Source organism: Salvia splendens, chromosome 9, assembly GCF_004379255.2.
Source record: "Salvia splendens isolate huo1 chromosome 9, SspV2, whole genome shotgun sequence".
Lineage (NCBI taxonomy): Eukaryota > Viridiplantae > Streptophyta > Magnoliopsida > Lamiales > Lamiaceae > Salvia > Salvia splendens.
The window spans coordinates 32,561,105-32,633,193 of record NC_056040.1 but is presented as its reverse complement, the minus strand read 5'-3'; the positions used below and the strand labels follow the sequence as shown (position 1 = coordinate 32,633,193).

General features: G+C 35.2%; 1 protein-coding gene across 1 annotated transcript; it reads left to right on the top strand.

The window, feature by feature from the left end:
* The first annotated feature begins 40,622 nt into the window (after positions 1 to 40,622).
* On the top strand, positions 40,623 to 41,761 carry LOC121749443 (protein FAR1-RELATED SEQUENCE 4-like). The gene is made up of 3 exons (XM_042144013.1): positions 40,623 to 40,671; positions 41,133 to 41,189; positions 41,238 to 41,761. Exons 1-3 carry the CDS (start codon positions 40,623 to 40,625, stop codon positions 41,759 to 41,761), a joined length of 630 nt encoding a protein of 209 aa, XP_041999947.1.
* The last annotated feature ends 30,328 nt before the right edge of the window (positions 41,762 to 72,089 follow it).

Sequence of the window (72,089 nt, the reverse complement as noted above, 5' to 3'; positions counted from 1 at the left end):
TTTATTCATGTTAAAGAAGATAACATCCACATCCAAGTTTGGGACCACTTTTACTTTTTAGTTACTTTTTTGCTTTTGTCCTTTACTTTTTCTACCTTTTCAGCTGGTACCCTACAGATCTGTCAGTCTAGTCACCTAACTACCTCTTTTCCTCTGATATTCCGTTTAGCTTTTTATAGTAATCCCGTACCTTACACATATTTTCAGAGACATAATGTCCCCTACACTCACGTACACAACTGCTTATCAAACGTCTCTCACACCTCCTAATTAGTAGAGTAACATCTTAACTTCCAGCCTAGATAAAGTCTCAACCCAAAGCGTGGTAGCTAACCAAACCCTTCCAGAATATCACCACAATCATTCCAAATCGTCACCATCTCTGTGGGATTCGACCCCTACCTTCACTATACTACCCAGTAGAAGAAGGTTGAGGATTTATTGATACTAGGTTCAGGCTTAGCCAGGGATTCCATACTGATCAGTAGGATATACCTTTGCTTTAACGATACCTGACCGAAATCTGCTCTTTCATTAATCTTTCAGTAAATACGAAAGCCGAGCTTCGAACAACGAAGACTCAGTAGAAATCCGAACAGAAAATTAAAAAAAAGCAGTAAATTGTTTCTTCGCCCTACGTAAGGACGGTGGTACACCACTTCAAATCGAAAATGAACCCCAAAAACCCCTAGACTTCTGATTCCCCTTAGTGTGTGTAGAAGAGTGTGTGAGTGAGCTCAGAGCCAAAAGTCCTCCTCTCTTGTTGCATGCTCTCTCTTTTATAGATGTGGAGGCGATCTTCTAGAAGTCTTCTCTTGAAATCTCTATTCTACCCTTCGGCTAGCGATCTCCTCCGTCTGGCAATTTTTCCTTCATCATGCTCACTTTCTCGCCAAATCCTTCGCCAGGCGGTTATCTACCTCCATTCCTGGGCCTTAGCGATTCCTTCTACACACCTGGCTTAAAAGATGTGTTAGACCCCGTAAATTGTTGAATTTAACCCCCTAACCGATACATGAAATTAGCCTTATCACAGGGGATGATATTCTCAAAACCCAGGAAATGCCAGAGGAAACAAGGGAGGACATTCCCCAGGCCAGGAGAACCCAGTCGATACAGAGGAGTTCTCTCCGGAGGCTGAGGAGAAACACTATGCAATGGACCAGAAATGTAAGGGGAAGCAAGAGGCGAAACCCCTCAAGAAGAAGCCGCAACAAGCCTCCTCAACCCTAGAGAATAAAGAAGCCTCTCCGGAACCAATTTGTATCCCATTTGCCCAACCAATAGAAGAGGATGAAGAAGAAGAGGAATCGAAGATAAACCAGGAGGTGGAACCGGTGTAAGAGCCTATGGAAGTATTACTGATGAAGAGGTTGCTTGAGGCCATGGTCCATTTTGATGAGCCGAAGCTGGCAGAGACTTGTAATGGGCGCATTTCAAAGGGAAAGTTCACAAAGGCCGGGAGGATGTACGATCCCCCATCCCTCCAGGAAATAGAATCAGAGGAGGAATTCCTACTGTATATCCACGCCATCGGGTTCGAGTGGCTGCTGAATCACTGCACGGAAGAGGTGCCCATCGCATTGGCAAAGGAATTCTTCGCCTCATACAAGTTTTAGTCCACCATGGACCCTGACGCCGATTCTATCAGTTATCGCCTCTTCAATGAAGATATGGTAATGAGCATCCAAGAGCGGTCCTTGCGAATGGGGTTGTTTACACAGGAAGAAGATGATGAAGGAATCTGGGCCCCCAAAGAAGAATGGGGGTATTGACTTGCAGGCAGCCTGGGAACTTATAACCCGGAAGCGCGGAGGGAAATTCAAGACGAGTTCGTCTAAGGGATACCACATTGCCAACTCGATACTTCGATTTGCGCAAGTCTTCTTGGGGTACAATCTGCTAGGTCAAACAAGCGCTTCACTCACACTCCGAAGCTCTAGTTTACCCGGTGCATGCTGAAGGGTGTAAAGGTCCACCTTGGTTATTGGTTGGCTTTTGCGTGCAACTCAATGACTAGCCACACGGTCTGCCATCTCTACACTTGCCACCTCCTTGGTGCTTATCTGCAAAAGAAAGTGAGCATGAAGTTGGCGAAGTCAGTGCCTAGCCTACAGGTGTGTGACGCCCCGGAGCTATTCAACGTGGCGTTGTTTTTCAATAAGGGACTTCTGCACATGAAGGATGATGAGATTGTGTTTTATGAAGTGGACAAGCCTGATTTGATGTCCGTGAAGAGGGAATTGGAAGATATGAGAGGTCCGAAGTGAAATGGGCGCTGATACGCTCGGATTTTGCATGGTTTTAAGGCCATTATTTGGCCCGTTTTTAATGTCAAAGTTGCATTACACATCCATTATTTGCATATTTTATATATTTTGGTAGTTTGACATGTTTTTTGAGAAATGCGCATATTTGAGCATAAAAAGGGAGTCAAAACGCGAAGTAGGAAATCTGGAGTTTCAGGTAGCGTCCAGCGACCGCTTCAACACTGCCAGTGACCTCCGGCGCTCAGCGGCCACCACATCTGTAGCGGCCCGTTTCAGGAAATCTGTGCATGGAATGAAGACACGCTCGACAACTGCAGAGAAGTGCGTGGTGACCGCCACCAAAAAGTCAAAAGCTTCGGATTAATGCGCGGCGACCGCCGACCAAGGTGCTGCGGTCCGCCACAAAAGTGCGGCAAACAGATTTTCCTTAATTTCCTCTCCAAGATTTACCATATTTTGTAACCCTTTTCCTTATTTGAGAGGGGCAATTTCCCCCCTATAAATACCCCCTCAAGCTTCATTATTAGTATCCTCTTTTTGCAACATATTTTCTAGAGATTAAAAGTTAGAGTGCTTCATTGTGCAAGGAGTTGAAGAAGGATTCAAGAGCATCAAAGCTACAAGGATTCAACCTTTGGGTTTTATTTGCTTTAGTTTTATGTTCCAATTATTTTCCCTTCAATTTATGTATTTAGATTATTACATCATGTGTAACTAAATTCATAGGATTCTAGGGATGTGTTAGTAACGACTTTGGTTATATAATTCCTTTTCTATTTAATATCCGTTTTATTTTTACTTTGTTTCTACTCTAAGTGAATAATGATGCTTCATGATTGAGTGACACAATCTTGGATGATTTAATATAACTTGCTACATAATCGTGAGAGGAGGTTGGCTAGTTAGATCCACTTAGTAGACACTACAATTAGCTTCTTTTAAAAAGGCACTGTTAATTGAGAGTGGGGACTTTTCAAGGGTCTTAGGAGCTTTTAGGAGTTACATATTTAGGATTGACAACCCTAATGTTAGTAATAAACATTTGTATAGCATGTGCATAAACTAGGTGACTCGTCTTATCAAAGTAAGAACTGTGCTAGGTTATTGTTGTTGGAACTTGTATAACCATAACTGTGAACGCACATCCCTGGAATTCCGTTATCTCTATACTTTTATCTCCGTGATTTATTTGCATCTAGTTGTTTATTGCTTTCAAATTGTTCTTTGTTTTCAAAATTCTCAAAATCTTTCGGTTTTCCAAATAGTAATTGAGTTTTAGTAGGAGGTAGCCAATTTGTGATTGTTTTCCCAATGATCAATATCCGGTACTGACCTCTAGCTATACATTTCCTACTCTGTATAGTTGTAGGTATTTATAGTGCTAATAAAAAAAATGCATCAGGCTGAAAAAAAATATCGCAGGGCTCAAGAGGAACATGGAAGTGCAAAATGGACAAATGGCCGAGGCCATCAATGTAATGATGAAGATGATTGCCTCAATGGAGAAAAGATTCCCCCTGGCACAGCAGATGATGCCCCCTAGACCTAGCAGTGAGCTTAAACAGCTAGGCCCATGGACCTCATCTCTCAAGAAAGCCGCTAGTACTCCAGCAAGTACCCCTACCCAGAAGAGAAAGGAAGTAGTAACTAATCCCACCACCGTGTCTATTAAGAAGAGTGTACCAAAGCAAGCAGTGAAGGAGAAAGAGGAACCAGCCCCATCAGTTCCTAATAAAGCAAAGGCTGACCACCCGAAGAAAGCACCCCAGAAGTCGGGATCCCACGGGAGCCAGACACATAATTAAAACCCCACAGTGACAAGTAATTTTTCTTTTAGTAATTTTCCTTTTAGTGTCTTTTTAACATGTTTATCTGTTTTCTTGCATGTTTTAAGTGTCTGTACATATTTGCGTTATGTTTCTTCTCCCACTTAGCTTAATTCTTGGTCTACGTATGAGAAGTTTTTATTGATATAGCATGCTTTCAATTCCTGTAATTTTGTTTTGTTATTTCTGTGATTGTTTCTTCTCCCACTTAGTCCATTGCTTGGCCTAAGTGTGAGAAGTTTGTTTTGTGCATATGTTTGTTGGTTGTCGTTCTGTTACTTCTCCCACTTAGCCCAATTCTTGGTCTAAATTTGAGAAGTTTGCATTTATTTTCTGTTAGTATGTGAGCACTAACTACCCTGTTTTCCACTTCACTGAAATACTTGGGGACAAGCAGGATAGTGGGAGGGGGAAGGAGTTAGTGCAGTCAGTCAAGCATGTATATACGTTGTTGGTTTTGAGTCAGTAGAGTGCTAGTTTTACTTTTTAGGATTCTGTGTTTAAGTATAAACTGGCAAAATAAAAAAAAGCAAGATTCCCTTAGTTAGAGTGATCGAAGAGAGGATGCATGTCAATTTTGAGACCACTTTCCTTAATAAATCAAAATCATTTTAGATGAAATGATAACGATAGAAAACGCCTTTGTTTGATCTAGTTGTGAAGCCTTCCAAAAGTGAGTTAAAAGCCTAGAGTAGAACACTTTCTACTATTAGAACAGGGAAAAGAGGCTGCCACTTGATGCTTAGGGGAAAAATGACATAGGGGAGTGAGTACTACAGGCAATAGGAGAACCCATTTGAGCTTAATTCTTTCGAATCTACTGGACCTGCTTTATTGTAATGGCATCCCTTAGTTGACCAAGTTGAGCCTATAAAAATTGTTCCTTCTTTTGGCACCTCAACCTTCATTTCATGTGAACAAGGGGGCAGAGTCGGGGCAACTCACCATTCGGGGTAGGAAGATAGGTTGAGAAACAGGGAAAATAAAATAGAAGTTTAAGAAGTAAAACGGGCTGGAGATTCTGTAACCTGAACCAATAGAAATGTTAGTTAGAAAATGGGCAGAAAAATCACACAGCTTGGCCAGGAAATATGAAAAAAAAGAGAGAAAAGAAAATGGGCAGGGAATATTGTAACCTGACCCGGTAAAAAAAAGAGAAGAAAAAATATGTGTTCAGGGAAGTGTATAGCCTGGCCCAGAAAAAAATCAAAAAGAAAGAAAATATGATCAGAGAAAAAAATTGTTACCTGGCCCAGTAGAAGGAAGTTAGACAATAAGGCCAAAATGGCCAGGGAACAACTTCAATTTTTGGAATTTAAATTTGTAAATAGGGAGGTTGTTTCCATCTTTTGTCCCTAAGTTCACATGTCCTTCACATATTTGCACTTATACTTTTTGAACTTAGACCCTTAGGATTCTCACCTACACTTATTATAATCCCCTAGACCCATTATAACCAACGAAAATACCTTAAGGAACTTTCTCTGTGTCAGTAGAACCCAAGGTATCAGTGGTATGGCTGAAGCATAAATGAGTGAATGGTCCTAACGTTTCTGGTGAGGAATGAGTGACCAGGTGAATCCAACAATTAGAGAAATAGAGGCTATCTTGACGAACTGACAAACTGACTAGATAGACAAAGGGAGGGGGAGGAATATGAGACTGTAGACGATTGTGGTGACCTTAAGATTGTGGGGACAATTGCTGAAACTTAAACCAGTTTATACATTTGTGCTTATCTTTGTTGTTTCCTGTGTTTTTGATTATTTTCTCTTATGAGAATTTTGCATCTGTTGTCTAAGTCTTTTTGTGTCTAGGTCTAGGAGTTTGCGTTAGTTCTTTTCTATAAGTTAGTAAAATAATAACCATGCACGAAATTTGCCATATTTCTTTATTTTTTCTTCGATACTTGAGGGCAAGTATGGTTTAAGTGTAAGCAGTTTGATAAGGCCAATTTTATGCATCGGTTATGGGGTTAAATTCTATGATTTCTATGAACTAATACACATTTTAAGTTTAGGTGCGTAAAGAATCTGCCAGGTCAAGGAAACGGAAGGAAAAATCAACCAGGCAGAGGAAATCGAAAGAAAATGGAGTGAAGAAGCCAGCTGCAACCTGACCCAGAAGATTGTGGAAGCAGCTGTGAGCGGAAAAGTAGCAGAGGAATTACCCTCGAAGTTCTTGCCTCAACTATAAATAGAGAGACAACATGGACAGAAACATCATCGATTATCACTCATCACATTCACTTTTCACTCTTAGCTCATCACTTCACACACACATTTCTCTGCTCACTTAAGCAACTATGGGGTAAATTCTAAGAGTTCGTGCGAGCCTAGTCTGATTACTATGGTGTAACATCGTCTCGAGAAAGGCGAAAATACAATTTACTATTTTTGTCGTTTTAAGTCGAGACTTCATCATTTTAGAACCTTAAATATCGTAGCTATTGAATTTTATTTTTTCTGTTTAGCTGATTTTGATGTTTGTTTACTGATTTGGATGCTTTTCGCAATTGATGTTTGATTTGGAGTTGAGATCGAAGTTGATTTGTCGTCGAATTGGTTGAATCGGAGTTGAGGAGTATGGGTTTGACGTATTGGAGTTGGTTTTTGGTTGATCTGAGTTGAATTGTTAAACGGAGTTGTGGATCTGAGTCGTGATGTTTTGAATTTTTCATGGTTATGGATGTGTACTGTTTTCTACTTGTTTTGCTTAGCTTAGTAGTGTCATTTCATGTTTGATCATAATGTTTGAAGTCGGATTTGTGATTACTCTATTTTCGTATGCTTGATGCTCTGTTTTGCTTTTGTTAAGTTAGTTTGTTGGAGAAGATGAAGGTAGAAGTTAGTTAGGAGTCGGATCTCTGTTGGTGTTGTTACCTTTTTGCAGCTTTTCTATCGTCATAACCAATTCGGGAAAATGGTCCCAACTGCATGTTGCGTATTGTCCAGCTGTTTTTGAAAATCTGTTTACCTGGTCTAGTAGTTTGGTTGTTGAATATTTTCTAATTAAACTTTATTTCTGTTACCCATGTATGCATACGTTCTCTTTTTGTTCCCTAGATCTAGTAGATAGGATAGTCACCTTTAATTCCCCCAAGTCTAGTAGTTAAACAAGTCTTAACCCATGAGTTGCGTGGCGCAGCCGACCCCTCCCAAGTCCTCTAAACACTTGCTTACCATGTCCATCTCTGTGGGATCGATCCTTACTACCATGTACTAGCCAATAGTAAATGGGTTAAGGTTTTGATAGCGATTGAGAGTATCCCAACGACATAGTCAGAAAGTTTAGAGAGTTCCTAGGCCTAGCGGTTGAGTGAATCCTCTGGACCAGTTTGATCTGCAATTTTCACACACACACTCAAGAGATCAGTACCTATCAACACTCCACCTCAATTGGGGCATACTCCACTTCTTTAGAGGTATCATTAGGCTTGGAGATAACAGAATCAAATAAGCAAGGAAACTCAGATTCATTAATGATCACATCCCTACTAATAGCAACTGTGAAGCCAAGCTCATCTATAAGCCAAACTCTATATCCTTTCACACCATCAGGATAACCTAAGAAGATGCACTTCCTGGAACTTGGTTCAAGCTTGCCAGTCTTTAAATGTATGACAACACTGCATCCAAAAACTCTGAGATGTGAAAGATTAATAGGGTTTCCCCAAAAAATAGACTCAGGACATTTTCCCTTTAAAGGGACAAAGGAGGACCTATTAACCAAATAAGCAGCAGTGTTAATAGCTTCACCCCAAAACTTTTTTGACAATCCACTCAAGCAACACCATTCTTTTGAGGTGTAAAGGGGATAGTCTTATGTCTCCTAATACCTGACTTAACACATAAATCATGCAATTGGTGATTAAGAAACTCAAGGCCATTGTCAATTCTAAGAGTTATAACCTTCTTTCTAGTTTGGTTTTCAACAAAGCACAACCATGTTTTGAACTTTTTAAAGACATCAGACTTATTTTTCAACAAAAAACACCCAAATTTTCCTTAAAATATCATCAACAATAGACATAAGAGTACCATCCATGAGTTGTAAAAGAAGCAAGCCCCCAAACATCAGCATGTAAATAATCAAGAATATCAGTGCTGAAACAGGTAAGCACAGAAGTAGGAAAGACAACTCTATACTGATTTCCCTTAACACAAGTATCACATAAGGGTAAAGGCATGTTCATATCATTATCAGATAAAATACCATCCTTACACAGAATATGCATGTTTTTTCACTCATATGGCCAAGTCTATTATGCTAAAGCACAATACTTTTCATCTTAACAGCATTGGCAGCAAATAAATCACATAAGCGCATAGCAGATTATTTTTCTTATCAGACATATAATCCTTAAAGGTTTTCATAACCCCATTCCCCCATCTTCCCTCTAGCCCTTCAGTTTCCAGGGCAGAGCAAGACAAGAGATTGTCACAGAGGCTGGGCACATATTTCACATTTTTTAAAGTGGTATTAGAATTAAACCTCAGGCATACTTTTCCAATGCCTTTAATCCTGCAATGTTTATTGTTTACCATGGACACAAAACCATTATTAACATGAGTTTATTCACAAAATTAATCTTTTAAAGGTAAGATATAGAAAATATATCCAGAATCAACAAGCTATTCAGACTTGTTGAAATCTATATTCAGGGAAGCATTCACAGAAGTAAAATCACAGTGCATAAAACAAGTACCATTCTCATCATTATATTTGACCAGGCTTGCCACTATTTCAAATTCTACCTTTTTGTTCTTTATCAATGGACACTCCTTACTAAAATGTCCAAGTTCATGGCATTTGAAACACCTATTACACTTTTTATAGTCTTAGGCGGCGGACCTGGACTTGCTCTTGTGATGTATTATGTTTCCCTTGTCAAAGGACTTGTCATTGGATTGTATCCTTAGCCTTGGTGTTGGATCTACCCCTAACATGCACAACCTTATCAAGAGCAGCTTTGGTATTTAGGCTAAACCCTTTAGTATCAGACTTCTCTTTCAATTCCAATTCCTTTGATTTTAAGGCACTGACAATCATGTCCAGGGGGGCATTGTCTCTCTCATACTTGATTCCTGCCTTAACATCACCATGGGAGTCTGGAATTGAATTCATAAAAGCAATGGTTGTATAATCATCAATGTTCTTATCGCCACACCTCTTAATATCTAAAACAAGTTTTGAAAAACAGTCAAGATTTTCATCTATGTCCTTAGACAAATTCAATTTGAACTTAAACAGTTTGTCAAGCAAGTACATGCAGTTAGACAAAGATATCTCAGTATACAACTCATCAAGTTTATCCCAAAGAGCTTTTGCAGTATCAACAACACCAACTCTTCTAATAACATAATCACTTATGCTCAAGAAAATCGTAGAACAGGCTAACTCGTTTATTTCAGCTGGTCATTAATGGCTGATCCACAAACAGCTTTTAAGACCTTTTGCTGGACAAGAACACACTTCAACTTTTGCTTCCATATACTGAAATCACCTTTCCCATTAAAGGGAACAAGGCCAAAAGGGAGGTTAGACATTATAGAAACACCAAGAAAGAAAACAGGAGGCAGAAAAAGAAGAAAACAAGAGAGGAAAGAAACTGCTGGAAGGTTTTATTTAGAAAAAACAAGCACGGCAAGAAGTTATACAACAATGCATCTAGGTCAGGATTTTCTAGTTCACAAACACTCAATTGTTCGATGGCGCAGGGGTTCACTGACAAAGACACTCAGCTTTGTTGCAACCACACGTTTTAAAGATTACTACCAAACTTAAAGAAATATAAACAAACCACGTTCAACACCATCTCATACTAGAGCAAGAAATGGCCCAAACCAACTAGAAGGCAGAGAGCACAGCGGAACCAGGAAAAAAGATAAACTAGAGAGAGAAGCCAGACAACAATACCAGAGCAAAAGATCAAAATAGAGATCCCTTGTATTACCAGACACAACTCGCCCAAGACAATTAGGCGAAATATCACAAACCCTCGACTGCCCTAACTTTGGCTTTGATGCCACTGTAAGGCTTGGTCTTCGGGATCTACATAGATCTGGAAGTATCCACTGTACCCGTCAAGGAAACAAAAGTACTACTTTCCGGCCAGTCTCTCCAGCATCTGATCAATGAAGGGTAATGGGAAATGATCCTTCCTGGTTGCCTCATTCAGCTTCCTGTAGTCTATGCACATCCTCCACCCAGTGACAAGTCGGGTGGGTACTAATTCATTCTTGTCATTCTTAACTACCTGAATTCCTAACTTTTTGGGCACCATGTGAACTTGACTTACCAATTCACTATCTGGAATGGAGTAGATGATACCTAGGGAAAGCAGCTTTAAAACTCCCTTCAGAACTTCCTCCCTCATGTTTGGATTCAGCTTACATTGCGGGTCCCTATAGGCCTTCGCACCTTCTTCCAACATGATGTGGTGCATGCAAAGATCAGGACTGATTCCTACTAGGTATGAGAGAGTCCATCCTATTGCCTTCTTGTTCCTTCTGATTACCTCCAGTAATTCCCTTTCCTATTCCTCGGTCAAGTTGTTGTTAATGATTACTGGGAAAGTCTCATTTTCTTCCAGATAGGCATACTTGAGGTCTGGTGGGAGCGTTTTCAGTTCCTTCTTGGGGGTACTTGTTTCCTGGGGCAAGGGATTTTTTCCTGTCGCATCAGTTATCATTCTCTTTTCAAACCCAGAAGAATTTTCCACACTAGCCACATGGGCTAATCCCCTTGACTTGACTGACTCCAGATTTTTACAAAACTCCAAAATAGCTTTGGATAGGTCCTCATCCGTTAATTCCTTTGTGTGCATTGCCTCACACCAACCAACTGCCTCTCTGTCAATAGAGTGACTTAACTCTGAACTATCAATCTACTCCTGCATCAACTCAGTCTCAAGATATTCCTGGACCAGGGGTTAATAACACCGACAGCATGCAAATTCTCAACATCTAATGGTTTCTTCATTGCTTCATCTATGCTAAATATATATTTTCCCCATTATAGTCCAGGCATATGGTTCCATCAAAGACATCGATAATGGTCTTAGCAGTACGCAGAAAAGGTCTACCTAGAAGCACGCCGCTAGACTCGGAAGATTCATTATCACTCATTTTAATAACATGGAAATCGGCCGGATACAGAAAATCATGCACTTTGACTATAACGTTTTCTAAAACTCCCTCCGGACAAATGCACGACCTATCCGTCAATTGGATTACCACTTTCTTATCCACAATTCCTACTCCTACCAACTTTTGGTATATGGAAAGCGGTAAAACATTTATTGACGCCCCTAAGTCACACATAGCATGCTCAATTCGGACATCACCAATGGAAATGGGTAGGGTGAACATACCTGGGTCAGTGCGTTTCGAGGGCATCCTTCGTTTCTGAATCACTGCTGACACATTTTCTCCAATCAGGATCTTCCCACTGGGTCTTGTCTTTCCAGCTATGAACTCCTTGCTGAATTTGCTGAAGACCGGCAATTTCAAAGCCTGTAAGAACGGTATGTTGATTTCCAACTTTCCAAATATATCCATTAAATCCACCGGTTCATCCTTCTTCTTCTTAGTCTCTCCTCGGTGCGGAAATGGTTTCAATTGTTTCCCTGCACTTGTAGAACCTCCAGCTAAAGCTCGCCCGTCTCCTTCCTCACTATTCCATTCTCCACTTCTGGCTCTGGGTCTAGGAAAAACGGTTCAGACACACTAGGTAGCGGTCTCCCCAGATCATCTTCCCCGAAGGTCATCTTCTCTTACGGTACTCCCTATCTTCGAATTTCCAGGTTCAGGAACTGAGTTCTTCCCTTCATTGTCTTCCGCGGGAGGTGTTTCTTCATTCTTCCTCATCGCTGGACCTTCATAACCATGCCCAGATCTTAAAGTGATTTGACTGATGTTAGCTCTCTCTGGTGGCTTGATTGAGGCAGGAATCTTTCCTTCGTTCCCTCGCATCTCGTTCAAGGAAGTTGCGATCTGAGACAATTGCCTTGCCATCATGTCCATTGCTGTCTTCTGCTCCATCTGAGTGTCCTGAAGCTTATGCACCATGCCATTGTTGAATTGCATGTTGTTCTGCATATGCTGTTAAGAACTGACTAGATCATGCACCATATCGTCAAGATTCATTGGTGGCTTAGAGTTGGGTTGGCCGGAATTTAGTCCTGAACCCAGGTTCGGTCCACCCCCTTGGTTCTGGCGGAAGTTTCCCTGACCTCCTGACCTGTTGTTGTACTGATTTCCTGGCCCTTGGTTCCCCTGGTAATTTGGTTGGGAATTCTGATAATTTCCTGGGTAGTTCCTATGGTGTGATGGCACATAAGAGTTCCCTTGGTGGTTTTGATTCATGTTCCCCCAATTAGAATGATCGCCCTGGTTCCGGTTACTCCAGTTGTTCTGCCCCTCCTAATTTCTCCCAGACCAGTTAGTCTGCCTTTCTGGTTGGTGTGTAAACTGGGTGTTCTGTTGTGGAGGTGGCTGGGTCTGGTCATTGTCAGACCATCTAAAATTGGGATGGGTTCTCCATGGTGCCTCCTTCTGTTTCCCCTGATTCCAACTCACATCTGGATTCTAACTCCCATCGAATTCACCTGGGCTTGGTAATCTCCCTCTTGAGGGCCATAGTATAGCTGGGGTAGAGCTTCTCCCAGACCTAGAGTTTTCTCTTTCTTTTGTGAGGCTGGCTGGTTGGTCTTCTCGATTGCACTCAAGAGTGCTTTCTCAAGCCTATCTATTCTCGCCTCGACCCATTCGTCACCTTGCTCCTTCAGTGCATTTGCTGACCCTCTCCTCATAATGTTCATCGGGTTGTCATATGCCTTCTTGGCTTCTATCAACCTCCCCAAAGTCTCTCTCGCTTCACTTCCCTTGTTCTTTGTGAAATTTCTCCCGCTCGAAGAATTCATCAGATCCTTTGATTCAGGGGTTGCTCCTTCATAAAACAGATAGTAAATTTATGCCTCGATCATTCTATGATTCGGGCAAGCATCTAACAATCCCTTGAATCGCGACCAATATTGACTCAGAGATTCATCGTACTCCTGTTTACACTCCACAATTTCCTTCTTGAGGGCGTTTTTCTTGTTTGAAGGGAAAAAATAATCTAGAAACTCCAACTTGAAATCTCTCCAGGTACGGATGGAATCCTGAGGCAGCCTCAACAACCATGTGTTGGCCTCTCCCTTCAAAGCGAATCAAATTGCGCGTAGGCGATAATCTTCCTCCATTGCATCGTTGGGCCTTTTCTGAATACTGCACAACTTGCTAAACTCATTTAGGAACTCGTATGGACACTCGTTCCTACGCCCGGAGAACGCCGGTAGAATTCCTAGCACATTTGTCTTAATTTTGATGGCCCTCTGACGCTGATTTGTGACTATAGCCTGGGCTGTGAGCGAACCGATCTCAGGATTTGGATCGACCATCTGTGCCATGTCTCTGATCTCCTCTGTATCTGTTTCTGAAGAAGACTCGGGATCCTCCCTTCCTGACGAACTCAACTCCTCGTCACTTCCTGAACCAAACGGAAATGGATTTCCCGTGGTTAACCCCGATCTGGTGGTGACCGTAGATGCTGTCTCCCTGACTTGCCAAATAAACCGATCGTTTCTCCACCCAGATGAGTTACTCCAGTGTCCAAACCGTGAGCCTCTGCTCATAAACTAAAAATAAAGAAAAAGGATAAATCAAAACTATATACGCCAAAATCTCTAAACACAATCATAAACAACGCCATCCATCCCCGACAACGGCGCCATTTGAAACTGTTTGGTCAGGAACTGTGTGTGCTTTTGTGCTTGGTCAAGCTTCTCAAACCCAGAGAATCTGCTATATCACAAGGTCTAGGAACTCAGAGGATCCTGGAAGTCTCGGTCGTCGGACACACAAATTCCGCTTTCAAAACCCTCAACCCTCTATACTATGAATTAGTACAGGGAAGTAGGGATCGATCCCACAAAGACAGATGCATAAGAATGCATTTAAAAGACTCTGGAAAGGGGGTTGGCTGCTGCCACGCAATTTTGGGGTTGAGAAAATTATAACTAGGCTGGGGAATGAAAATTGGCTGACACTAGACCTAGGAAATAGAGAACATCATGCAAGCATGGAACATCATCTTAACTTCAGTATCTCAACAAACTTCCTCGACCTAGCAAACCGCTACCTAATCTAGCTAAACAATAATCAAACATGCAGTGGGGACCATTTCCTGAAAATAGTAAAGTACGGATGAAAAGCTGCAAATAACTAACTATGAATTTAACTAACAACGTTCTGCATCTCGTCACCTGATTCAAGCTCGAACATGGAGAAAACAGAGTAATAACCAAGATTCAAACAGAACATAATAATTCGGACGTCGGAAACTGGCGATTAATCAGAAACCGACAGATCTACTTCAACTAGACGAAGTAAACAGAAACACAGAAACGAGTCATCAAATTCATGCAAAATCAACCAACTCTGTTTCAGATCCAAATGTCGAACGCTTAATCCACTCCGGATCCAAGCAATCCGAACCCAACTACGATAAAAAACAACTCCATGAACTCCGATTTAACAAATCCACTCCGATCAACAACAATCCAACCACGATTCAATTCTAATTCACCAGATCAAGTGCGAAAAGCATCCATTCAAATAAACAACTCCAAACTCGAAATCAAACATCATCAAAACTCAAAATCGACACCATCATGACAGAAAATAGAAATTCTATAGATAGATAAGCAAGATTCAACAAATAACCAAAGTTGAGCTTCCAACCGCAAAGACTCTGTAGAATTCTGAACAGAAAACTAAAACGAAAGTGGATAAATTGTTTCTTCGCCCTACATAAGGACGGTGGTACAAAATAGCCAACTGAAAAAGAACCTAACCCCTATAGATTCCCGATCAACCCAAGTGTGTGTGTAGAAGTGTGAAAGCGAGCTCAGAGCTAAAAATATATCTCCTCCTAAAATTCTCTCCCAAAAAAATTCAAAATCCCCCCTCTCATGTATGTTGCGTGCTCTCTCTTTTATAGACGTGGGGGCGATCTTCTAGAAGCTTTCTCTTGAATTCTCCGTTCTGCCCTCCAGCTAATGATTTCCTCCGTCTGGCAATTTTTCTTCATTCTACTCACTTTCTCGCCAATTTCCTTCGCCAGGTGATTATCTTCCTTCCTTCCTGGACCTGGCGATTTCTTCCACACACCTGGCTTAAAAGTTGTGTTAGACCCCGTAAATTGTTGAATTTAACCCCATAACCGATGCATGAAATTAGCCTTATCACATGCTAATAGTGATGTGTTTTTTTAACAAGAGTGAAGTAAAATCATGCTAATAGTGATGTGTTTTGTTAACAAGAGTGAAGTACAATCATGCTAATAGTGATGTGTTTTGTTAGCAACAGTGAAGTAAAATCATGCTAATAATGATGTGTTTTGTTCCATCATGATTAAATTCCAATCCATTATTCTGTTTTGTCAGATGATGGCAGCCTATGCAGCATTAGTTTCTCTAATGCATCTCATAGATGATATCGAGCACCATCATTCCCCACCCATTTCTCTCCACAAACACCAAATTCAATCTCTCAGTGATAATGTTCTCTTCCTGCAAGAATTTCTCAAGGTTTACAAGTCCCCTGTTTCTGAAAGCGACGAAGCAGATCCACTGGAGAGGCGTATTGCTGATGCAGCCTATGCCGCTGAAGATGCAATTGAATCTCATATTGTCAACAAGCCTCAGCCCAGTAGATCCGTAGCAACCAAAATCAGGCGTTTCTTCAATTCATTTCGAGGCCTAAAGTTGTATCAAGATCTACAAAATGTGATAAAAGAAATGGATCGAATCAAGACAGCGGCGATCGAGATCAATGCGGAGAAGGTGGTGCTGCTCCGTGATCAACCGCATAGATTCGTCTCTTATTCCACCGGGAAGAAGAGTAGTGGCATGGTGGTACTACGATTAAATAATTTCCAAAAATACCCTTGTCCTATTTTATATTATTAAAATAAATAATATTTGTTTCATTTATTTGTGTGGCTGAGATTTGTTCTCTAGTTATACACTTAAAATTAGTTATATCTTGATCACTAACCTATATATATATATATATTATATATATATATATATATATAGATACACATTATATGCAAATCCACTCCTTATTGCCGAACCGCAGAACCATACCAAATTACAGTTTTTAGATCTAGTTTTTATGGATGAGATGCGCAAATTTATAAATTATTTTCTTCTTCATCACGAGCCTATTTTAATTTATCTCAGGGCAAATAAGTCATACTAACATATTAAGACGATTTAACTTCATTCCATGATATATTATATCATTCCAGTAGGTTTTTACTTCATTCGAATAGGATTATTAATTCATTCCAGTACGTATAGGCAGACTCGTTGTCGCGTAGCATTCTTTCTCTCTATAATGTCTATCACCGCCGCCACGATGCTGACAACAAAATGGAATGATAGCCTAATTGAATGTTGTAATAAGCACGTGGAATGATAGCCTAATTGAATGGTGTATATATATATATATATAGGGGAACTTTAATCTCCTATTCATCCCTTAGATTTAAGTTTCTTCTAAATCTGGGTCGTTAGATTAGATAAATCTAATCTAATCAAGGGACCGGATGGACTCTTTTTTATTATCTCGTGTTGCATTATAGGTAGGATTTTGTGCATTATGAGGGTAAACTAGTAAAAACACCAAATTAAAATCACACCAAAAACGGATGTTGCGAGATTTAAGCGGGCAATTGATTCCCCCTTCCATCGATTCATTCTCTCTCATTCCAAACTCAAAACTTCCTCTCCACTCTTCTGCCTTCCCGTCTCCCCATCTTCCACTAAACGTCAAACCCTAGCCTCCACCACCGACTAGTAGTCGATTTCACCATCCTACTCGCAATCCGGCAGTGCGGGTTTACATTGTTCACCGTGTCGACAAGGTAGGTCTAAAAAAATTGTTCTTGTTTATGAATTGAACCCGGTGGATGACGGTGAAGCCTGACTAGTAGTCGATTTCATCATTTTTTAGATACGAAAATCAATGATTTTAACATCGACTTGGTTGCGACCTTTCGAAATCAAAAATTGGTAGTCGTTTTGGTTAGGGTTTTCATCATTTTTAGACACAAAATCAATTATTTAAAATGATGGATTCGGGTTTCTGATTTGTTGTTTTTATGACAGATTTACAATGATAAAAAGAGGTCGTCCGTCGCGCTCTCAATCTACACAGGCTGCAGGTAACCAAACAATTTGATTGAGTGTTTAGTTACGTCAGTAGTTCGACATCAATTAGACTTGCATTGTGCATTCATCTACAGATCTGGTAAATGGTTGGATGGGTAATTGCAAAACTGGTTTGTGCGCATTAGTCGATCTAAAATTTACATTATTTATGCATTGGGATGCATTATTTGTCAAGTATTTTACATTATGTGCCTTGTTACTGGCTGGTGTGTGAAAATTAGTGAATGAAATATAAATATGTGCATTATTTGATTAATGTTGTGCATTATGTATCAAGTAGTTGTCATTATTTGCAATATATTATGCATTACAAGATGAATAATCAATTAAGTAACTAAATGTATAACATTCTTCCATTGTTGACATGAATGAAAAGAGAATGAGTGAAATCTCAAAAAATGGAGACAATAATGAAAAAACAGCAAACGTGTTGAATGAAAAATAGGATTCGCGAAGACGATCAAACACTGCAGATGTCTTCAATGAAAAATAGCCGACTGCAATGATAGATGTGTTGCACTCCCTTTTTCGCATAAAAATTCTTTTCACCCCCTTAGCTTTTGCATCTGATGAGATGACATACTGTGAAGAAAATGTTTCAAAATTTGTATATCAATTAAAACTTCGTCAATTGACTTCAACTTAGATGGTGTTCAAAGGCTTCACAAATTGGTGTGGCACGAGAAAATATAAATTGCAGACGTATTCAATATAAAGAACGATGATAATTCTGGTAGAGATTAACATTGGCATGTAATAGGGATGTAATCTTCCAACGTATCTTGGCTGATGATTGAGGGAGGAAATCATGGAAACTACCATAACTGAATCCTAATCCTATACCAAAAATGACATTTTCCTATTAATTTAATAATTTTAATAATCAAAATCAGCTTGATTTTGGGCCATCGGATATTCAAATCGTGAGGCTAGGATTAAAAAGGATGATTGAACAATATATAGAAAAAGTATATGAATACATCCATATATATATATATATATATATATATATATATTGAGCAATTACTAAATAAGGAGTATTTTCTAAAACCTTATAAGAATATCTTGGTATTGCTTAGAGTCTAATTTAAACTATTTTATATAAATTTTATAGTTAATAAGAATAATTTGGTATCTATATATACTTAATAGAAGTATTTGTTGAACAATTTTTTGCTTAATTCAATTGTAATATATATATATATATATATATATATATATATATATATATAGAGTTGTGATCATATGATAACCCTTAAATATCGTAATAACCCTATAACCAAATCTGAACCACACATTTTCTAATCTTGTGGTTGAGATTCAAATTTAGATTTACTTCATAAAAAAAAGGCGCGGGGGTAAATATGTCATTTCACTCATTTAAATTTCTGAATTTTGCTCCATTCTTTCTCTCTTTCTCAGTTCGATTCTTTCCTATTCTCCGCGATTTGGTTTCAGATTTCCATAATCTCCAGATTTCCTTCCGCTTATTTCCATAGACTCCAGATTTCCTTCCAATTATTTCATAGAGATTTCCTTCCAATTATTTCAATAGACTCCAGATTTCCTTCCGATTTGGTTCATTATTCCATAATCTCCAGATTTTCATTGATTATCTGTTCAATAGCTGTCAGAATTTGCTTCGATGGAGAACGTAGCAAATAACGAAGGTAACAATCATTAGCTTATTGATTGTGTTCATATTTTATTTTATTGATTGTTTTGATTCATGTATTGAATTTGATTTTTGATGAATATTAGCTGTCGATTGGTTTATGTTTCTGATGTACTGAAATTCTTATTTAATTAAATTTTGTATTGCCGTTTTTGTGTTAAGATGATAGTTTTGACTTATATATTTTAGGTTTGCATCATAAAATGATTATTTTGCCGGATACAATGATATTCTGAGTTGATAGTTTTTGGTGTATAAAATGACATTTTTTTTAATAAAATGATACATTTACCTGATAAAATGATAATCTAAGCAGATAAAATGACAGTAAGCTTATAAAAATGATAGTTTAGCTGAAGAAATTGCATATAAGCTGATAAAATGATACTTTAACGTGACAAAAAGACATAAAACTGATAAAATGATAGTTTTGCCGGACAGAATGATACCTTCAGCCGATAGAATGATAGTTTTGCCGGGTAGAATGATACTTTCAGCCGATAGAATGATAGGTATTTTTGGTGTATAAAATGACATTTTTGTTTAATAAAATGATACTTTTACTGGATAAAATGATAATCTAAGCGGATAAAATGACAGTTAGCTTATAAAAATGATAGTTTAGCTGAAGAAATTGCATATAAGCTGATAAAATGATACTTTAACGTGACAAAATGACATAAAACTGATAAAATGAAAGTTTTGCCGGATAGAATGATACTTTCAGCCGATAGAATGATAGTTTTGCCGGGTAGAATGATACTTTCAGCCGATAGAATGATATGTATTTTTGGTGTACAAAATGACATTTTTGTTTAATAAAATGATACTTTTACCTGATAAATGATAATCTAAGCGGATAAAATGACAGTAACCTTATAAAAATGATAGTTTAGCTGAAGAAATTGCATATAAGCTGATAAAATGATACTTTAACGTGACAAAATGACATAAAACTGATAAAATGATAGTTTTGCCGGATAGAATGATACTTTCAGCCGATAGAATGATAGTTTTGCCGGGTAGAATGATACTTTCAGCCGATAGAATGATAGGTATTTTTGGTGTATAAAATGACATTTTTTTTTAATAAAATGATACTTTTACCTGATAAAATGATAATCTAAGCGGATAAAATGACAGTAACCTTATAAAAATGATAGTTTAGCTGAAGAAATTGCATATAAGCTGATAAAATGATACTTTAACGTGACAAAATGACATAAAACTGATAAAATGATAGTTTCTGATGATAGATTTTCCTGATAAAATAATACTTTGAGTTGATAAAATGATACTTTTACTGATTTGTAGGTTTGTACATTCCTGTTTGTGATGATGCTTTGAAGCCAATGATTGGTATGAAATTCAATACATTAGTAGAAGCATCTGGTTTCTATAAACACTATGCCCGTTCAGTTGGTTTTGGCATTCGTAAACTGGGCGAAAAATCAGTTCATGGTATTATTAAGTGGTAGTATTTGGCTTGCAGCAGACAAGGCTCTAAGAGTTTTATACCTGGTCATGCATCCAAATCAACTGAAGTATCTGTTAAGAGGCGTAGGTGTCGGTCGTTTAGGTATGAATGTCTTGCTAAGCTCAACTTGAGATATTTTTCAGATGGTATTAGCAGCGGGTATGAGGTTTATCAGTTTGTTGAGTATCATAATCACTTAATGGTTGCGGATGAGCATAGGCATTTTATGACGGCCAATCGCAGTCTGGATCCTATCCATTGAAGTTTTATGGAGGATTGTGGCAGGTGTAGTATTGGTCCCACTCAAACATTCAAACTTTTGAAGGAGATAATGGGTGGACCTGAAAATGTTGGATTTGATATTATTGATATTAGAAATGGTTATCGTGATATTATGTCCAATATTGATGGTTCAGATGCTCAAATGATTTTTTATTATATGCGTTCTCAAAAGGAATTATCTGATGCCTTCTATTATGAAATTGAGGTAGGATCTCATGGAAAGTTAACTAAACTCTTCTGGGCTGATGCTATTTCAAGACGAAATTATCATATGTTTGGAGATTTTATTTCATTTGATTCAACATACAACACTAACAGGTATATTACTTTTGTTGCTAAAAGACCTAAAATGATACTTTTTGCTGATACAATGATACTTCTTGCTGATATAATGATACTTTTTGCTGATACAATTATATTTCAGTGGATACAATGATACTTTTTGCTGATAAAATGATAGTCATAGCTGATAAACTGATACTTTTCTGTATGCATGAAAATATAACTCAGTTTTATGTTATGTTTTGAAGGTATTGCATGATTTTTGCTCCATTCACTGGAAAAGATAACCATTCCAGAGCAGTTACATTTGGAGCTGGATTGTTATCAAGTGAAGGCAGAGACTCATATTCTTGGTTGTTTGGCTGTTTTGTTCGATGTATGGGGGTTGCACCCAAAATGATTATCACTGATCAAGATTGGGGGATGAAACTTGCTGTTCAACAAGTACTTTTACAAACAAGGCACCGATGGTGCATGTGGCATATTATGGTTAAGGTGTCAGATAATTTGCCCAAATCCCTACTTGGTAGTGATGATTTCAAAAAAGAGTTTAATGCATGTGCTTGGTCTGATTTGTTAGAGCCTGATGAGTTTGATATAATATGGAATGATATTATGGAATGGTATGGATTAGAAGACGTCCACTGGTTTGGATCGATGTTTGAAGATAGAGAATTCTGGGTTCCTGCTTATTTTTGAGATTTTCCCATGGGGTCGCTTCTTAGGACTACATCGATGTCTAAATCAGAGAATAGCTTTTTTAAAAACTACACAAAGCCTCGTGCAAATCTTGTACAGTTCATGAATTTCTTTAACTGTGCTGTTGGAGATCAAAGGAATGCCAATTCACGATTGAACTACTTGGATTACTCAACTATTCCTGATTTGTCAACCCAATTGCCTATTGAGAAGCATGCATCTACAATCTACACTGATAATATTTTCAAACATGTACAACAGGAAATAAGTATGGTATGTGAGATTGTTTCGATAACTGTTGAGGATAACATCAAGATGCATAAGGTCAAGGACCAATGTGGTAGAACATGGGATGTTAAGTATGATTGTAAGCAAGACACATTCGACTGTAGTTGTAAGAAGTTTTCCAGAATTGGTTGTTATGCTGTCATATATTTTTTTTGTTGAAGAATAAGTCTGCTAATCTCATTCCTTATAAATATTTTGGTCGAAGGTGGTTGAAGAGCTCTTTACTAAAGGCAGCACATGGTCTACCATCTGAGGAGATAAACCATTTGAACGTGTGCTCCATTTTTAACCTTATTTGTAAAAACTCTATTTTTTCAGTCAGAGAAATGATAGTATTTATTGTAATAATGTTATCTTTTACCTTGCAGATTTGGATGAAAAGCAGGAAGTTAAGAAAAAGTTGTTCTCCAACTTTTATCGATTAGTCCAAAAGTCTGAGGGAAGTATGGATCATCTGTCTTTGTTATGTGCTGGTCTTGATGATTTGGAAGAGCATATATTTGGAAATTGTGCAATACCTTCAGTCATTGAAAAGAAAAAGATGGTTGAGGAATTTTATGGAATGACAGTACCTGATGTAATTGATGTACATCCTCCAGATATTGTTAGAACCAAAGGATCAGCTAGTGACAAAGTATCAAAGAGGGAGAGTGCAATAAGGAAAGCAAATATGCCTCTACGACGGTGTGGTAAATGTCATGAGATGGGTCGTCCTGATTCAAGAAATTGTGGTAGAGTCAATTTGAAGACAGATTGAAGCCATTTGATGAAAAATGATACTTTCAGCCGATAAAATGATACTTTCAGCCAATAAAATGATAGATATTTTTGGTGTATAAATGATAGGTTTACTGTATAAAATGATAGTTTTTCCAGATAGAATGATACTCTGAGTTGATAAAATAATCAATGTTACGTGCAGCAGATAAAATGATATTTCTAACCTATAAAATGACAAAATTATACTTCCAGCCGATAAAATGATATTTCTGACTGATAGAATGATTCTTTGAGTTGATAAAATGATACTTTTGTTTATAAAATGATACATTGGTCATAAAATGACACATTAACCTGATAAAATGATAATATAAGCTGATAAAATGACAGCAACCTTATAAAAAGATATATAAGCTGAAGAAATGGCATATAAGCTGATAAAATGACATAAAAATGATAGTTTTTCCGGATAGAATGAAACTCTGAGTTGATAAAATGATACTTTTAGCTTATAAATGTTAGGTTTACTACATAAAATGATAGTTTTGCCGGATAGAATGATACTTTCAGCCGATAGAATGATAGTTTTGCCCGGTAGAATGATACTTTCAGCCGATAGAATGATATGTATTTTTGGTGTATAAAATGACATTTTTGTTTAATAAAATGATACTTTTACCTGATAAAATGATAATCTAAGCGGATAAAATGACAGTAACCTTATAAAAATGATACTCTGAGTTGATAAAATGATATGTTTACTGCTTTGTAGGTTTGTATATTATGTATTGTGCCGATTATATTAGGTTTATTGCATAGAATGATAGTTTTACCGGATAGAATGATACTCTGAGTTGATAAAATGATACTTTTGACTGACTGATAAAATGATAAAATGATAGGTTCATTGCATAGAATGATAGTTTTGCCGGGTAGAATGATACTCTGAGTTGATAAAATGATACTTTTGACTGACTGATAAAATGATATATGTTAGGTTTATTACATAGAATGATAGTTTTTCCAGATAGAATGATACTCTGAGTTGATAAAATGATACTTCACACATATCATACTACATGAAATAATACAAAAACACTCAAAATTAAATACATGGGCCGGATATGCTTCTCATTGAATAGCCTGTTAAGAAGGACGAAACCAAATGATACTTTTGGCTTATAAATGTTAGGTTTACTAGATAAAATGATAGTTTTGCTTGATAGAATGATACTCTTAGTTGACAAAATGATAGTTTTGCCGGATAGAATGATACTCTGAGTTTATAAAATGATAAATGTTACTCGCAGCAGATAAAATGATATTTCTATCCTATAAAATGACAAAATGATACTTACAGCCGATAAAATGATACTTTAACCTGATAAAATGATAATATAAGCGGATAAAATGACAACAACCTTATAAAATGATATATAAGCTGAAGAAATGGTATTTTAGGTTTACTGTATAAAATGATAGTTTTGACGGATAGAATGTACTCTGAGTTTATAAAATGATAAATGTTACTTGCAGAAGATAAAATCATATTTCTAACCTATAAAATGATAAAATGATACTTGCAGCCGATAGAAATATATGAGGGCAAAATTGTCATTTCATTTTCAAATTGACGCGTCGATAGAAAACGTGAACTAGACGCTAAATTTGATTTATCTGACACTCAAACCCTTCGAATCGTTTCCAAACTCTCCGATCGCATTCAAATCGTAGTTTCTTCAGTTTCGAAGGTAAATCCATCCAAATTCTGTAATATGACGTCGGAAAACGCTCAAGCATCAACGAAGAAAGGTTGGATGAAGTTTTTTGCTTATTTTACTTTTGTTTTTGCTCGATTTTATCATTTTGCCTGCGCTTCTCCTTTTTTTTAGATTCTATAGTTTTTTAGTGTAGATTTAGAGTTACATATGACAGCATGATGAAATTACTTTGAATTTACTTTATACCTTGTTCTATATCCTAACTCAACGGTTTTTAGATTCTAAATCAGCGGTTTATTCGAAGAAGTTTATCAGTGTCTATAGCAAATGTGTGACTATAGCGGCAAAACTCATATTGATAAAGCGAATAGTTGAGATCCTTTAGTTTATCAGTATCTGCAGCCATATCCTAACCTCATGACCTTATTAAAACGCTTTGGTTTAAAAAAATGTATGCAGCAGTAATGCAGATTCGAAAAAGTTTATATGAGTACTGATTTTGTGAGTAGTGTTTTGTTCTAACCTCCTGACCTTAAGTGACAAGTTTTGCTCTCTCTCCTGTTTTGAAGTCATTGAAATTTAGGTGATAAAATGATAGTTTCAGAAGATAAAATTATATTTTCAGGTGATAAAATGATAGTATAATGTGATAAAATCATAGTTTCAGGTGCTAAAATGATACTTTGACTTTATATAATGACATAAATCGTTTAACACACTGAAATCTTTTGTGTATTAGGAACAAACATTCCTGATGCTGGTGCTGATCATGATGATAGACAAGTAGTGATGGTTTCAGAAGGTAAAATGATAAATCTTTTGTTTATTAATGATAAATCTCTACATTGAAAATGATAGTTTTAGAAGGTAAAATGATAGTTGCACTTGATAAAATGATAGTTTCAGGGGATAAAATTATTGTTTCAGGGGATAAAATGACAGTTTCAGTGTGTAAAATGATACTTTTGCATAAAATGATAAAATGATAGTTTCTTGGAATAAAATGATAGTTTCAGTAGGTAAAATGATAAACTTACTAGTTGCACTTGATAAAATGATAGTTTCAGGGGGTAAAATTATAGTTTCTGGGGATAAAATTATACTTTGACTTAATATAATGACATAAACCATTTAACACACTGAAATATTTTGTGTATTAGGTGATGCTGCTGTTGCTGCTGATGATAGAATATTGGATGATGAAATAGAAAGTATAAAAAATAACAAGAAAAGAAAGAATGATGATGCAAGTAAGAAGAAGGCAGCTGCAAAGAAGGGGAAGAAAATAGTTCTTCAAGATGATACAACCATTGACTCACCGACCTTGGCAGGAAGAAGGAATACTGACTTCTTCGTTAACATGCTCGATTCTCTAAACAAGAATCAAAGAAGAGCTGTTAGAGAGATTGGGTTTGGCGCACTCCTACACATCAAACTAAGAAGTTTCCCAAGATCATTGGCTTATTATCTGATTTACAACTTTAACCATAATAGTTGTTCAATTAAATTGAACAGCGGGGAATCACTATTTTTAGATGATGAAGATGTTCATATTACTCTTGGGTTCCCTATTGGACCTTTACTTATGAGTAGGAACAAATTTCAGAAAAATATCAACATTAAAAGTGAAATTGCTAGATTCTGTAAAGGTGGAGAAAAAAATATGGTTCCAGATTATGTTGTAGGACAGATGATGAAAGACGAAGAAGGTGGTGACTGGTTCAAATTGAATTTTATGATTCTGGTTGAGTATGCCTTGATCAACACCCCTGCTGATGGAAATCTGAGCCCACAAGTTTTTGATTACATAGCTGATGTGGAGAAGATCAAAGAATACAATTGGTGTGGCTATGTCATATCCAAATTGCTTGAAACACAAAAGCGATGGAAAAATAACACAAGAAAGATATTTACCGGACCAGTCATCTTTGTAGTGGTAAGAATATATATTTTTTCCATTGTCTATGAATCTATTTACAGAAAAACTAATATTTAGTTTTTGTTAATGTAGGCATGTTACGTCGACAGAATTGTGTTTCAAAAAAAATGGTGCCAAGATGCTATCCAACAGTTAAGGGTTGGACTGCCGAACTGCTAAAAGAAAGGCAAAAAGCATAAATGAGTGCTTCAGAGTTTGGTCTCGGTCATAAGTATAACCGATATAAAAAGCAACAACATGAAGAGAACGATGAAGATGATGAATCTGAATCTGAAGATGATGTACCTGAAGATGTACAATCATTGGAGATGAAAGATCAGGACAAAGAGGGGACAACCAGTGGAAGTCAACAAAAGACTTTCATAGATCAATGGAAGGAGGCTGCCAGGGAGTGTAAAGCCTCAATGTCGAAAATTCTTGATGTCCTCGAAGCAGCGCCGGGTGAAATCGGGAATTTTAATAGCTTTAAGATTATCTGTGACACAACAAGAAATGCAGTGGGAATGAGAGAGGAAGGTATGCAGAGTGTCACAGAAAGTCAGAAATCAATGTCAAATGCTATGAGCAATGATGATATTGATGATCCTGAATTTATCGATATCATGATTGAACTTACTAAAGCTGCTGAGAGGACTTATATACTGAAAAACAGGGATGAGTTCCCTACATTCACTCTGATACCCGAATATGACCAGACTCCTGATGAGAATCCAAATTTTAATCGGGAAAAGGATATAGAGAAGGAAAAACTTCCAGAGAAGGAAATGGTTAATAAAGCAGCTCAAGAAGAGAAGGAAAAAGTTCCAGAGAAAGAAGTTGAATTGTCTCTCAATGATGAATTTGAGGTAACTTTTAAAAATAATAGTTTAAGTACATAAAATGATTGTTTATATGGTTAAGATGATATAGGTTTGATGATGTTTTTTGGTTGCTCTGTTTTATTTGAAAAATGATACTTTTGGATCATAAAATGATAGTGTAATGGTATAAATGATAGTTTCAAATGATAAAATGATACTTTGCATAAAATGATAGTTTCAGTAGGTAAAATGATAGGGTTCATTGATAAAATGATACTTTTGCATCATAAAATGATAGTTTCAAATGATAAAATGATATTTTTGCATGAAATGATAAAATGATAGTTTCTTTGGAATAAAATGATAGTTTATATGGGTAAAATGATAGGTTCAGTGATAAAATAAAATTTTTGTTTCATAATGATAGCTTTAGATTTTTGGCTGATAAAATGATAATATGAGTTCCATTGGGTAAAATAATATCTCTTATGTCAATAACAATTTATATTTTTGATTGTAAGGATGAAAGAGCATGTGCCATAATATCCACTGTCATGGAGGATATACATGGTGAAACCGGAGATGATGAAGTTTTAAAAGACAAAGAAGATGTTTTGAAAAAGGCCAAAGGGAAGAAGAAGGTTTCCCAAGAACCTGCAGTTGAAAAGGAGAAAGTGCCCAGAACAACAAAGAAAATTGTTGAAGCACTGTGCTCTCCCTACAGTGTCAGGGCAGTAAATATAAAAGGAAAACTGAATAAAGAAGAGAAGGAAATTATGTACTAGTTGATGACACATGAAGAAAGTGAACTGTAAGTTATGAATTACTTAATTATATTCTTATTAAATTCTTTTAACTAACATTAAATATGATTTTGAGATCAGTTATGAGATGGTTTATGAGAACGACATGATCAACATGTTCAAGATTGATTTCCACACCCTTGCTCTACGTACGTACGTCAGTATAAATATCATAGATGCATGGGTTGTGTACCTCAACTACAATGAAAAATTCAAATCAAATGCATCTCTGAGTCGTCTTTTCATCAACACCACACCTACGGTACAGTAAACGGGTAAATAAGTAATAGCGTTACATTAAAAGTTAAATTTATTTACAAAAATGTAAACATGATAGGCATACAATATTGCTGCGAGGAAACCTGATTGGACTCAAGCCGAGGCTCAGGAAAAATTCTGCACACGTTAAATGAATTTGTGTCAAAGATTGAAGATTTCAAATGGGAAAATTATGACATGGTACCTATATTTTTTAAAATGGCATTTGTATATAATGTTTTGAAAATTAGATATTCTTTTCGATATGGGCGCACGATCATTTTTATATCATGTGCTTCAATCTCAAAATTCAAATGCTGGATGTGATTGACAATGCTCTGGTTACTGAAGAGATGATAAAGCAGAAATATGGAGGTGCACCAACTATTCTTGTATGTTTAGTTAAATGCATTCAATATCATTTAGTACCAAAACATAATATCATTTTTAATCAACCTCATGTATGTTTTGTGTTATTTGAATAGAAAAATTTCTTCCGAATTTATCTTGGAAATGGTGTTAATCCGACAATGGAGAGTATTGTCAAAACGTAAAAAATCAGACACATGACTCTACCATGGCAGAACAATACAAATAAAGCTGACTGTGGAGTTTATGTGATGCGCCACATGGAGACTTACATGGGTGGTCCAGTTCGTAACTGGAATTCAGGTTTAGCGAAGAACGGGACAGAGGCTTTCATAAAACTTCGTGCCAAATATACTGAAGCATTGCTTGTTGGAGAAACTAACAAGAAGGCTTTTGAGACATTTTCAATGATACAGCAGAAGTTTCAGAATGATAGGAAAAAAGGGAAAATCAATGTTGAAAAGATGATTAGAGAATTTGAACCCCGTAAAGATACGTTGTAGTTGTAATAGTAACTTGTAAGACATTTTGTCACGTTAAAGTATCATTTTATCAGCTTATATGCCATTTCTTCAGCTTATATATCATTTTATAAGGTTACTGTCATTTATCCGCTTAGAATATCATTTTATCAGGTTAAAGTGTCAGCTTATATAGTTTCAGGGGCTAAAATAATAGTTGCACTTGATAAAATGATGGTTTTAGGGGATGAAATATCATTTTCAGGGGATAAAATGATAGTTTCAGGGTATAAAATGATAGTTTGAGGGGATAAAATGATAGTTTCACAAGGTAAAATGATAGTTAGACTTGATAAAATTATAGTTGCACTTGATAAAATGATAATTTTGGCTTATAAATTTTAGGTTTACTGCTTAAAATGATAGTTTTGCTTCATAGAATGATATTTTGAGTTGATAAAATGATACTTTTGCCGATAGAATGATACTCTGAGTAGATAAAATGATACTTTTTCCTTATAAATGTTAGGTTTAATGCATAAAATGATAGTTTTGCCGCATAGAATGATACTCTGAGTTGATAAAATGATTGTTTGCCGCATAGAATGATACTCTGAGTTGATAAAATGATACTTTTGCCGATAAAATGATAGTCTGAGTTGATAAAATGATAGTTTTGCTTGATAGAATGATACTCTGAGTAGATAAAATGATACATTTGGCGATAAAATGATACTCTGAGTTGATTAAATGATATTTTTGCCGGATAGAATGATACTCTGAGCTGATTAAATGATACCCCTAAATATCGTAATAACCCTATAACCAAATCTGAACCACACATATTTTCTAATCTTGTGGTTGAGATTCAAACTTAGATTTACTTCATAAAAAAAGCACGGGAGTAAAACTGTCATTTCCCTCGTTTAATTTCTGAATTTCGCCAAATATCACGTAAAATGATAAAATGATAGGTTTATTGCATAGAATGATAGTTTTGCCGGATAGAATGATTCTCTAAGTTGATAAAATGATAGTTTTGACTGACTGATAAAATGATAAAATGATAGGTTTATTGCATAGAATAATAGTTTTGCGGATAGAATGATACTCTGAGCTGATAAAATGATATTTTTGACTGACTAATAAAATGATAAAATGATATATGTTAGGTTTATTGCATAGAATGATAGTTTTTCCGGATAGAATGATACTCTGAGCTGATAAAATGATACTTTTAGCTTATAACTGTTAGGTTTAGTGCATAAAATGATAGTTTTGCCGGGTAGAATGATACTTTCAGCCGATAGAATGATAGGTATTTTTGGTGTATAAAATGACATTTTTTTTTAATAAAATGATACTTTTACCTGATAAAATGATAATCTAAGCGGATAAATGACAGTAACCTTATAAAAATGATACTATGTGTTGATAAAATGATACGTTTACTGCTTTATGATAAAATGATAGGTTTATTGCATAGAATGATAGTTTTGCCGGATAGAATGATACTCTGATAAAATGATAAAATGATAAAATGATAAAATGATATATGTTAGGTTTATTGCATAGAATGATAGTTTTTCCGGATAGAATGATACTCTGAGTTGATAAAATGATACTTTTAGCTTATAAATGTTAGGTTTACTGCATAAAATTATAGTTTTTCCAAATTTCAGCCGATAGAATGATAGTTTTGCCGGGTAGAATGATAATTTCAGCCGTTAGAATGATAGGTATTTTTGGTGTATAAAATGACATTTTTGTTTAATAAAATGATACTTTTACCTGATAAAATGATAATCTAAGCGGATAAAATGGCAGTAACTTTATAAAAATGATACTCTTAGTAGATAAAATGATACGTTTACTGCTTTGTGATAAAATGATAGGTTTATTTCATAGAATGATAGTTTTGCCGGATAGAATGATACTCTGAGTTGATAAATTGATACTTTTGACTGACTGATAAAATGATATATGTTAGGTTTATTGCATAGAATGATAGTTTTGCCGGATAGAATGATACTATGAGTTGATAAAATGATACTTTTGACTGACTGATAAAATGATAAAATGAGCGAAATTCAAAAATTAAATGAGCGAAATTTGGATACGTAAACTTTATCATGAGCGAAATGACATATTTACCCCCGCGCTTTTTTTTATGAAGTAAATCTAAGTTTGAATCTAGACCACGTGATTTTAAAAATGTGTGGTCCAGATTTAGTTATAGGGTTATTACGGAAATTGGGGTTATACACACACACATATATATATATATATATATACATATATATATTTGGAATGTATATATTTAGTATTTGATGTTTAAAATGAGTAAATTATCTCTTCGTGAAGTTGTTTTATTCATAATATGATGTAATATAATATAGAAAAAAATTTACAACATTTTGGTTTAAGTATACGACATTTATTTTCTTATTCAATATTTTTTCTATTTAAGGAGTATTTTCTAAAACCTTGTAAGAATATATTGGTATTAGTTAGAGTTTTATTTGCACTTTTATAAAAAAAATTATAGTTAATAAGAATAATTTGGTTTGTATGTATATTTAATAGAAGTATTCGCTGAATTGTTTTTTGTTAAATTCAAATGTACTAAATACTTTTTTTCAGCAATTACTAAATAAGGAGTATTTTCTAAAACCTTATAAGAATATCTTGGTATTGCTTAGAGTATAATTTAATCTATTTTATAAAAAATTTATAGTTAATAAGAATAATTTGGTTTCTATGTATACTTAATAGAGGTATTCGTTGAATTATTTTTTGGTTAATTCAATTGTACTAAGTATTTTTTTTGGAATTTATGTATTTAGTATTTGTAGTTTAAAATCAGTAAATTATGTCTTCATGAAGTTGTTTTATTCATAATATGATGTAATATAATATAGAAAAAAATTTACAACATTATGGTTTAAGTATATGAAAATTATTTTCTTATTCTAGATTTTTTTTATTTAAGGAATATTTTCTAAAACCTTATAAGAATATCTTGGTATTAGTTAGAGTTTTATTTGAAATTTTATATAATTTTTTATAGTTAATAAGAATAATTTGGTTTGTATGTATATTTAATAGATGTATTCATTGAATTATTTTTTGTTGAATTCAAATGTACTAAATATATTTTTTTCGAGCAATTACTAAAAAATGAGTATTTTCTAAAACCTTATAAGAATATCTTGGTATTTCTTAGAGTCTAATTTGAACTATTTTATAAAAATTTTACAGTTAATAAGAATAATTTGGTTTTTATATACTTAATAGAAGTCTTTGTTGAATTATTTTTTGTTTAATTCAATTGTACTAAATAGTTTTTTTGGAATGTATGTATTTAGTATTTGTAGTTTAAAATGATTAAATTATGTGTGCATGAAGTTGTTTTATTCATAATATGGTGTAATATAATATAGAAAAAAAATTACAATATTTTGGTTTAAGTATATAACACTTATTTTCTTATTCCATATTTTTTCTATTTAAGGAGTATTTTCTAAGACCTTATAAGAATATCTAGGTATTAGATAGAGAATTATTTGAACTTTTATATAATTTTTTTATAGTTAATAAGAATAATTTGGTTTGTATGTATATTTAATAGAAGTATTCGTTGAATTATTTTTGGTTAAATTCAAATGTACTAAATGTATTTTTTTGAGCAATTACTAAATAAGGAGTATTTTCTAACACCTTATAAGAATATCTAGGCATTTCTTAGAGTCTAATTTGAACTATTTTATAAAGTTTTAAAGTTAATAAGAATAATTTGGTTTCTTATATACTTAATAGAAGTATTTGTTGAAGAATGTTTTGTTTAATTCAATTGTAATGTTTATATATTTCTTTTTTGAATGTATGTTTTTAGTATTTTTAGTTTAAAATGAGTAAATTATGTGTTCATGAAGTTGTTTTATTCATAATATGATGTAATATAATATAGAAAAAAATTTACAACATTTTGGTTTAAGTATATGACATTTATTTTCTTATTCAAGATTTTTTATATTTTAGGAATATTTTCTAAGACATTATAATAATATATTGGTATTAGATAGAGATTTATTTGAACTTTTATATAATTATTTGCGGTGTATGGAGTATCGTGCGCTTCGCTCATTATCTCGTTTCTAAGCTCTTCCAGATTTGGCACACACAGTCTCCCTTTGAACGTGAGGGCATTATCTGATTCTTCCTAGAAATTCTCTTGCTCGCCCGTTCGTACTTCCAGAAGCAACTTCTCTAGAGTCTCGTCCCGCCTCTAGGCATCGACGATTCTGCCTCTCAAGTTGGGAACAACTACTAAAGTAGAAATTATGCCTTCTACTGTATCGGGTGCTCGTACTATTTCTAAACTCATCCTGTCGAATTCTAGTAGCAATATCTCCTCCTGGGTGAACAGGACTGCTAATTGGTGTTGGGTCTAGCGGCTCAACGCGTCTGCCACAACGTTGGCCTTGCCTGAGTGTAATTTATGCCGCAGTCATAATCCTTTACTAATTCATGCCATCTCCTCTGCCGCATATTCAGGTCCTTCTATTCGAAGAAATATTTGAGGCTCTTGTGGTCCGTGAAAATTTCACACCTAACACCATATAGGTGATGCCTCCAAATTTTCAACGCGTGAACCACTGCTGCGAGTTCTAGATCGTGTGTTTGATAGTTGAGTTCGTGCGGCCTGAGTTGTCGGGATGCATAAGCAATCACTTTCCCATTCTGCATCAATACGCATCCAAGCCCACTCTTGGAGGCATCCGTATAGACTACATAGTTCATTCCTGGCTCGGGGACTGCTAAAAAGGGTGCGCTGGTCAACTTCTTCTTTAACAGTTAGAAGCTTGCTTCGCACTCGGGAGACCAGGAGACCTTGGTTCCCTTCTTGAGTTGCTGAGTCATTGGTCGTGCAATCTTCGGGAATCCTTCAATGAATCTCCTGTAGTAGCTAGCTAGTCCTAAGAAACATTGGATCTCGTTGGGCTTAGTTGGCACTTTCCAATTTCGTGTTGCTTCCACCTTAGCGGGGTCTACTCGGATTCCTTCTGCCGTCACGATATGTCCAAGGAAGTTCACCTCGTTGAGCCAAAGTTCACACTAGCTGAACTTGGCATATAACTTCTTCGCCCGCAGCATCTCTAGTGCAGTCCTCAAATGCTTCTCGTGTTCCTTTATGTTCTTGGAGTATATCAGCACATCGTCGATGAAGACTAGTACGAACTTATCGAGGTATGGGTGAAAAATGAGATTCATTAGATCCATAAACTGCTGGTGCTTTGGTCAGTCCAAACGGCACCACTGTAAACTCGTAGTGACCGTATCTGGTCCGGAATGTCGTCTTTGGCACATCTTCTGGTTTGATCTTCAACTAGTGATATCCCGATTTCAGATCCATCTTGGAAAATACACTGGCTCCCTTGAGTTGGTCAAACATGTTGTCAATTATGGGAAACGAATATTTTTTCTTGAGGGTTAGCTTGTTTAGCTCTCGGTAATCCACACACATTCTCATGGTCCCATCTTTCTTCTTGACAAACAGTACAGGTGTTCCCCACGGTGAGACACTGGGTCTGATGAATCCCAGGTCCAAGAGTTCTTGCAGCTGTACCTTCAGTTCTTCCAGTTCCTTTGGGGCCATTCGATATGGTGCCTTCGATACAGGGGTGGATCCTGGTTCTAGATCTATGGTGAATTCTACTTGTCGGTCTGGCGGTAGACCAGGTAGTGTGTCAGGAAACACATCTGGAGAATCACGAGCGATTTCGACCTCTTCCAATTTTCTTTCTTCTTCTCCTCTTTGTTCAGTTAAACAAGATATGTCGGGCATCCTTTCTTCATCAGCTTACTGGCTTGCAGCATCGAGATTACAGATTTTCGCGTTCCCGTGGAAATTCTGTGAAAGTGGGTAGTTTCACCTTCGGGGGTTCTAAAAGAAATTTGTCTTTCCTTGCACAAGATCGGGGCATGGTTTTCAGTCAGCCAGTCCATTCCTAATATAATATCCACATCCCACATGATCATAACACTCAGGTTTTTACTACAATCTTAAATTCGCCCAGAGTGATTTCTAAGTTCGAGCAAGTACGAGAGATCTCTATACGTCCTCCTACTGGGGAAGATACTTCCATTCTATGTTCAAGTTCTTTGGTAGCAAGTTTCAAGGTAGTCACGCAATGAGCGGAAATAAAAGAATGCGAAGCACCAGTATCAAACAGAAGCATAACAAGTGTGTTGAAGAGCTTACCCATGCCTGCCAAATTTCCCTGGTTCGCCTCTGGCTGTTTCTGCCTCATTGCATAAGCTTAAGCCTGTGTTGGGAGTTTAGGCCTCCGGTGATGGTTCTTAGGTGACTGTTGTGTATCTGCTCCAGGCTGGACATTCATCGCGCGCAGTTATGGGTGCTGAGCTGATGGGTGAGGTTTTGCTCTAGTCCATGTAGTCTTCTTTGGGTAGTGCTTAGTAAAATTTCTTGGTATTGCTTAGAGTCTAATTTCAACTATTTTATAAAATTTTTATAGTTAATAAGAATAATCTGGTTTTATGTATACTTAATAGAGGTATTCGTGGAATTATATTTTGTTTAATTCAATTGTACTAAATATTTTTTTTTGGAATTTATGTATTTAGTATTTGTAGTTTAAAATGAGTAAATTATGTCTTCATGAAGTTGCTTTATTCATAATATGATGTAATATAATATAAATTTTTTTTACAACATTATGGTTTAAGTATATGACATTTATTTTCTTATTCAATATTTTTTCTGTTTAAGGAATATTTTCTAAAACCTTATAAGAATATATTGGTATATACTTAATAGAAGTATTTGTTAAATTATTTTTTGTTTAATTCACTAAATATTTTTTTTGGAACATATGAATTTAGTATTTGTAGTTTAAAATGAGTAAATTATGTCTTCATGAAGTTGTTTTATTCATAATATGAGGTAATATTATATAGAAAGAAAATTACAATATTTTGGTTTAAGAATATAACATTTATTTTCTTATTCAAGATTTTTTCTATTTAAGGAGTATTTTCTAAGACCTTATAAGAATATCTTGGTATTAGATAGAGATTTATTTGAAATTTTATATAATTATTTTATAGTTAATAAGAATAATTTGGTTTGTATGTATATTTAATAGAAGTATTCATTGAATTATTTTTGGTTAAATTCAAATGTACTAAATATATTTTTTTTGAGAAATTACTAAATAAGGAGTATTTTCTATAACCTTATAAGAATATCTTTGTATTGCTTAGAGTCTAATTTAAACTATTTTATAAAAGTTTTATAGTTAATAAGAATAATTTGGTTTCTATCTATACTTAATAGAAATATTTGTTGAAGAATTTTTTGTTTAATTCAATTGTACTATATATATAAATTTTTTTAATGTATGTATTTAGTATTTTTAGTTTAAAATGAGTAAATTATGTCCTCAAAAAGTTGTTTTATTCATAATATGATGTAATATAATATAGAAAAAAATTTACAACATTTTGGATTAAGTATATGACATTTATTTTCTTATTCAAAATTTTTTCTATTTAAGGAATATTTTCTAAGACTTTATAAGAATATCTTAGTAATGGATAGAGATTTATTTGAACTTTTATATAATTCTTTTATAGTTAATAAAAATAATTTGGTTTGTATGTATATTTAATAGAAGTATTCGTTGAATTATTTTTTGTTAAATTCAAATGTACTATATATATATTTATTTTGAGCAATTACTAAATAAGGAGTATTTTCTAAAACCTTATAAGAATATCTTGGTATTGCTTAGTGTCTAATTTGACCTATTTTTAAAAAAAATTATAGTTAATAAGAATAATTTGGTTTCTATATATACTTAATAAAAGTATCTGTTGAAGAATGATTTGTTTGTTCAATTGTACTATATATATATATATATATATATATATATATATATATATATATATATAGGGGTGCATTATAATGATAACCCCAATTTCCGTAATAACCCTATAACTAAATCTGGACCACACATTTTTAAAATCACGTGGTCTAGATTCAAACTTAGCTTTCCTTCATAAAAAAGGTGCAGAGGGTAAATATGTCATTTCACTCATTTAATTTTTGAATTTTTCTCATGATAAAATTTTCGTATCCAAATTTCGCTCATTTAAATACGTAAAATCTTATTTCCCATGATATAAAGATGTATGAGGTTCAGTTACACGTATGTATGTATGTATGTATGTATATATATGGCGTCCGAGTCTTTTATATTGATGTGAATTGGTTGTGGACTAGATTCAAAAGTATCATTTTATCAGTCAAAAGTATCATTTTATTAGTCAAAAGTATCATTCTATCCGGCAAAACTATCATTCTATGCAATAAACCTAACATATATCAATTTATCATTTTATCAGTCAAAAGTATCATTTTATCAACTCAGAGTATCATTCTATCCAGCAAAACTATCATTCTATGCAATAAACCTAACATATATCATTTTATCAGTCAAAAGTATCATTTTATCAACTCAGTGTATCATTCTATCCGGCAAAACTATCATTCTATGCAATAAACCTAACATATATCACTTTATCATTTTATTAGTCAAAAGTATCATTTTATCAACTCAGAGTATCATTCTATCCGGCAAAACTATCATTCTATGCAATAAACCTAACATATATCATTTTATCATTTTACGTGATATTTGGCGAAATTCAAAAATTAAATGAGGGAAATGACATATTTACCCCCGAGCTTTTTTTTATGAAGTAAATCTAAGTTTGAATCTCAACCACAAGATTAGAAAATATGTGTGGTTCAGATTTGGTTATAGGGATATATATATAGAGTTGATAAATATCGTAATAACCCTATAACCAAATCTGAACCACACATATTTTCTAATCTTGTGGTTGAGATTCAAACTTAGATTTATATCATAAAAAAGGCGCGGGGGTAAATATCTCATTTCCCTCATTTAAATTTCTGAATTTTGCTCCATTCTTTCTCTCTTTCTCAGTTCGATTATTTCCTATTCTCCGCGATTTGGTTTCAGATTTCCATAATCTCTAGATTTCCATAATCTCCAGATTTCCTTCCGATTATTTCCATAGACTCCAGATTTCCTACCGATTATTTCCATAGAGATTTCCTTCCGATTATTTTAATAGACTCCAGATTTCCTTCCGATTTGGTTCATTATTCCATAATCTCCAGATTTTCATTGATTATCTGTTCAATAGCTGTCAGAATTTGCTTCGATGGAGAACGTAGCAAATAACGAAGGTAACAATCATTATCTATTATTTAGCTTAATGATTGTGTTCATATTTTAATTTATTGATTGTTTTGATTCATGTATTCAATTTGATTTTTGATGAATATTAGCTGTCGATTGGTTTATGTTTCTGATGTACTAAAATTCTTATTTAATTAAATTATGTATTGCCGTTTTTGTATTAAGATGATAGTTTTGGCTTATAAATTTTAGGTTTGCAGCATAAAATGATAGTTTTGCCGGATACAATGATATTCTGAGTTGATAAAATGATACTTTTTCTGATGATAGTTTTGCCGGATACAATGATATTCTGAGTTGATAGTTTTGCAACCGGTGTTGTTAACAAAATGTTACTTTCAGCACATAAAATGATACCCTTGTTTATAAAATGATACATTTGTCATAAAATGACACTTTTACCTGATAAAATGATAATCTAAGCGGATAAAATGACAGTAACCTTATAAAAATGATAGTTTAGCTGAAGAAATGGCATATAAGCTGATAAAATGATACTTTAACGTGACAAAATGACATAAAACTAATAAAATGATAGTTTTGCCGGATAGAATGATACTCTGAGTTAATAAAATGATACTTTTTGCTTATAAATGTTAGGTATACTGCATAAAATGATAGTTTTGCCGGATAGAATGATACTTTCAGCAGATAGAATGATAGGTATTTTTGGTGTATAAAATGACATTTTTGTTTAATAAAATGATACTTTTACCTGATAAAATGATAATTTAAGCGGATAAAATGACAGTAACCTTATAAAAATGATATTTTTTTCCGGATAGAATGATACTCAAGTTAATAAAATGATACTTTTTGCTTATAAATGTTAGGTATAGTGCATAAAATGATAGTTTTACAGGATAGAATGATACTTTCAGCAGATAGAATGATAGGTATTTTTGGTGTATAAAATGACATTTTTGTTTAATAAAATGATACTTTTACTTGATAAAATGATAATTTAAGTGGATAAAATGACATAAAACTGATAAAATGATAGTTTTGCCGGATAGAATGATACTCTAAGTTAATAAAATGATACTTTTTGCTTATTAATGTTAGGTATACTGCATAAAATGATAGTTTTGCCGGATAGAATGATACTTTCAGCAGATAGAATGATAGGTATTTTTGGTGTATAAAATGACATTTTTGTTTAATAAAATGATACTTGTACCTGATAAAATGATAATTTAAGCGGATAAATAACAGTAACCTTATAAAAATGATAATTTTGCCTGATAGAATGATACTCTGAGTTAATAAAATGATACTTTTTGCTTATAAATGTTAGGTATACTGCATAAAATGATAGTTTTGCCGGATAGAATGATACTTTCAGCATATAGAATGATAGGTATTTTTGGTGTATAAAATGACATTTTTGTTTAATAAAATCATACTTTTACCTGATAAAATGATAATTTAAGCGGATAAAATGACAGTAACCTTATAAAAATGATACTTTGAGTTGATAAAATGATACGTTTATTGCTTTGTAGGCTTATAAATTTTAGGTTTGCAGCATAAAATGATAGTTTTGCCGGATACAATGCTATTCTGAGTGTATAAAATGATACTTTTTCTAATGATAGTTTTTCCTAATAAAATGATACTCTGAGTTGATAAACTGATACTTTTACTGATTTGTAGGTTTGTACATTCATGTTTGTGATGATGCTTTGAAGCCAATGATTGGTATGAAATTCAATACATTAGTAGAAGCATTTGGTTTCTATGAACACTATGCCCGTTCAGTTGGTTTTGGTATTCGTAAACTGGGCAACAAATCAGTTCATGGTATTATTAAGTGGCAGTATTTGGCTTGCAGCAGACAAGGCTCTAAGAGTTTTATACCTGGTCATACATCCAAATCAACTGAAGTGTCTGTTAAGAAGCGTAGGTGTCGGTCGTTTAGGTGTGAATGTCTTGCTAAGCTCAACTTGAGATATTTTTCAGATAGTATTAGCAGCGGGTATGAGTTTTATCAGTTTGTTGAGTATCATAATCACTTAATGGTTGCAGATGAGCATATGCATTTTATGACGGCCAATCGCAGTCTGGATCCTATCCACTGAAGTTTTATGGAGGATTGTGGCAGGTGTAATATTGGTCCCACTCAAACATTCAAACTTTTGAAGGAGATAATGGGTGGACCTGAAAATGTTGGATGTGATATTATTGATATTAGAAATGGTTATCGTGATATTATGTCCAATATTGATGGTTCAGATGCTCAAATGATTTTTGATTATATGCGTTCTCAAAAGGAATTATCTGATGCCTTCTATTATGAAATTGAGATAGGATCTCATGGAAAGTTAACTAAACTCTTCTGGGCTGATGCTATTTCAAGACGAAATTATCATATGTTTGGAGATATAATTTCATTTGATTCTACATACAACACTGACAGGTATATTACTTTTGTTGCTAATAGACCTAAAATGATACTTTTTGCTGATACAATGATACTTTTTGCTGATACAATGATACCTTTTTGCTGATACAATTATATTTCAGTGGATACAATGATACTTTTTGCTCATAAAATGATAGTTATAGCTGATAACTGATACTTTTCTGTATGCATGAAAATATAACTCATTTTTATGTTATGTTTTGAAGGTATTGCATGATTTTTGCTTCATTCGCAGGAAAAGATAACCATTATAGAACAGTTACATTTGGAGCTGGATTGTTATCAAGTGAAGGTAGAGACTCATATTCTTGGTTGTTTGGCTGTTTTGTTCGATGTATAGGGGTTGCACCCAAAATGATTATCACTGATCAAGATTGGGGGATAAAACTTGCTGTTCAACAAGTACTTTTACAAACAAGGCACCGATGGTGCATGTGGCATATTATGGTTAAGGTGTCAGATAAGTTGCCTAAATCCTTGCTTGGTAGTGAAGATTTCAAAAAAGAGTTTAATGCGTGTGTTTGGTCGGATTTGTTAGAGCCTGATGAGTTTGATATAATATGGAATGATATTATGGAAGAGTATGGATTAGAAGATGTCCACTGGTTTGGATCGATGTTTGAAGATAGAGAATTATGGGTTCCTGCTTATTTTCGAGATTTTCCCATGGGGTCGCTTCTTAGGACTACATCGATGTCTGAATCAGAGAATAGCTTTTTTAAAAACTACACAAAGCCTCGTGCAAATCTTGTACAGTTCATCAATTTCTTTATCTGTGCTGTGGGAGATCAAAGGAATGCCAATTCACGATTGAACTACTTGGATTACTCAACTATTCCTGATTTGTCAACCCAATTGCCTTAGAGAAGCATGCATTTACAATCTACACTGATTCTATTTTCAAACATGTACAAAAGGAAATAAGTATGGTGTGTGAGATTGTTTTGATAACTGTTGAGGATAACATCAAGATGCATAAGGTCAATGACCAATATGGTAGAACATGGGATGTTAAGTATGATTATAAGCAAGACACATTCGACTGTAGTTGTAAGAAGTTTTCCAGAATTGGTTTGTTATGTTGTCATATATTTTGTTTGTTTAAGAATAAGTCTGCTAATCTCATTCCTGAGAAATATTTTGGTCGAAGTTGGTTGAAGAGCTCTTTACTAAAGGCAGCCCATGGTCTACCATTTGAGGAGCAACTATCATTTGAACGTGAGCTCCAATTTTAACCTTATTGTGCAACACCTTCAGTCATTGAAAAGAAAAAGATGGTTGAGAATTTTTATGGAATGGCAGTACCTGATGTAATTGATGTACATCCTCCAGATGTTGTTCGTACCAAAGGATCGGCTAGTGACAGGGTATCAAAGAGGGAGAGTGCAATAAAGAAAGCAAATAAGCCAAAACGACGGTGTGGTAAATGTCATGAGATGGGTCATCATGATTCAAGAAATTGTGGTAGATTCAATGAGAAGGCAGATTGAGACCATTTGATATAAACTGGTACTTTCAGCCGATAAAATGATAATTTCAGTCGATAAAATGATAGATATTTTTGGCTTATAAATGTTAGGTTTACTATATAAAATGATAGTTTTGCCAGATAGAATGATAATCTGAGTTTATAAAATGATAAATGTTACTCGCAGTAGATAAAATCATATTTCTAACCTATAAAATGACAAAATGATAATTGTAGCCGATAAAATTATATTTCTGACTGATAGAATGATATTTTGAGTTGATAAAATGATACTTTTGTTTATAAATGTTAGATTTACTGCATAAAATGATAGTTTTGACTGATAGAATGATACTCTGATTTGATAAAATCATACTTTTGCCGATAGAATTATACTGTGAGTTGACAAAATCATAGTTTTGCCGGATAAACTGACAAAATGATACTTACATCCGATAAAATGATATTTCTGACTGATAGAATGATGCTTTGAGTTGATAAAATGATACTTTTGTTTATAAATGTTAGATTTACTGCATAAAATGATAGTTTTGACTGATAGAATGATACTCTGAGTTGATAAAATGATACTTTTGCCGATAGAATGATACTCTGAATTTTGCGGGGTAAAATGACATAAGATACTCTGAGCCGATAAAATGATATTTCTGACTGATAGAATGATACTTTGAATTGATAAAATGATACTTTTTTTTATAAAATGATACATTCGTCATAAAATGAAACTTTAACCTGATAAAATGATAATCTAACCTTATAAAATGATATATAAGCTGAAGAAATGACATATAAGCTGATAAAATGACAAAAAAATGATAAAATGATAGTTTTGCCGGATAGAATGATACTTTAAGTTGATAAAATGATACTTTTGGCTTATAAATGTTAGGTTTACTATATAAAATTATAGTTTTGCCGAATAGAATGATACTCCGAGTTTATAAAATGATAAATGTTACTTGCAGTAGATAAAATCATATTTCTAACCTATAAAATGACAAAATGATACTTGCTTCCGATAAAATGATATTTCTGACTGATAGAATGATACTTTGAGTTGATAAAATGATACTTTTATTTATAAATGTTAGATTTACTGCATAAAATGATAGTTTTGACTGATAGAATGATACTCTGAGTTGATAAAATGATACTTTTGCCGATACAAAGATACTCTAAGATGACAAAATCATAGTTTTGTCGGATAAAATGACAAAATGATACTTGCATCCGATAAATTGATATTTCTGACCGATAGAATGATACTTTGAATTGATAAATGATACTTTTGTTTATAAATGTTTGATTTACTGCATAAAATGATAGTTTTGACTGATAGAATGATAATCTGAGTTGATAAAATGATACTTTGGCCGATAGAATGATACTCTGAGTTGACAAAATCATAGTTTTTACCAGATAGAATGATACTCTGAGCCGATAAAATGATATTTCTGACTGATAGAATGATACTTTGAATTGATAAAATGATACTTTTGTTTATAAAATATATAAGGGTAAAATTGTCATTTCATTTTCAAATTGGCGCGTCGATAGAAAACGTGAACTAGACGCTAAATTTAATTTCTCTGACACTCAAACCCTTCGAATCGCTTCCAAACCCTCCGAATCGCTTCCAAACTCTCCGATCGCATTCAAACAGTTGTTTCTTCAGTTTTGAAGGTAAATCCATCCAAATTCTGTAATATGACATCGGAAAACGCTCAAGGATCATCGAAGAAAGGTTGGATGAAGTTTTTTACTTATTTCACTTTTGTTTTTGCTCGATTTTATCATTTTGCATGCGATTATCCTTTTTTTAGTTTCTATAGTTTTTTAGTGTAGATTTATAGTTACATATTATAGCATGATGAATTTTCTTCGAATTTACTTCATACCTTGTTCCATATCCTAACTCTACGGTTTTTAGATTCTAAATCAGCGGTTTATTCGAAGAAGTTTATCATTATTTAGTATCTCAGTGAATAATTTTGAGCTATATTAAGTGTGTATTCATTAATTTGACCACTTTTTTTAGTATGTCTTCCAGCCTCAAAGCGTGGGAGGTCACAAACCAACGATGATGAAGAAGAAATGCTTGCCAGAAAGAAACAGGATAAAGGAAAGAGTGTTAAATATATTAGTTATAAAGTTCCTTCGTGTGATGAAATTAATAGTTCAATTAGGGAGGCTGCAGATGCTATTAGTAAAATGATGAGGTATATAAAGGATGCGCCAACCAATACCAATGACACCAATTGCTTCAAAGTTGCAGCTATAAATGCACTAAAGATGGTTGGTGTGGAGGTTGATCAAGGGGACCAAGCTGTGTCTAAGCAAATTGAAAACATGACACAAGCTATGGAAGAGGATCAAGAAGATGATCCAGAATGGATTCAGCTTATGGAAAAAATGATGGAAGCCCATGATGAAAAATGCGAATTAGTGAATGAAGGCACATCAATTTTGCCTGATATTAACTTGGGAAAGAAGCCAGTACGTTGAAGATTTGGGAAACAATTTATTTACTTTTTTGAGTTTTTATTCTTATGTTATATCACATTTCACTTTTTGCAGGAGACAAATGATTATAATCCCTCAACCGAAATAGTAGTTTACAATCCAGACATGGTAAGTGTTAAGCAAAGATATATCTCATCCATTCACCAACACTTTTAACAAACATGAAGTGAACTATATGTCTTATTTAGTGAAGTTTTCATATCATTCTTGCCCTGACAGGCAACTGCTAGGATTGAACAAATAGAGAGGATGGTCCAGGCCAAAACCAAGCTTACCTTGAAGGAGTCACAAATCTTTTGGTGGATCATGACAACATATGAATCAAATGAGTAAGATTTATATTATAGTTCTGATTTAGAAGAAAAATATACAAAAGATGTGCTAACACACACACATATTTGAACAGGGACGACATAGTGTATGATGATAATGTCATAACGGTAACAAAAACAGAATTATGTTCACTATTGCCACGTACGCTAATAGAAGTTGGTGTGATCAGTGCATGGGCTTCTTATTTGAATAATATGGAAGGATACATGGCTCTATCTTCATCAAGGCACCTTTTTTTCACAACATACCCATCCGTAAGAATAATATAAATTTTGAAAAATAAATTGCATGGTATATGTTCATTATAAAGCATGATTATACATATGCTTGTCTATCATCTTCATCAGCAACATCATTAGGAAGTTTCTCTCCTAATACACAAAAGATTTCAGTGTGTTAAACGATTTATGTCATTATATAAAGTCAAAGTATCATTTTATCCCCTGAAACTATCATTTTATCCCCTGAAACCATCATTTTATCAAGTGCAACTGTAATTATATCAAGTGCAACTAGTAAGTTTATCATTTTACCCACTGAAACTATCATTTTATTCCCAGAACCTATCATTTTCAATTATTTCCATCCAGATTTGACTTGTCTCATCTATCAACTGTATACAATTGTTGACCGGCCATCTGGGGTCGACCTCGTGACTCTATTTGATAGATTCTGTGACAATTTACAAACTGAGGTTGAACAAATTCCGTATTTCAAATGGGACGATGTAGATTTGGTAAATACTGAACACAATTGATTCTTTGTTATATTACTAATTGTTTTTATTCTGAAATTATTATTATTATCTGTGTAGGTGTTCTTTCCAATATGTACTGTAGAACATTACTATACCATATGCTTCAGATTTAGTACTAAAAGTATAGTGGTGATTGACAATTCGAAGAATGCTGACGATGAGGACGTATTAATCAAATATGGTGGCATACCTGGAAATGTGGTAAGTATACATGATATATAGTGAAGTATTTTTGTGATTACAGTGAAGTATAGCACTCTTTATAGTGAACTACATCTGATATTCATAATGATATATTGCAGAGATTGTTTTTTTGTCATTTTTTGACAAAAATGGGGTATCACAACCAAAGCAAATCGATAAAGTATGCGAGCATAGTAAGGCTCAAAATGCCTTGGAGAACAACATCAAATGTAGAAGATTGTGGAGTTTTTTTGATGCGACATTTGGAATGTTATTATGGTGAGCGTGAACAAGATTGGAATTGTGGATTAACTGCAAGAAGCAAGGGAATACTCCAAAGACTGAGAGCAAAGTATTGCAGCACATTATTATTGTCGGAAAAAAACCATGAGGCATTGAATATCTTGTCACTAGCATCAAAGCATTACGAAGAATATGGGAAAACAAATAACACAGATGTGGAAAAAATGATTGTAAACTTCAAGCGTTCATAAACTATTGTAGAAAACTTCATTTAAATTCAATAGCAAGTACTTATTGTACATTAATATCTTGTTTACAATTTAATTCACTGTTGTGTTGTATCTATTTACTTCACTGAATAAGGAACTAATGTTTTGTGAACAAGAGTGAAGTAAAATCCGAATAAGAGTGAGGTGTTTTGCTTGATAAAATGATATTTTTACTAATTTGTAGGTATGTACATTCCTGTTTGTGATGATGCTTTGAAGTCAATGATTGGTAGTTAAGATGATATTCTTGGCTTATAAATGTTAGGTTTACTGGATAAAATGATAGTTTTGCTTGATAGAATGATACTTTGAGTTGATAAAATGATACTTTTGCCGATAGAATGATACTCTGAGTTGACAAAATGATAGTTTTGCCGGATAGAATGATACTCTGAGTTTATAAAATGATAAATGATACTCGCAGCAGATAAAATGATATTTCTATCCTATAAAATGACAAAATGATATTTTTGACTGATAGAATGATACTTTGAATTGATAAAATGATACTTTTGTTTATAAAATGATACATTCGTCATAAAATGAAACTTTAACCTGATAAAATGATAATCTAACCTTATAAAATGATATATAAACTGAAGAAATGGCTTATAAGCTGATAAAATGACATAAAAATGATAAAATGATAGTTTTGCCAGATAGAATGATACTCTGAGTTGATAAAATGATACTTTTGCCGATAGAATGATACTTTGAGTTGACAAAATCACAGTTTTACCGGATAAAATGACAAAATGATACTTTCATCCGATAAAATGATATTTCTGACTGATAGAATGATACTTTAAGTTGATAAAATGATATTTTGGTTTATAAATGTTTGATTTACTGCATAAAATGATAGTTTTGACTAATAGAATGATACTCTAAGTTGATAAAATGATACTTTGACCGATAGAATGATACTCTGAGTTGACAAAATCGTAGTTTTGCCGGATAGAATGATACTCTGAGCCGATAAAATGATATTTCTGACTGATAGAATGGTACTTTGGATTGATAAAATGATACTTTTATTTATAAAATGATACATTCGTCATAAAATGAAACTTTAACTTGATAAAATGATAATCTAACCTTATAAAATGATATATAAGCTGAAGAAATGGCATAAAAGCTAATAAAATGACATAAAAATGATAAAATGATAGTTTTGATGGATAGAATGATACTTTAAGTTGATAAAATGATACTTTTGGCTTATAAATGTTAGGGTTACTATATAAAATGATAGTTTTGGCGGATAGAATGATACTGTGAGTTTATAAAATGATAAATGTTACTCCCAGTAGATAAAATCGTATTTCTAACCTATAAAATGACAAAATGATACTTGCAGCCGATAAAATGATATTTCTGACTGATAGAATGATACTCTGAGTTGATAAAATGATACTTTTGTTTATAAATGTTAGATTTACTACATAAAATGATAGTATTGACTGATAGAATGATACTCTGAGTTGATAAAATGATACTTTTATTGATATGTAGGTTTTACATTCTTGGTAGTAAAGGCGATACTCTGGCTTATAAATGTTAGGTTTACTGTATAAAATGATAGTTTTGGCGGATAGAATGAGACTCTGAGTTTATAAAATGTTAAATGTTACTCGCAGCAGATAAAATGATATTTCTATCCTATAAAATGACAAAATGATACTTGCAGCCGATTAAATGATATTTCTGAATGATATAATGATACTCTGAGTTGATAAAATGATACTTTTTCCGATACAAAGATACTCTAAGATGACAAAATCATAGTTTTGTCGGATAAAATGACAAAATGATACTTGCATCCGATAAATTGATATTTCTGACCGATAGAATGATACTTTGAATTGATAAAATGATACTTTTGTTTATAAATGTTTGATTTACTGCATAAAATGATAGTTTTGACTGATAGAATGATAATCTGAGTTGATAAAATGATACTTTGGCCGATAGAATGATACTCTGAGTTGACAAAATCATAGTTTTACCAGATAGAATGATACTCTGAGCCGATAAAATGATATTTCTGACTGATAGAATGATACTTTGAATTGATAAAATGATACTTTTGTTTATAAAGTATATAAGGGTAAAATTGTCATTTCATTTTCAAATTGGCGCGTCGATAGAAAACGTGAACTAGACGCTAAATTTAATTTCTCTGACACTCAAACCCTTCGAATCGCTTCCAAACCCTCCGAATCGCTTCCAAACTCTCCGATCGCATTCAAACCGTAGTTTCTTCAGTTTCGAAGGTAAATCCATCCAAATTCTGTAATATGACGTCGGAAAACGCTCAAGGATCATCGAAGAAAGGTTAGATGAAGATTTTTACTTATTTCACTTTTGTTTTTGCTCGATTTTATCATTTTGCCTGCGATTCTCCTTTTTTTAGATTTTATAGTTTTTTAGTGTAGATTTAGAGTTACATATGACAGCATGATGAATTTACTTCGAATTTACTTCATACTTGGTTTTGTATCATCAATACAAAACTCATATCCTAACTCAGCGGTTTTTAGATTCTAAATCTGCGGTTTATTCGAAGAAGTTTATCAGTGTCTATAGCAAATGTGTGACTACATCGGTAAAACTCATATTGATAAAGCGAATAGTTGAGATCCGTTAGTTTATCAATATCTGCAACCATATCCTAACCTCCTGACCTTATTAAAACGCTTAGGCTTAGAAAAATGTGTGCAGCAGTAATGCAGATTCGAAGAAGTTTATTTGAGTGCTGATTTTGTGAGTAGTGTTTGGTTCTACTTAAGTGACAAGTTTTGCTCTCTCTCCTATTTTGAAGTCATTGAAATTTAGTAAATGATAGTTTCAGGTGATAAAATGATATTTTCAGGTGATAAAATGATAGTTTCATGTGATAAAATGATAGTTTCAGGTGCTAAAATGATACTTTGACTTTATATAATGACATAAATCGTTTAACACACTGAAATCTTTTCTGTATTAGGAAACAACATTCCTGATGCTGTTGCTGATGATGATGTTAGACTCTAATGATGATTTCAGAAGGTAAAATGATAAATCTTTTGTGTATTAATGATACATCTCTAAATTGAAAATGATAGTTTCAGGGGATAAAATTATAGTTGCACTTAATAAAATGATGGTTTCAGGGGATAAAATGATAGTTTCAGGTGATAAAATGATAGTTTCAGGTTATAAAATGATAGTTTCAGGTTATAAAATGATAGTTTCAGGGGATAAAATGATAGGTTCAGTGATAAAATGATACTTTTACATCATAAAATGATAGTTTTCAAATGATAAAATGATACTTTTGCATAAAATAATGATAGGTTTGGGGAATAAAATGATAGTTTCAGTGGGTAAAATGATAAACTTACTAGTTGCACTTGATAAAATTATAGTTGCACTTGATAAAATGATGGTTTCAGGGGATAAAATGATAGTTTCAGTAGATAAAATGATACTTTTACTTTATATAATGATATAAATTGTTTAACACACTGAAATCTTTTGTGTATTAGGAACAAACATTCCTGCTGCTGGTGCTGATCATGATGATAGACATTTAGTGATGGTTTCAGAAGGTAAAACGATAAATCTTTTGTGTATTAATGATAAATCTCTACATTGAAAATGATAGTTTAAGAAGGTAAAATGATAGTTGCACTTGATAAAATGATAGTTTCAGGGGATAAAATGATAGTTTCATTGTGTAAAATGATAGGTTCAGTGATAAAATGATACTTTTGCATAAAATGATAAAATGATAGTTTCTTGGAATAAAATGATAGTTTCAGTAGGTAAAATGATAAACTTACTAGTTGCACTTAATAAAATGAAAGTTTCAGGGGATAAAATGATAGTTTCAGGGGGTAAAATGATAGTTTCTAGGGATAAAATGATACTTTGACTTAATATAATGACATAAATCGTTTAACACACTGAAATCTTTTGTGTATTAGGTGATGCTGATGCTGCTGATGATGATAGAATATTAGCAGATGAAATAGAAAGTATAAAAAATAACAAGAAAAGAAAGAATGATGATGCAAGTAAGAAGAAGGCAGCTGCAAAGAAATGCAAGAAAATAGTTATTCAAGATGATACAGCCATTCACTCACCGACTTTGGCAGGAAGAAGGAATACTGACTTCTTCGTAAACATACTCGAAACTCTAAACAAGAATAAAAAAAGAGTTGTAAGAGAGATTGGGTTTGGCGCACTCCTAAACTTCAAAATAAGAAGTTTCCCAAGATCATTGGCTTATTATCTGATTTACAACTTTAACCATAAAAGTTGTTCAATTAAATTGAACAGCGGGGAACCACTATTTTTAGATGATGAAGATGTTCATATTACTCTTGGGTTCCCGATGGGATCTTTACCTATGAGTAGGATCAAATTTCAGAAAAATATCAACATCAAAAGTGAAATTGCTAGATTCGGTAAAGGTGGAGAAAAAAATATGGTTCCAGCATATATTGTAGAGCAGAAGATGAAAGACGAAGAAGGTGGTGAGTGGTTCAAAAGGAATTTTATGATTCTGGTGGAGTATGCCTTGATCAACACCCCTGCTGATGGAAATCTGAGCCCACAAGTTTTAGATTACATAGCTGATGTGGAGAAGATCAAAGAATACAATTGGTGTAGCTATGTCATATCCAAATTGCTTGAAACGCAAAAGAGATGGAAAAGAAACACAGCAAAGAAATTTACAGGACCAGTTATCTTTGTAGTGGTAAGAATATATTTTTTTTCCATTGTCTATGAATCTATTTACAGAAAAACTAATATTTAGTTTTTGTTAATGTAGGCATGTTACGTCGACAGAATTGTGTTTGAAAAAAAAATGGTGCCAAGATGCTATCCAACAGTTAAGGGTTGGACTGTCGAACTGCTGAAAGAAAGGCAAAGAGCAGAAATGAGTGGTTCAGATTTTGGTCTCGGTCATAAGTGTGACCGATATAAAAAGCAACCACATGAAGAGAACGATGAAGATTATGAATTTGAATCTGAAGATGATGATCCTGAAGATGTAAAAGCTTTGAAAATGAAAGATCATGAGGAAGAGGCGACAACAAGTGGAAGTCAAGAAAAGACTTTCATAGATCAATGGAAGGAAGCTGCCAGGGATTGTAAAGCGTCAATGTCGAATATGCTTGATGTCCTTGAAGGAGCGCCGGGTGAACTGAGGAAGCTTGATAGCTTTAAGATAATATGCGATACAACAAGAAACGCAATGGGAGTGAGAGAGGAAGGTGTGCAGAATGTTACAGAAAGTCAGAAATCAATGTCACATGCTATGAGCAATGACGAAATTGATGATCCTTAATGGATCGATATCATGATTGAGCTGACTAAAGCTACTGAGAGGGCATTTATTCTGAAAAATAGGAATGAGTTCCCTACCTTCACTCTCATACCCGAATATGACCAAACTCCTGATGAGAATGAAAATTTTAATCGGAAAAAGGATATGGAGAACGAAAAACTTCCAGAGAAGGAAATGGCTAATAAAGCAGCTCGAGAAGAGAAGGAAAAAGTTTGAGAGAAAGAAGTTGAATTGTCTCTCAATGATGAATTTGAGGTAACTTTTAAAAATGATAGTTTAAGTACATAAAGTGATTGTTTATATGGTTAAGATGATATAGGTTTGATGATGTTTTTTGGTTGTTCTGTTTTATTTGAAAAATGATACTTTTGGATCATAAAATGATAGTGTAATGGTATAAATGATAGTTTCAAATGATAAAATGATACTTTTGCATAAAATGATAAAATGATAGTTTAGTTGAATAAAATGATAGTTTCAGTGGGTAAAATGATAGGGTTCAGTGATAAAATGATACTTTTGCATCATAAAATGATAGTTTCAAATGATAAAATGATAATTTTGCATAAAATGATAAAATGATAGTTTCTGTGGATAAAATGATAGGTTCAGTGATAAAATGAAATTTTTGTTTCATAATGATAGCTTTAGATTTTTGGCTGATAAAATGATACTTTTGGCTGATAATATGAGTTCCATTGGGTAAAATAATATCCCTTATGTCAATAACAATTTATATTTTTGAATGAAAGGACGAAAGAGCATGTGCCGTAATATCCAATGTCATGGAGGATATACATGGTGAAACCGGAGATGATGAAGTTTTAAAAGAGAGGGAAGAAGTTTTGGAAAAGGCCAAAGGTAAGAAGAAGGTTTCCAAAGAACCTTCTGTTGAAAAGGAGAAAGTTGCCAGAACCACAAAGAAAATTGTTGAAGCACTGTGCTCTCCCTACAATGTCAGAGCAGTAAGTATAAAAGGAAAACTTAGTAAAGAAGAGAAGGAAATAATGTACTGGTTGATGAAACATGAAGAAAGCGAATAGTAAGTATTGAATTACATAATTATATTCTTATTAAATTCTGTTAACTAACATTAAATATGATTTTGAAATCAGTTATGAGATGGTTTATGAGAACAACATGATGAGCATGTTCAAGATTGATTTCCACAGCCTTGCTCCACGTACATACGTCAGTATCAACATCATAGATGCATGGGTTGTGTATCTCAACCACCATGAAAAATTCAAATTAAAGGAATCACCGAGTCGACTTTTCATCAACACCACACCTACGGTACAGTAAACGAATAAATAAATAATAGTGTTACATTAAAAGTTAAATTTATTTACAAAAATGTAAACATGACAGGTATACAATATCACTGCAAGGGAATCTGGATGGACTCAAGCCGAGGCTCAAAGAAAATTCAGCTCATCGCTGAATGAATTTGTGTCAAAGATTGAAAATTTCAAATGGGAAGATTATGACATGGTAAGTCATAATGAGATATACATTACAGAACAACATTCCTATATTTTTGAAAATGACATTTGTATATAATGTTTTGAAAATTAGATATTCTTTCCGATCTGGGCGCACGAACATTTCTATATCATGTGCTTCAATCTCAAGATTCAAATGATGGATGTGATAGACAATGCTCTGATTAGTGAAGAGTTGATTAAGAACAAATATGAAGATGCGCCAAGTATGCTGGTATGTTTAGTTAAACGCATTCAATATTTATTAGTTAAAATGCATTGAATATCATTTAGTACGAACATAATATCATTGTTACTAGTAATAAATATCATTTTTTATCAACCTCATGTATGTTTTGTGTTATTTGAATAGAAAATTTTCTTCTGGAATTATCTTGGAGATGGAGTTAATCCATCAATGGAGAGAATTGTCAAAATATCAAAAACCAGACACATGACTTTGCCATGGCAGAACGATACAAATAAAGTTGACTGTGGAATTTATGTGATGCGCCATATGGAGACTTACATGGGTGGTCCTGTTCGTAACTGGAATTCTGGTTTAACGAAGAAGTGGACAGAGGCTTTCATAAAACTCCGTGCCAAATATACTGAAGCATTGCTTGTTGGAGATACAAACAAGAAGGCTTTTGAGACATTTACAAATATACAGCAGAAGTTTCAGAATGATAGCAAAAAAGGAGAAATCGATGTTGAAAAGATGATTAGAGAATTTAAACCCCCTAAAGAGAACTAGTAGTTGTAATAGTAAATTGTATGACTTGATACTATTGTTTTGTAATAGTGGTGTCGAATATAATCTGAGTTGATAATCTGAGTTGATAAAATGATACTTTTGGCTTATATATGATAGGTTTACTGCATATAATGATAGTATTGCCTGATAGAATAATACTCTGAGTTGATAAAATGATACTTTTGATTGATAAAATGATACTTTTTACTGATAAAATGATAAAATGATATATGTTAGGTTTATTGCATAGAATGATAGTTTTGCCGGATAGAATGATACTCTGAGTTGATAAAATGATAATTTTGACTTATAAAATGATAAAATGATATATGTTAGGTTTATTGCATAGAATGATAGTTTTGCCGGAATCTATCATTTTATCGCGTAGAATGATATATGTTAGGTTTATTGCATAGAATGATACTCTGAGTTGATAAAATGATACTTTTGACTGAGTTAATAAAATGGTACTTTTGACTGATAAAATGATAAAATGATATATGTTAGGTTTATTGCATAGAATTGTAGTTTTGCCGGATAGAATGATATTCTGAGTTGATAAATGATACTTTTGAATGATAAAATGATAAAATGATACTTTTGACTGATAAAATGATATATGTTAGGTTTATTGCATAGAATAATAGTTTTTCCGGATATAATGATAATCTGAGTTGATAAAATGATACTTTTGGCTTATATATGTTAGGTTTACTGCATACAATGATAGTTTTGCCGGATAGAATGATACTCTTAGTTGATAAAATGATAGTTTAGACTGATAAAATGATACTTTTGACTGATAAAATGATAAAATGATATATGTTAGGTTTATTGCATAGAATCATAGTTTTGTCGGATAGAATGATAATCTGAGTTGATAAAATGATACTTTTGACTTATAAAATGATAAAAATGATAAAATGATATATGTTAGGTTTACTGCATACAATGATAGTTTGCCGGATAGAATGATAATCTGAGTTGATAAAATGATACTTTTGGCTTATATATGTTAGGTTTACTGCATACAATGATAGTTTTGCCGGATAGAATGATACTCTGAGTTGATAAAATGATACTTTTGACTGATAAAATGATAAAATGATATATGTTAGGTTTATTGCATAGAATGATAGTTTTGTCGGATATAATGATACTCTGAGTTGATAAAATGATACTTTTGACTTATAAAATGATACTTTTGACTGATAAAATGATATATGTTAGGTTTATTGCATAGAATGATAGTTTTGCCGGATAGAATGATAATCTGAGTTGATAAAATGATACTTTTGACTTATAAAATGATAAAATGATATATGTTAGGTTTACTGCATACAATGATAGTTTGCCGGATAGAATGATAATCTGAGTTGATAAAATGATACTTTTGGCTTATATATGTTAGGTTTACTGCATACAATGATAGTTTTGCCGGATAGAATGATACTCTGAGTTGGTAAAATGATAGTTTTGACTGATAAAATGATAGTTTTGACTGATAAAATGATTTATGTTAGGTTTATTGCATAGAATGATAGTTTTGTCGGATAGAATGATACTCTGAGTTGATAAAATGATACTTTTGACTTATAAAATGATACTTTTGACTAATAAAATGATAAAATGATATATGTTAGGTTTATTGCATAGAATGATAGTTTTGTCGAATAGAATGATACTCAGAGTTGATAAAATGATAAATTTTGTCTGATAAAATGATAAAATGATACTTTTTACCTATAAAATGATAAAATGATAACTGACAAAAATTTATTATGCATCCACACGATTATGCAGACTGTCAAAACACAATTCAATTTACTCTATCCATGTTTTCAGAAAGATTCATACATACAAGACTCGGACGCCATATACATGCATACATACATATATACGTGTAACTGATAGGTGTTCATTTCATCATGTTTTCATAAATTAAAACACCTTACAAACCAGATAGGTGTTTATTTTATCATGTTAAATCCGAATCGAAGTAGGTGTTCATTTTATCATGTTATCATTTTATCATGAGCGAAATTCAGAAATTAAATGAGCGAAATGACATATTTACCCTCTGCGCCTTTTTTAGGAAGGAAAGCTAAGTTTGAATCTAGACCACGTGATTTTAAAAATGTGTGGTCAAGATTTAGTTATAGGGTTATTACGGAAATTGAGGTTATCATTATAATGCACCCATATATATATATATATATATATATATATATATATGGAATATATGTATTTAGTAATTGTATTTTAAAATGAGTAAATTATGTCTTCATGAAGTTGTTTTATTCATAATATGATGTAATACAATATAGAAAAAATTTACAACATTTTGGTTTAAGTATATGACATTTATTTTCTTATTCAAGATTTTTAATATTTAAGGAGTATTTTCTAAGACCTTATAAGAATATCTTGGTACTAGATAGAGTTTTATTTGAACTTTTATATAATTTTTTTATAGTTAATAAGAATAATTTGGTTTGTATGTATATTTAATAGAAGTATTCGTTGAATTATTTTTTGTTAAATTCAAATGTACTAAATATATTTTTTTTGAGCAATTACTAAATAAGGAGTATTTTCTATAACCTTATAAGAATATCTTGGTATTGCTTAGAGTCTAATTTGAACTCTTTAATAAAATTTTATAGTTAATAGGAATAATTTGGTTTCTATATATACATAATAGAAGTATTTGTTGAATTAGTTTTTGTTTAATTCAATTGTACTAAAAAAATTTTGAAGTATGTGTTGGTGGATTCGTTGAAAGTCCTATTATTATAAGTGATATTGTACCAGATCAACGGAATATATCTCTTACGGAAAAGAGCACTATTGTTTCGTCTTCGTTGTATCAATATGGAGGTATTCTTTTATCACTATTGAGATTGAATTTGATTAACTTTATGTTTATGTAAGTTTAATGAATTGGGTATACTGCATTGATAACTATTTTTATTATTTATCTTTGTTAATATTATCATAATAGCTGATAATTAAAATTATTATATTTAACCAATTCTTTGCTCATAACGCTCTCATAACGCTCTTTAGTTTTTGTTTTTTATATTCATTTGTAAATGTGTTAGTAGAAATACAAATTCCCTGATATTTAATATTTTATCCGTAGATTATTGGGATATTGGTGATGCATTGTTCTCCTGTTCGCATTGTGGTTCGTAGTTTTGGTACGAGGAACGTCATGGCAAACTGAATAAATCGAAGAGTCTATTCCTTTTGTTGTATGAATGGGAATATTGAGCTTCCTCTGATGATCACACCACCTGAAGTTTTATTGCGTTTGATGTTCTCTAACGATGCCAAAATAGAAGTATTCGTTGAATTATTTTTTGAAGTATGTGTTGGCGGATTCGTTGAAAGTCCTATTATTATAAGTTATATTGTACCAGATCAACGGAATATATCTCTTGCAGAAGAGAGCACTATTGTTTCGTCTTCGTTGTATCAATGTGGAGGTATTCTTTTGTCACTATTGAGATTGAATTTTATTAACTTTATGTTCGTGTAAGTTTAATGAATTGGGTATACTGCATTCATAACTATTTTTATTATTTATTTTTGTTAATATTATCATAATAGCCGATAATTAAAATTATTATATTTAACTAATTCTTTGCTCATTACGCTCTCATAACTCTCTTTAGTTTTTGTTTTTTATATTCATTTGAAATTGTGTTAATACAAATACAAATTCCATGGTTTTTAATATTTTATCCGTAGATTATTGGGATATTAGTGATGCATTGTTCTCCTGTTCGCATTGTGGTGCGTTGTTTTGGTACAAGGAACGTCTTGGTAAGCCGAATAAACTGAAGAGTCTGAGATATTCCCTTTGTTGTATGAATGGGAATATTGAACTTCCTCTGATGATCAAACTACTTGAAGTTTTATTGCGTTTGATGTTCTCTAACGATGCCAAAAGTAACCACTTCTTGAAAAACATTCGTTCATATAATTCTATGTTTTGTTTTACTTCTTTAGGAGGTAAAATTGATAATAGTGTGAACACCGATCGTTCTCCTCCTGTTTGTCGTTTACATGGTCAAAATTACCACTTAATTGGTAGTTTGCTACCGCAGCATGGTGCACTTCCCAAGTTTGCTCAATTGTATATTTATGACACAGATAATGAGGTCAATAATAGAATTGTCTCATTGAGGTATGTATTTTTATTTAAATGAATTTTGTGTTAAATTTTAGTTAATTTTTTTATATTGTATTTTAATGTAGTTATTATTTTTTCAGGGAGAGAAATGATGCTAATAATCTTCATTTTGAGATTGTATGTGACCTACAATTTATGTTAGATGAGTATAATGTGTTAGTGAAGTCATTTCGGTTGGCTGAAGAAATGATCTATCAAGATAATCCGCCAAATGTGAAATTGAGGTTGCTTGGTAAAAGAGGGACGGATGGAAGGACTTATAACCTACCTTCTGTTTCTGAGGTAGCCATGCTTGTGGTTGGCGATTTTGACCACGCATTGGGTGATAGAGACATTATTGTTGAAAAAACAGTCAAGAAAGCTTCAACGCATTAGTGAACTTCATCCTTCTTATCTTGCATTGCAATATTCGTTGTTGTTCCCATATGGGGAGGATGGTTATACATAATTCATAGGTTTTTCTGATTCATCTACATCCTCATCGAGCAATAGAAAGAGAGTTAGCCCTAAAGAGTTTTTTTCGTACTGCATGCATGATAGAGTTGTTGAGTGTTCTATTATTTTGTATACGAAGCTATTGTTTCAAACAATTTATTGTGGATGCATACACTATGATTGAATCTGGACGATTAACGTTTGATCGAACGCAACAAAAGAAATTGCGTGCTGAAATCTATAGTGGGTTAGAGGAGGCCGTACTACGTGGTGAAACCGATAGTTCCAGGCATGGACAACGTGTTATATTGCCTTCCAGTTTTGTTGGTGGTGCCCAGTATATGATTCTGAATTATCAAGATGCGATGGCTATATGTAGATGGATCGGATATTCAAATCTTTTTATAACATTTACGTGCAATCCTAGCTGGCCTGAGATTTAGAGGTTTGTTGGGTCTAGGGGTTTAAAATCAGATGATCGCACTGATATCGTTTGTAGGATGTTTAAAGTGAAGTTGGATGGTTTCATAAGGGATGTTAAGACTAAGAAAATATTTGGAGCCGTTAAAGCAGGTTCATTTTTATATTTTTAAAAGTCTTATTAAATATGAATTTAAGGATATTATTTTATAATCTAACCATATTCTTTTTATTTTTTGTGATGCAGTTATTTACATCATTGAGTTTTAGAAACGTGGATTGCCTCATGCACATATTTTGCTTTTTTAAGCAATGTGGTTAACCAACCTCATCCTCAACGCATTGATGAAATTATATCTACTGAAATTCCTGATCCATTGATTGATCCTTATTATTATGAGTGCGTTAAGGAACTTATGATGCATGGTTCCGTGTCGTGTGGTTCAAAAATCATCCGCTTGCATGCGTGATGGATGTTGTACTAAGTATTATCCCAAGAAATTTGTTGCTAATACAGTATTTGATGATGATGGTTATCCCATTTATAGGTGTAGAGATAATGGCCTGGTTGTGCTGAAGGATGGTGTTTCTTTGGATAACAGATTGTGAGGCATAACAGATATATTGTGCCTCACAATCGTTTTCTCCTTATGAAATATGTCTTGGATGGTGTATTAGGCATAGAGTAGGGATAGAGAACGAACAAGAGATATTGTAGAATTGATACTTTGATGATTTTCATTACTGCATAGACTACCCTTTAAATAGGGTTGATATATGTATAATTATTGTATGATATCAATCAAATATCAATCTTGCTATTCTATTCTTGGTGTAATATTGTGGAGCATAATTGGTGTTATTCTTTGATATCTTTTCCTTTCATAACACTCCCCCTCAAGTTGAGTGGTGGGATCTCCAAAGCTCAACTTGCCAAGTATGGTCACGAGGCTTCTTGAATTGACGGCTTTGGTGAGGATGTCGGCTAACTGTTCTTCGGACCGGACAAATGGTAGTTCCACAATTCCACTTTCCAATTTTTCTTTGATGAAGTGTCTGTCGACTTCCACGTGCTTGGTTCTATCATGTTGTACTGGATTCTCGGAAATGTAGATTGCTACCTTGTTGTCGCAGCATAGTTGACTCTTGTCTTGTGTGAGTCCAATCTCGTCCATCAACCTCCTAAGCCATAAGATCTCCATCAACCCACTTCTTATTCCTCGGAACTCAGCTTCCGCGCTTGATAATGCCACCGCTTTTTGTTTCTTGCTCCTCCATGTTACTAGATTTCCTTCTACAAATGTGAAGTACCCTGCGGTTGACTTCCGATCAATTGGATTACTTGCCCAATCGGCATCAGTAAACCCATAAATTCATTGGTGTTCATTCTCTCTGAACATTATTCCATGTCCAACTATTCCTTTAAGGTACCGCACGATCCTCAATGCAGCTTTATAGTGGTCTTTTTGTGGTCGGTGCATGAATTGACTTACTACTCCTACTGCATATGCAATGTCTGGTCTAGTGTGAGAGAGATAAATGAGTTTCCCTACCAGTCGCTGGTACTTTCCTTGGTCTGCTAATTCAGCTTCATCGGAGATTTGTAGCCCGTGGTTCACTAAGATTGGTGTATCGGCTGGTTTGCAATCAATCAAGCCTGTCTCCGCTAGAATGTCGAGGGTGTATTTCTTCTGTCGTAAGAAGATTCCGCCTTCAGACCGCAGTACTTCTATTCCCAAGAAGTATTTAAGGTTTCCCAAGTCTTTCATTTCGAATTCTTGGAATAAGCTCCCCTTTAGCCTCTCTATCTCTTCTGTATCGTCTCCCGTGATAATCATATCATCTACATAGATAATCAGGCATGTGATTTTGTCATCTCGCCTTTTCACGAACAAGGTATGATCGGAGTTGCTCTGCCGAAATCCGTACTCGGTCAAGGCTTCTTTGAATCTTCCAAACCAAACCCTCGGAGATTGTTTGAGCCCATAGAGTGTTTTCTTTAGGCGGCATCCTTCCCCTTTTGCAAATCCTTCCGAGAATCCCGGGGGTGCTTCCATGTACACTTCTCTTTTCAGCTCCCCATGTAGAAAAGCGTTTGTTACATCAAATAGGTGAAGTGACCAGTTCCTGTTGGTAGCAAATGAGAGTAGCACTCGAATGGTATTCATTTTTGCTACAGGTGAGAACGACTCATCGTAGTCAACTCCGTAAGTCTGCGTGTAGCCCTTGGCGACTAATCGCGCCTTGTACCTCTCTATAGAACCATCTGGCCTTCGTTTGATAGTGAACACCCACTTGCATCCAACTGCTTTTTTTCCGTCTGGGATTTTGCATTTCTCCCATGTACCGTTTCTTTCTAAGGCTCCCATCTCTTTTATCATTGCCTCTCACCAGTGTTTGTATCTCCAAGCCTCTTCAATAGTACACGGGATCTCCTCTTCTTCATATAGGGCGGCCGGCCTGGAATGCGTGCGCCATCTCTGAGAGGTGTCCCCTCGCCAGGTTCACGACGGAGTATTTGGCTTTCTTACCGATAAATTCGGGGCTATATCGTTTTGGCGGAACTCCTCTATTGGCTCTTGGTAGAAGTTTGTATCCTCCAAGTTCTTCACTAATCTATTCTTCCAACAAATCACAAATTTCTGGATTCATTCTGCGAGTCTGCTTCGGGCTCATTATCTGTCTCTGGGTTAGTTTCACCAAGTATAGCCAAATTATCAATACTAGGCGGAGTTTCAGAGACACTTACAGGAGATACCAGTAGGGGATCGTCTTGGATAGTGTCACTATTTGGTGCGGGTTGTATTTCTTCTTCATCTTCTGCTGGGCTTTGTTGGAGAAGGTGTGTTGGGATTTCATAGGTTGGTGTCTGGCTTAGTGGATCACTATGGCTCTCCCCCTGACCACTAAGCTGGCTAAAGATATAGTCGGTTTCAAGGAAGTCGCAATTCATGGTGGTGAATAAGCGAATAGTTTTAGGGTCGAAGCACCTATATCCCTTTTGTGAGTTCCCATAACCCACGAAGACGCATTTGATAGCACATGGAGATAGCTTATTTCGCTCATGTTTGGGAATGTGAACAAAAACTGAGCATCTGAATACTCGAGGTTGTAAGGTTAGAGGTAACGGTATGTGGGCTAGGGTCGAGAGGACCTCTAGTGGGGTTTGAAGGTCCAGAGTCCTGGAGGGTAAGCGGTTTGTTAGATAGACAGATGCGGCGACAGCTTCGGGCTAAAAGTGTCTGGAGGTTTAGACTCAATGAGCATGGCTTGAGCCATTTCTAAGAGAGTACGGTTCTTTCTTTCTGATACGCCATTTTGTTCTGGTGTATATGGGCATGTGGTTTGGTGAACAAGACCATTTTTATGGCAAAAGGTTTTCATCTGTGAATTGACAAATTCTCCCCCATTGTCGGAACGAAGGACTTTTATGTTTTTCTGAAATTGGGTTTTGACTAGTGCATGGAAGTGACTAAAATGTTCAAAAACCTCATTCTTTTGTTTCATAAAATAGACCCAGGTCATACGAATGCAATCATCTATAAAGAGGAGAAAGTATTTGAATCCTTGTCCCCCACAGTCGGAGAGGGACCCCACACATCAGAATGGACTAGTGAAAATAGGGAATCAACACGAGTATTGTTTGATTTATATGAATGTCTACGGCTCTTGGCCAACACACAGGTTTCACAATACATATCTTGACTGAATTTAGGAAAGAGGATTTTTAAATAACCCGTAGAAGGATGTCCCAAGCGTCGATGCCAGAGCCAAGCCTCTCTATCAGTAGTCCCGTGGGTTAGTAGAGCAGTTCCTTGTTGTGTAATTTCATCCACGTAATACAGCCCGTCCCGTTCAGTGCCACGTCCAATAATTTCCCCTGTCCTGATATCCTGTAACAGACAGAAGTTCGGTTGCATCAGTAAAGTACAATTTAATTCCTTTGTTACATGACTGATTGACAACAGTTTATGTGACATGGACGGAACATATAAGCAGTTAGATAACGTCAGAACGGATGAAATTGTGACTGTTCCTGCTCCTTCAGCAGGTGTAAACTCGCCACTGCCTGTTTGGATATGACTTTTCGGTGCCCTATGTATATTAGATATATCAGAGATGTCATAGGTAATAGTGTCAGTGGCTCCTCAGTCAAAAATCCACTTATCATTTTTCTTTTCAGAGGAGACGTTTAAGGCATAAGATTCGGGTAAACTGTCAAGTATTTGGAACTGATTTTTACAAAGTATAGGGGTTGTTTCGGAATTTTCAGCAACTGTCGGGGGTTTATTTGGGAATTTCTGAAGTGGGGTGGCTATTTTGCAATTTCTGAGAACTTTAGGGTTTCCTTGCAAATTTCGGGGTCTAATCTGCAATATACCTGGATCTGGGGGGTCAGGATAAGATTTAAGGAAAGGGTAAGGGTTTGAGAATAAATTCTCAAACCCTAATTTACCATGTAATTGTTCCGCCTCCATTTCTTTCTCGGCAGTTCCCGAATTCGCGAACCCTCCTCCTCTGGCGATGGTTGCTACGCCGGTTGTCATCTCCTCCGTTTCTGGGTTGCCGCCTCGGTTATAAGCGGCTCCCGAGTTTCTCCCGATGGTGGTGCCCGGTTCACCTTTGTCTATCGTCGTCGCTGCTCGGCCGGTTCCTCTAAATGGGGCTGGTGGCTGTGGTTTGATTTTCTTTTCTTGCCACCATTCTGGGTAGCCGTGGATTTCAAAGCATGTTTCCCGGCTGTGTTTCTTCTTCCCACAATGTGAACATACGAGCCTTGATTTGTCTTCTCCAGGCCGTTTGTTCCATCCACCGCCACTACCACCACCGCTCCGTTGAGGATGGCTTTGATGCTGCCATTGATGAGTTACTGCCTGGCCTGCCCCGACTCCTTGTGTACCGGAGTCCTCTGTCTGGAGAATGCTTGACCGGACGTCTTCTCGTCGGAGGATGGCATAGGCTGCCTCGGCTGAGGGAAGTGGTTCTGTCCTGAGAATCTCCTTCTTGGTGTTCTCGTATTTGCTGTTTAGGGCTACTAGTAATTGAAATAGCCTTTATTCTTATTTTTCTGTGTTGTATATGTCGATGTCCTCTGCATACTTCATTGGATTCGGATGTCGCCGATCTATGGAGATCCATATGTCGTTTAATCTGGTCCAGATCTCCTCTAGTGATTCCTCCTTCTGTTTTAATGTGATTGCCTTTGCATACAGGTCGTATACTTGAATTTTGTCGCTCCCGCTGGCATAGGTGACCTCGATGCTCACCCATATGTCTTTGGCCGTCGGGTATTGAGTCAATCGACTCACCAGCCTTGGTTCCACATTCTGGGTTAACCATGTGAACACACAATGGTCGGCTTGTTGCTATTTTCCGAACGCTTGGTCGGTTTTGGCCGGGGGGTGGGACTCCAGTGATGTGAGACATCATCCCCCTTCCGCCAATCGCCGCCTTCATGAGGATAGACCATTGGGGGTAATTGTCACCATTTAGCTTCTCTGCAATAACCAATGGTGATGAATCATTTCTTTAGGTTTCTGGTGGTGATTCTGGAGGCTTGGTGGTAATTATTTGGTTTTGATTTTGCGCGATACTTGTACGCATGAACTCGGCAAACATTCGAGTGAATTGCTCTGTTTCCGTTGGTTTTGGTGGGTCGTCGTTGTCTGACATGCTTTTGTTTCTGCAGAATCTGCCGGGTTTTGGCTAAAGGGTTGAGATTGGTCCGAGACAGTGATGAGACTACTCTGAGTCTCACCCCTGCTCTGATACCATCTTGAATGGTGTATTAGGCATAGATTAGGGATAGAGAACGAACAAGAGAGATTGTAGAATTGATACTTTGATGATTTTCATTACTGCATAGACTACCCTTTAAATAAGGTTGATACATGTATAATTATGGTATGATATCAATCAAATATCAATCTTGCTATTCTATTCTTGGTGTAATATTGTGGAGCATAATTGGTGTTATTCTTTGATATCTTTTCATTTCTTAACAATATGGTGGTCATATTAATGTTGAGTGGTGCAATCAGTCCCATTCAATCAAGTATTTGTTCAAATATGTACATAAGGGTTATGATAGGGTGACGACATCTTTTTTCCAATCTAGTTTTGATGGTGTTAAAAAGAATCTGGATGAATGATAAGGCTAATTTCATGCATAGGTCTAGGGGATAAATTTGTGAATTTGCTCGGTCTAACACATGTTTTAAGCCAGGTGTATAGAAGAAATTCGCCAGGTCCAGGAAAAGAAGGAGGCAATCACACGCCCGAGGAAACTGGCGAATAAGTGAACATTGTGAAAGAAATTGCAAGACGGAGTAAATCTCAGAACTGAAGGGTAGAATGGAGATTTCTACGAAGGTTCTAGAAGATTATGTCCGTGTCTATAAAAGGAAGGTTGCATGCATTCTGGAGGGATCTTCTCGGTGGAGACCTCACTAACATTCGGCAGCTAGTTCACTTTTCTATACACTTGGGTTTTTAGAGGGAAATTCAGGGGGTTCCGCGCTGGGGTTCACTTTCGGCTTTCTCGCATTTTGTGGTTTCCACTGAGCTTCGCTGTTCGAAGCTCGGCATTCTGTTTTATCGACTATTTCCGTGTTTTATGCAAGTTTAATTTTCTGTTATGTCGATGTTTGATTTTGCTGTTGTGATTTTCTAGAGTTTTGAGCTAGCTTGCTTGTTTTGGATGCGTTTCGCAATTGTTTATTGAATCTGTGCAGAGTAATGGCTGAATCGGAGTGATCGGAGTTTGTTGGTGAATGAATCGGAGGTCTGAATTTGGTTTTGTAGTTTTTATTGTGGAAACGTTTAAATTTGATGTTGATCGGAGTAGATCTGTTAGATCGGAAGTTCTGGAGTGGAATCTAGTTGTTGTTGGTTTCGGATTGCTTGGATCCGGAGTGGATTAAGCGTTCGACGTGAGATCTGAGCAGAGTTGGTTTATTTTAATGCCTAGTCTTCGTGTTTTCATTTCGCTTCGTCTAGTATATGTAGATCTGAGTTATTTCCGATAAGTCGTAAGTTTCCGACGACCAAACTTTTACATTCTGTTCGAATCTGGGTATGTGCTCTGTTTCCTTCATTTTCATGTTTAATCCCGTTGAAGAAATGCATGTTGTGTTAGTTAAATGCTCAGTTAGTTATTTGCAGCTTTTCTGCCGTTCGTGCTATTTCTGGGTCATGGTCCCCACTGTTAGTTGTTTCCTGTCTAAATAAATTAGGTAGTCTTTTACACGGTCTAGTAAGTGAATTTAATATACCGAAGTCTTGACGATGTTTGATCTCAGCATGTTTACAGTTTTCTAGGTCTAGTGTTTACATTTCCTGCCTAGGTCTAGTAGTAGTAATACCTCAACCCTGTTTGCGTGGCAGCAGCCGCTTTTGTCAAGAGTCTCTAAATGCTTTCTTACGTGTCCATCATCGTGGGATCGACCCCTGCTTCTCTATACTAAATCATAGTATTCGGGTTGAGGGATCTTTGAAGGGGAGTTAGTGTGTCCAACGACAGAGCAGTCCGTGTTCTATTGAGTTCCTAGACCAAGTGATCTAGTGGATTCATAGGACCTGGCATCTCGACCTGGCACATCGCATTTTCACCACACACGCAAACCACGCACTTCAAATGGCGCCGTTGCCGGGGATGGATGGCGTATTTTGTGATTGTTTTTAGAGGTTTTTGGTGTACAATGTTTTGATTTATTTTTCTTTTATTTTCGGTTTATGAGTAGAGGCTCACGGTCTACCTACTGGAGTAACTCGTCTGGGTGGGAGCAAGGTCAATTCATTTGGCAGGTCAAGGAAATCGCCTCCACAGTAACCACCAGATCAGGTTTCACCACGGGAGAGCCGTTTCCGAGTGGATTTACTAGCGACGAATCTTGGGCGTCGTCAGGGCGTGAAGATCTGGAGTCACCACCAGAGTCAGGGACAGAGTCAGAAACAAGGGAAACAGAGGAAATAGTCATGGCGCAAGTAGTAGATCCAGATCCAGAGATCGGTTCGTTAACCGCTCATTTAGATGGAGAACCAGCTCAGGCTATAGTGATGAATCCACGCCAGAGGACTATTGAGATCAAGACAAACATACTCGGCATCTTGCCAACATTTTCTGGGCGAAGAAGTGAGTGCCCGTATGAATTTTTAAATGAATTCAGTAAGTTGTGTGGTATTCAGAAGAGGCCGAATGATGCAACATAGGAGGATTATCGCCTACGCGCGATTCCTTTCACTCTGAAGGGAGAGGCCAACACATGGTTATTGAGATTGCCCCTGAATTCTATCCGCACATGGAGGGATTTTAAGTTGGAATTCTTAGATTATTTATTCCCGTCCAACAAGACAAATGCACTGAAAAAAGAAATATTAGAGTGTAAGTAGGATTACGACGAATCCTTGAGTCAGTATTGGTCGAGATTCAAGGGGTTGTTGGATGCGTACCCGAATCACCGAATGATAGAGGCAGAGACCTATTCTCTGTTTTACGAAGGGGCGACTTCTGAGTCGAAGGATTTAATGAATTCCTCGAGCGGGGGGAATTTCACCAGAAAAAGGGGAAGTGAAGCAAGAGAAATCCTAGGGAAGTTGATCGACGCTAAGAAGGCGTACGATAACCCTAGGAATGCAGTGAGGAGAAGATAGGTGAATGCCATAAGAGAGCAAGAAGATGATAAAGTAGAGGCAAGGATTGACATGCTCGAGAAGGCTCTTTTGAACGCGATTGAAAAGACAAATCCACTAGCTTCACAAGGGAAGGAGAAATCTCCTGGTCCAGGAGATAATCAAATTCAGCAATATTACGGGACCCAGGAAGGAGATTATCAGGCCCAAGTCAATGCAATGGGAAGTTGGAATCCCGATGGGAGCTGAAATAGATGCACCCTGGAGGAACCATCCAAATTTCAGATGGACTGACAACGAACAGAACCAGTCAGCACCACAACTGAATCAGCAGTTTGCACCTCAACCCGAGAAACAAGGTAACTGGACAGGAAGGAACCAAGAGGGGCAGGGCAACTGGATCAATCGGAACCAAGGAGACCACTCGAGCTAGGGAAACAGAAATCAGAACAATCAAGGGAACTCTTATGTACCACCGCACCAAAGGAATTTTCAAAACAATTACCAGGGTCCAGGAAATCAGTACAACAACTCTTCAGGAGGTCAAGGAAACGTTCGTCAGAATCAAGTGAGTGGACCGACCCTGAGTATGGGGCCAGGGCCCAGTCAGCCACCAAAGCCACCAAAAAGTATCGATGATATGGTGCACGACCTTGTCAGTTCTCAGCAACATATGCAAAACAACCTGCAATCGAACAATGACGTAGTGCACAAGCTTCAAGACGCTCAGCATGAGCAAAAGGCAGCAATGGATATGCTGGCAAAGCAATTATCCCAGATAGCCACTTCTTTGAGTGATATGAGGGGGAATGAAGGAAAGATTCCCGCCTCAGTAAGACCACCTGATAGAGCGAATATAAGTCAGATTACCTTGAGATCCGGGAAAGGATATGAGGGGCCAGTGGTAAGAATGAAGGAAGCGACAGATCCCAAGGAAGGAAAGAAGGAAGAGGATACAATTCCGAGGCCCAGGAACTTGGAGGGTGAAAATTCCTTGCTCAAGGATGACTTTAAAGCAGGAGATTTGGAGAGGCCCTTGCCTAGATCAACTGAACCATTCTTCCTCAACCCAGAGCCAGAGATGGAGAACGATGTAGTAAGGGAAGAAACTGGAGAGTTCTCGGCTGAAAGTTCTACAGGAGCAGGGAAGCAACTGAAACCTTTCCCAAGCCGGGGGGAAGCCAAGAAGAAGAAGGAAGAACCGGTAGATTTCATGGATATTTTTGGGAAATTGGAGATCAATCTACCTTTCTTACAGGCTTTGAAATTGCCGGTGTTTAGCAAGTTCATCAAGGAATTTATAGCTCGGAAGGCTAGACCCAGTGGAAAATTTTGATAGGCGAGAACGTCTCCACAGTGATTCAAAAGCGGAGGATGCCTTCGAAGTGCAATGATCCAGGTATGTTTACTTTTCCCATCTCTATTGGTGAAATAAAAATTGAGCATGCCATGTGTGATTTAGGGGCTTCGATAAATGTGTTACCACTGTCTATATACAATAAATTAGTAGGAGTGAGCATGGTGAATACGAAAGTAGTGATCCAGCTAGCGGATAGGTCGTGTATCTGTCCTGAAGGAGTGCTTGAGAATGTGATAGTAAGATTACATGATTTCTTGTACCCAGCTGATTTTCATGTGATAAAGATGAGCAATAATGAGTCTGCAGGGTCTGGCGGAGTACTTTTAGGGAGACCTTTCTTACGTACCTCCAAGACTATCATTGATGTCTTTGATGGCACCATTTGCCTTAATTATAATGGGGAAAAATATACATTCAGCATAGATGAGGCAATGAAGAAACCTCTTGACGTGGAAAAGTTGCATGCTGTAGATGTTATTAACCCCCTGGTCCAGGAATATCTTGAGACAGAATTAATGCAGGTACAGATCGAGAAATTCGAGATGAGTCATACTATTGATAGAGAAGTAGCCAGTTGGTGTGAAGCCATGAAAACGAGTGAGTTATCAGATGATGAACTAGCTGAAGCGATTCTGGAATTCTGCACGAAGCCGGAGCTAGCTAGATCAAGGAGGACACCTTATGTGGTGAGTTATCAGATGATGAACTAGCTAAAGCGATTCTGGAATTCTGCACGAACCCGAAGCTAGCTAGATCAAGGAGGACACCTTATGTGGCGAGCATGGAAAAGTCTACGAAGGGAATAACGACTGAGTCGACAGAGAAAAATCCCTTACCTCAAGAAAAAGACGTTCCTAAGAAAGAGCTGAAGACACTTCCACCTGGGCTCAAGTATGCGTATCTAGAGGAGAATGAAAATTTCCCGGTGATTATTAACAACAGCTTGACCAAGGGACAAGAAGAGGAATTGTTGAAGGTGATTCGGAGGAACAAGAAAGCTATTGGGTGGACACTCTCTGACTTGGTAGGAATCAGTCCAGATCTGTGCATGCATCACATTCGATTAGAAGAAGGAGCAAAACCTTACAGAGATCCGCAAAGCAAGTTGAATCCGAACATGAGGGAATAAGTGCTGAAGGAAGTATTGAAGCTGCTATCCCTAGGAATCATTTATTTCATACCCGGCAGTGAATGGGTTAGTCCAGTGCATATGGTACCAAAGAAGTCGGGAATACAGGTGGTCAAGAACGATAAAAATGAGTTGGTCCCCACTCGACTTGTTACTGGGTGGAGGATGTGTATTAACTGTAATGGTTTTGTATACTAGAAATCACCTTTCGAGTGATTGGATACTGTAAAACTCTAATGGTTATTTTCCAATAAATGCAACAGATTATTTTTTTCATAATGTTGTTATGTTTTACATTTAATGGTTGTTTATTGCATATTTAAATGTATGAGCAAACGTAACAAAGTCTAAGTCTTTGTTTTAGTAGACCGGTTGTGGGCGTCGTCCAATTTAAGGTAACACGGTCAGTTCTAAATAAAGAAAAATAAGAATTTCACAACCTAGATAGACCTAAACTACCTATCGCGAAAGGTTGCAATGTCAGTCCGATTATTTCTAAACCTTATTGAAATAAGATGACGTTGGTGTGGTATAGCACTGAATGGATCTAACAGCAAGACGAGTCTTTATGCTATCTACTGAAAGACGAGGTCTTGAGAATTAATTTCTTAATCAATGTACGTTAGCATTGAGCATACGATATTGAGTATCCACTACTTTGACTTACCAAAGGTGCGGGTTTTTCGTAACCCAACGATCCAGGTATATTGGGTAGTGGTGATCATTATCTAGAGGTGCTAGGATTGCTATTATGTTGAAACGTGCGCGAGGAGAGTCTCGTTTGATAACATCCACAAGAGGAGCTCGAAACGAGGTTTTATTATTCGGAACCTAGCTAGTTGGAGTTTGATTACTCTATGAATAATAAATAAGAATTTCTTGCTAAGTCCACTCTTGGAATTCGAAATATGCTAATTAATTAAGTCTATAGCAGACATTAATTAATTAATGGATGTTTCCATCTTAAGCGTGGGAAATAAATCAAATACAATTAAAGGAAACCCGGAATACTTGTAATTTCGGATTTGGAAGGCAGTGCAATATTACTTCTGTAGTGGCTGCTCGTAATATTCCAATATAAGCTTATATTAAATTGTGGGTTCAATTTAATTAGTAAAAAGCTAATTGGGTGAGGCCTGTTCCAGATTCTTCCTTAGATCCCTGACTGGGCCCAATATGTGACTTAAATAAATAGGAGAATAAAGGAGACAGAAAACACAACAATTAATTTGTCAAATTTTCGTCCCCCCTCTAAAGAGTGATTTTCGAAATTTGTGCTCTCCTCCGTGAGCTGAGTTCTGTCTTCCATTATTCGAGTCCTAGTACGTTGGTGAGATTTGCCCACACAAATATCAGCGTTTAGTCCGGGACACTAGTCAGAAGATCCGAGGTCTTGTATTGAAGATCTTCACGTGGAGACAGAGCAAGCCATCATCGATTCTTGATTGAATCAACGAGGTAAATTGGCTAATTCCGTAGTAAACATGTTTCAGGAATTTTATGTGCTAAAGCATGTTTTAATTCAAGTTATGAGCATGATACATGTGATAATTACGCGGATAGATTTTGTCTAAATAATCTGCTAAATAGATCAAATTCATGTGATCCGTTTTGTCCGCACGCTTCCGCTGCCAGCC

Excerpts from the sequence above, each read along its gene's own strand:
- LOC121749443 (XM_042144013.1), top strand. The coding sequence starts at position 40,623 with ATGGGTGGACCTGAAAATGTTGGATGTGATATTATTGATATTAGAAAT. Across the intron at positions 40,672-41,132 it reads TATTATTGATATTAGAAATG|GAAAAGATAACCATTATAGA; the intron begins GTTATCGTGATA and ends CTTCATTCGCAG. Across the intron at positions 41,190-41,237 it reads TGGATTGTTATCAAGTGAAG|GGGTTGCACCCAAAATGATT; the intron begins GTAGAGACTCAT and ends TTCGATGTATAG.